This window comes from Phodopus roborovskii, unplaced genomic scaffold (assembly GCF_943737965.1).
Source record: "Phodopus roborovskii unplaced genomic scaffold, PHOROB, whole genome shotgun sequence".
NCBI lineage: Eukaryota > Metazoa > Chordata > Mammalia > Rodentia > Cricetidae > Phodopus > Phodopus roborovskii.
Genome location: NW_026126585.1, coordinates 17,036,607 through 17,107,357, shown reverse-complemented (window position 1 = coordinate 17,107,357; position 70,751 = coordinate 17,036,607). Strand labels below are relative to the sequence as shown.

The window sequence follows — 70,751 nt, the reverse complement described above, 5'->3', positions numbered from 1 at the left end:
GAAAGTCCCTGGCAGGGAGTGGAGTGGACTGCTGAGGGGCTGTTAACCTGCCCTGCAAATCAGCCAGTAAACAGTCTGTGATGAGAGGCCCAGATGCTCAAGCACTCTGGAGCACCAGCCACTTTTCCAGGTCCCGGTGGGAGCCAGCTCCAAGGAGACCCCCCCCAACCGGGAGCAGAGGCAGGGATGCTGGCCCCTCAGTCCTCCAGCACTTACACAGAGTACCAGTGTTCTAGACCCAAACGGGCCATGTCTATATGAGGAGGAGGAGGCCTGAGGGGAACCCATGGTACACATACATCACCTCTCACTTCGGGTGAGAGAAATCACTGGGGGTCTCTGTGCGCTGTCTAGACAAAGTAACCCAGCCACACCATGGTGCTGGAGGCAAGCGTGGGCCATGTGGTGCACTCCGGTGGGCGCCTCAGTCAGTTTGTTATCAGACACAGGGTCAGCAGGTTTGGGGGTTACCAGGTACTTGCTGTAGATACACTTAGGACTTATTGACTTGTGGTAAGGAGGTCTGAGGAGCCAATAGGTGGAAGAGAGCACATCTGGTGACCTTGTGTTTTTGTTTTTATGCTCTTGGTGAAGGGCTTTGGCTGTTCTTGGGGCTGGATGAAGAGGACAGGGAAACTGGCAGGGACAGACAGGGAGGAAGATGGGGACAGGGAGTGTAGGCAGGGACAGGGCAGGCTTGGTCCAGAGAAGCCTCTGTTCATGGGTTAGGAAGGGCTACACTCAGCAACATGCATGTATGCCAAGGACACAGCATGCTATGCTGTCCATACAGATCCCCACAGAAGTGCAGGCAGTATAGACAGGCCATGCCCAGGCAGGACTACAACACAGCTGTCAGCTGTATAGTGAAAGCCCCATGACACAGGCTAGAGGGTCCTACTGACCCCAAGATCAAAACAAATGCCCCAGAAGCATCACGACCCAAGTCTAAATGTCATCTCCAGTCTTCCTCACACTTCCAGAGGGCAGCCCTGCCTTGGATGAACGATTCAGTCCAGGCTCACCCGACCACTCCTGGTAGCTGCCTTGTTCCATGCCTCCTTCATCCAGGCAGAGAACACATTAGAAACTCCCCCAGGCTCCTTGATGTGGCAAGCTCTGCAAGCTACTTAAATGACAGCAAATACAAACCCATCAACAAGAAGCCATTTCTGGCCTTAACTTTAAAACCCATCAGTCATTTTCACAGCTTAGGACCGGGCTCCCCCATTACTCAGAAAACATTTTCTCCCTCCTCTGTTTGCGGACAAAACCCAAATTCCTCTCATTTCTTAGGTGGAGCAGTTTAGTGCTCTTCATCCTCTGCTGCCAAACTTGGCTCCTGAGCTTGCTAGGCTGAGCCAAACCCCACGGGGAGTTCTGAAAACAGCCTCTGTGGTTTGCTCATTAAGCCTCTAAGACAGAGGCCATCTGCCTTCCCCATACCCCGCTACTAGGGGTCCTTTACGGTTTTTCTCTGGCTCAGTATACACACGCAGAAACACAGACCCCTCTGTGCACGGATTTCCCCAGCAGCCTCCAGTCTAAGCTGAATCCACCCCCCCCCCCATACGCACACCAGCCCTCGCCTTCAGAGCTCCCAGAATGCCTTTCACTGAGAACTTATTCATCTGTAAAGTCAACATCACTGAAAGCCTGCCATATGCCAAGTGTTCTTCTTGGAGGATACAAAGATGACTGGCACAGCCCCCTGAACCCAAGGAATCCTAATCATGGGTAGAGGAACAGATAAATAAGTGTGCACATGAGGTCTGTGAAAAGGGATAAGGACGCGCAGGACAGCTAACCCAGTTTAGAGGATATCGGGGGGTTGAGGGCGGAGTGCTTCCTCACTCACAGAAGAGTGGTGGTACCCTGGGGGGGGGGAGGGGGAACCACATCTGACCACCATCAGTCAGTTACTTATGAGCGTTTAGTATTTCACCAAAGCAGTGAGCGACACAGCCAGGCTTTACTCGGTAAAGAAAACACTATACTCTGTTATATCCAGAAGGAATCTCGTAGTCAAATAAAGGTGTCTAAGGAGGTGACTGGAGACCTAAAAGACTGAGAGCCTGCTAGGTGTCTTAGTTAGGGTTACTCTTACAAAGGAAAAACGTTTAATTGCGGTGGCTTGAGTTTTCAGAGGTTTAGTCCATTAACATCATGGTATGACATGGTGGTGGGCAGGCAGACGTGGTGTGGAGAAGCAGCGAGTGTCCCTCATCTTGACTTGTAGGCAACAGGAAGTGGTCTGTCTCATTAGGAGTGGCTTGAGCATATATGGGACCTCAAAGTCCACCTCCACAGGGACATACATCCTCCAACAAGGCCATGCCTACTCCTACCAGGGAATCCCTATGGGGGCCATTTTCTTTCAAACCACCATACTGGGTGAAGAAACACGATCATACATGCTTCCAAAGGGAGGAACCAATTTACATTGGAAAATGAGATGCTCATGGTAAAAAAAAAAAAAATGGACACTAACATCTCTGGTGTTGGTGTTAAGAGACAGAGACAGGTAGCATAAAATGAGGCTGGGAACGCAGGTAGGACTTATCCATGTTCCTATCACACACACACACACACACACACACACACACACACGCTCGAGCATGTGGGTCTTCCCTCCTTGGCTGAACCTTTCTGGAAACACCCTACCCTCATAGACACACCCAAAGCTGTGTGTCCATGGGGACTCAAAGTCCAGCCAAACTGGTCGTGAAGATTGTCCCTCACAGCTATGGTAGGACAGCCCACTATGAGGAAAAGAAGGTCCCAGTGGCATCCAGGGATGCTCTCAACCTCACCTCATCTTGGCATTTGAGTTCCACGTGACTCCTTTGGGCTGAGTGCCACTGTGGTCCTTTGGGCTAAAAGGGACAATAGACACCTACCAGCTCGAACAGATCGAAAGCGCAAGTGGTTAGTTATTTTAAATTAGTAACTCATACACTAAGGGATGAGAGGCCGTGGAAAGCACACGGGGGAGGAGCTGTCAACACCAGAATTATGTGTGTAAGTGGATTAAAGAACAGAGCATGACTACATCCAGAGAGACTAATTAAGAGGTTATATTAGCCAGAAGCCCTTGTAGCATCGAGTGAGAGAAAACTTAAAGAGCTTACACCTTGTCCTGACATTTATTGTTTACCCACAGGAATGAGAAAACAAGGTGTCACTGAAGATACCTGGGCTGCTCAGTGATGCCATTGGACTCCAGGCATGTTCCATCCTCTGCTTGGCCATCCTCAACACACTGGTTATTCTGCAGGTGGATACTCTGCTCCAGACACAAAAGTCTTATTCAAAGCAAGGAAACAAACAACAGAAACACAAAACTCTTCCATCACACATAGCTCTTTATGCTTTATCGGTCAAAGCTGGGTGCATTTCCCCTCTAACAGCAGGTAAGCCTACACAATTGAATGTGTGCCATAGAGGGACAGGGGCCAGGCACATGGCTGGCCTGAAATAAAATGAAGGTGTGATAGGTAAAAGGAGAAGCTCTGCTGGGCATGAAATACCCAACAGATGGTCCGAGAAGCAGGAGATGATGGCCCAGGGAACAAGAAGCAGAGGGTGTGGAGCTTGGGAACAGGACGCAGGTGTAAAGCGAGGGACCAGAGAAGTCATGGGTTAGGGTGCATTCACTAAGATGGGCATGGGAAAAGTCACAGGCACAGGGAAGATGCAGCCATTTTTAGAACTCAGGTGTCTGTGTGGTGTCTTACTGGAGTCCAGGTGTCTGCATGTATCCAAGTATTAACACCTAGTATGGAGGCGAGTGATGCCTCGGAGGACAGGATAAGAACTTGAGCATTGTGGGAGCCACAGGGTGTGAGAGTTTGTTAAAGGAGATGCTTGTGGCTGTACAGGGAGGCAACTTGGACAAGGAAACACAGAGCCTTGATCAAGCAGCAGGAGGCATGGGTACTTCAGAGGTGAGAGCCTACTATGCTTGGCCAGGAAGCTGGGTGTCCCTCCCCCAGGAAGCTGGGTGTCCCCCCAGCCAGGAAGGTGGGTGTCCCCCCAGCCATGAAGGTGGGTGTCCCCCCAGCCAGGAAGGTGGGTGTCCCCCCAGCCAGGAAGGTGGGTGTCCCCCCAGCCAGGAAGGTGGGTTTCCCCCCAGCCAGGAAGGTGGGTGTCCCTCCCCCAGGAAGGTGGGTGTCCCCCCAGCCAGGAAGGTGGGTGTCCCCCCAGCCAGGAAGGTGGGTGTCCCCCCAGCCAGGAAGGTGGGTGTCCCCCCAGCCAGGAAGGTGGGTGTCCCCCCAGCCAGGAAGGTGAGTGTCCCCCCAGCCAGGAAGGTGGGTGTCCCCCCAGCCAGGAAGCTGGGTGTCCCTCCAGCCAGGAAGGTGGGTGTCCCTCCCCCAGGAAGCTGGGTGTCCCTCCAGCCAGGAAGGTGGGTGTCCCTCAGTCCCAACCTCACTTTAGTTTTTCTTCTGTAGATAAGCCATACTTGTCAACATCATTTCACTGTATCTCCATGATCATGTTTTGAAGCAAGTCTATTATTGCCTCTCTTAGAGATGAAAAAGTGATCCCTTGTCACTCCAGAGGGGAAACAGCATTTGAGTAGCCTGTGTGCCAGGCCAATGACGTTCTGACCCTCCCATCTTTTGATCTGTGGCCATGGGCAAGGAGAGCTTCCTTCTTCCTGCTTCCTTGGGGCCAATTAGGCTGATAATTCTCTCTCCACGTCTCTCTCTGAAGCAGCTCATGATGGTGAGCAGGAGCTGGGTGCTGTCTGGGTGCTGTTCACTCCTTTACCCATTGCTTGAGTTAGTGCTTTGAACGTGGTTTAGAGAAGAAGACAGAAGAAAGTAGCTTTCTCGGCGACACCATTGACACTGGGGCTGATGAGGCACGTAACTGAGCATAAATCAGACTGCTGAACCTCATACAGATCTGGGGGCCCTCTCATCTGGCAGCTGAGGGCTTATAGATGGCAGTTGACGCTGGGGCTCAGTGGAGATGCCCAGCAGAGGAGCGGGTGCTGAGTCAGCAGAACCAGCAGGAGGTTCCCTTTAGTAATGAAAGCAGAGGAACACAGACAAGGATGCGGTGCGGCCAAAAGGGCAGGTGGCTAGCATCTGTCCACTCCATCCCCGCCCAAGGCCTGCCATGGCCAGCTGTGTGGTCTTCTGGGGCCATCTCAGCTGGAGGGGAAGTTATTAGGACCACGGTGCTGACTGATGGGCAGCAGGCATGTGCCATGTGGGCTGGGACATACTGGCTTTTATGAGCGACATGAGGAATTTAGGAGCAGACCGGAGACACTCTGACATGATCCCCAAGGGCTCAGAACTCCATCTTGAAAGATTTTATCCACCAAGTTGCGCGTATCAGGTAATTTATTTCTCTGCAGGGATGTCATGCTGATAGAATTCTAGCTAAAGGCGAAACACGAAGCATTTTAATTTATCTTCTGCAATCTTACCATGTGATAAGAATGCCATTAAGCCTTGGAAAATCCTGGAAGCTATCTCTCAGGCTTTCTTTGATTATTCGTGAGAGCTCAGAGAGAGACGGAGGGTTGGAGAGGGCTCTCAGGAGCACTGGTCCTCGCGACCACTGAGGCCCTATCTCTTCTCATGTGATGGACAAGCTGGGGTATCTCCACCCCGTCCTAGCTGTTTTGTGGATACCCAGACATTCTTGCCTTGCTTATCTGACAGCCAGCCCTTCTCAAGGACAACCTTCCACTCCCATCCTCCTCTGTCTTCACCCTCAGCCTTCATCTCAGTTACCTCCTAGGTGGTCTTCTGATCCTCTGGCTGGAAAACTGGTCACTTAGCCTTTCTCCTCAAGTGCCTCTGCTAACTAAGGAGGAGAGACTCTCAATTCAGTTGACAAAATGCTGTGGAGACAACGAGTGATGATGTGGGCTTGGGGATGCCAAAGGTTGGGGGAGGCGGGAGAGGAAGAATTGATGGAATTCTTCCTGAAGGGCCAAGAGAGAAGCCAGGGAGCGTTCTGGGAACAGTCTCCAGGAAGGTTAGCCTGGCACGGGGAGGGGCGGGGTTGGCACCCCCCCCCCCGACTGCTAGCTCACTTGCGTGGCTCAACTTAATACATCCTTTCTCTCTGCCTTCCTTCCACACATATTTATCGAACATCTTTTCAGTGCCAGATAACCTAAGAGGGGTGGGGACAAATGCGAATCCGCCATTCTCTGTCTGGAAGGAGCTCATAGGTTAGTAGGAGATAATTCCCCATAGTCCTTTTCCTTCAAAGTTAAACACTCTGATCCCAGCCTTGCAACTGAATGGCCCCACCCCATCCCACCACACCAAGGCCAAGAGTAAGAGCAGCCTGAACAAGTCTCACCTGGGCCTCCTCAGCCTGGCCTCTGCTCTTCTATCCTGCTGCCTGAAGATGTCAGTGTTTTCCCATCTCTTCTGGCAGCTTCAGGGATCTCACACAAGCCCGAGACCGCACCTGATGACCTCATCCACTCCATGTGTCTGCAGGAGAATGAAGTTCCGAGAAGTCCATGCACCTGCCCTTCTCCTTTTCTGGCCTTTGGAAAGGTAGAGAGGCTAAGTCCATCGGCTTCCCTGAGCTTGCTCCTTCCAGGGAGAGAATGGGGTAGTTATCCGGTGTGCCTCACTGCCCTGCAGGAAGCTAGGTTTGGACAAGCTAAAGGGGATTAACTCATGAACCCACGGCAGCTTCGTGTCCCAAGTGTATGAGCTTCCTAGATGTGGGCTCTTGGCCACATTTACAATACTAGGCATGCATGAAACAGGCCTTAAATCTGATCAGAAAACATTTGGTTACCCCCCCCCCCAACATTCATGCCGTTACTGCTACAGTGGGCATATTGCCAACCCAGTCACTACTGTAGCTTTCAGGGTTCACGGCTGGGTAGCACTGACTTTTGCTCCCTAGCTCTGCAGTAGTGTATGCAACACCTTCCATCAGTATGAAAGTTAACCAGCAGAGAGGAAGCTTCTCGGTCAGCACCAAAGGGATGTCTCCGTGACCTATGTCCGACGGATGTGGAGTCTTCAGCAACAGGGTCTCACCCTCACGTTCTGGTTGACAGTCAAGAGCAATAGCAATCGCTTATACCATTTGGGGATTCTGTGCTACAGATGCCCCTGACTAACAGCTTGAAGGGAGGTGTCACACATCTGTCATGGGACTGTTTATTTGTCAGCCTATGGCTGTGGGAGGAACATCATTCTCTGTGTAGAATAAATCCAATTAAACCCTTCTGGGCCCGGAGGAAAGTGGTTAGATCATGGGGGCACTGCCCTCAGAAGAGACCAAATACTATTCACAGGACTGCAGTTAGTTCCCGAGAGTGAGTTCAAGGCCAGCCTGGTCTACAAGAGCTAGTTCCAGAACAGGCTCCAAAGCCACACAGAGGAACCCCGTCTCAAAAAACAAAAACAAACAAAGACTGCCCTTTTCCCATCTGCCTTCTTGTCTGAACACATAATCTCTCCATCTCACGCATGTGCGCTCTATAACATGACACACACGGGGACCCTCGTTAGGGCTCACTTTTAGCCTCTGAAGTCGCACGCTAAACAAATCTCCTTACAAAACACTCCAGCCTCAGGGGTGTTGTTATAGTAACAGAGAGCCAGTTAATACATTGTGAAGCTCGCTGTTCAGACTGTCCCCTCTTCCAGGTCTAATTCGCTGCACATCTAGCTCAGCCTCCAGCAGAGCAGACTCTCACTGGACATGGGCTGAGTGACTGATCAAGTACTAACAACATAAACTGAATGTTGGGCTTCTAACGCCGGAAGTGATCTGGAACGATAAAGCATTACTTAAGTGCAAAGGTCTGTTTCTTTCCTGTGTCTGTTTCCTCCAGTCCCCCTTTGACCCTCTCCAAGGCAGACCAGCCGGTTGGCTAGAGAGTTAATCAAGATTTTGTTTTTTTTTTTTTTTTTTTTTTTGTTTTGCTTTGTTTTGAGGAATGAGGAACTAGGGAAAGAAGCTTCTCCTAGAATTTGTTCCTCATTCCTTAGGCTAAACAAGTTGCTCCTGTGGGGGTTAATTATTGAGCACTGGTGTGGTAGCTAATTCAAGCTTCCTCTTCACCCCTGCTTGCTGAGTTGCCTACAAAGTGGCTACTGGGGAAATTCAATTCTTCCAAGAAGCTACCCCTGGGAAAACCACCTCCCAGCACACATGGCGAACAAGGAATACATTAACTTGAGAAAGTGGCCGCTGGCAGGAAGTGGACCAGTTCTGGAAGCTGGTACCAAAGGTATGTGGTTGTGTGCCTGGTGGAGAGCAACCACACAGATGGAGCATTGACCGGGCCCTTCTACCCTGCCATAGTCTGGGGTTGGGGGGTGGGTGGGTAGCGGGTGGACAGATTTTCAAATCAGAGGGCTATGACTTCCTGGGTTTCCAGGCTTGGCAGTTTTGTCCGGCCTTTGCTAAGTGCTAGGTCACCTCCATAGGCAGAGTCCAGTGAGTGCTTGGAAAGCAGAAGAGACCACCTCCTGGGTATATGGCCCTGTCCTTAAAAGGCCATGGAAGTGTGAACATCACATAGTACTAAGTCCAGACACCCCAGCCATGAGGAGGTCAAGTGCAAGATGAAAGTGAGGACCTTGCAAAGGTCATGTTTGGGGATGATCAAGGCAGAGTGCATCCCCATAATCGGTATGGAGGGGGCTGTGCTGCCTTCACCCTACAGAAAAGCTTGGGGCTGTTCATCCAGACCACGACAGGCGCTAACTGCATTTGGCATGGGGGACAGTGTGGTCCCTGGTTCTTCATCAAGGTCAGGGGATGCAACAATGCGGTTTGGAAAGAGATAAGACTGAAGTAAAGAGACCACCCCCACAGTGGCAGACTGGGATGTGGCTGGTGGCCTTGTCATTGACCACTCCACTAAGTGACTTTCAGCCAGTGTCTCTAGTCCTTCACCTCAAAGGCCCAGGAAAGGCGGCCTTTGACCTGGGAGAAGATGTGGAGGCCGATGCGGAACTACTCACAAGCTAGGGGGTGCCTGCTCCTCCCCAGATCATTTCAGCTCCAGCCTGCCCTCTCTCACCTCTCCAGACCTGGCCCTTCATCAGATGATAGGGGGAGAGGGTTGGAAAAAGTACCATCCATGGCCCTTTCTGTGGCCACTAAATTGAACTCAGCATGCATCATACGACCTCTCCCTCCCTCATCGAAACAGAAAGGAGGCTGACAGGCTGGCGCCACAGGCTGCATCTCACAAAGTGAGGCCGACCAGAAATCACTGTCAAGGCCTCGGCTTGTGTTTAAAATGCAGCTGCGTGACTCAGACTACACAGGTGGGGCTCAACGCTGGCTTGCACAGATAAGTTGTGCGGCTTTCAGTGGACAGTATAACTCAATGAAGGGGAAAATGAGCAGATCCCTCTGCTGAACAGATAACAACTTTCCCAGTGTGCTCACTCCCTACCCTTAAAGTGACCGTGGTTAGGTGCCACCCTATAGTCGCCATTTTGCAGAAGGGGGAACTGAGGTTCCGTGTGAACTCGCCTAAGATCTGGAAGGTGGTGGAGACAGACCCTGCATGCTCAGAAGCCAGGCACAGTCAGTCCATGCTGGGGACAAAGAGCAGAGGCTGTGTCTTCCGAGCCCTGAGCACCAGTCAGCACGATTGTCGTCTGTGCTAAGATGGCCACCGCAAGGCTTTAAAAAGGCAAAGTGAACTCATTCAGAACAACTCTTTAGATGGTAGAGAACATACCAGTCTTCTCCATCACCGTCTTGTCAGGACCCACAGCCCACAGCAAAGGAACCCACCCAAGATGCACCTCCAAATCCATTCCCATACGCAAATATCACCATCACCTGAGGCAAACCCATACTCATGTCCCTAAAGCCCAGAGTTCTCCAGGACAGGACACTGTAAGCCTTCCAGCCCCTCCACGGGCTACCCCCTCCTCCCCCCTCCTCCCCCCTCCACAGGCTCACCCCTCCACAGGCTCACCCCTGACTCTATTTTTATCCCACAGCTGCCCGTCCACCCCAAATGTACAGACAGCTCTCACACTGGGCCTTAGACGCCACACAACTCTCTGTCCAGCTGCTTGCCCACCCCACGCTACTCTTTATCCAGCAGCCAGTGGGCTTCTGAAACCCAGCAGGATCCTGCTGCTTCGTTACCCCAACCCCTTCTGCTTGAACTATGACCCCCAAGCTCCAATCTGGGCAACAATTGCAAATTTGGGCCCACAAGAGGAGATCCTGTCACAGAAGCAAGAAGAAAACAAGAAACCTCCCCGAGCATGCATCTGTCTGCATTTACTATAAACCCCACACGCGTAGGGTCCAGTAGGCCTTGCTCACACAGCAGACCCCAGGCCAAACACAGACGCACATGGAATGCTTCTCATAAATGTTTGCTGAGCAGACGAAGAGCTTGCAGAACAGCAGTTTGGTGCACCCTGAGGCTGGGCTGTGAGCTGTGTAGTCTGTGTTTCAACCCTGGGAGCAACTGAAACAGCAAACACCAATATGTTCTGAACACTGGCTACATATTAATCAGGAGACCACCACTGCGGCCCCAAGGGCCAGGCGCTGTGATGGCATCTCCTCTATTCATAGTGAGGAAGCTGGGTTCCCAGGCAGCCTGGGGAGCTAGTTCAAGGCCCCACAGTTGGTAAGGTGTGGAGCGGGCTGCAAGCCAGAGTCCATGTTCTGAAGGGCATAAGTGGCTAGTATATGGAAACTTCTGCAGGCCCTCTCTGGACCCGTGGAGGGACAATCACCGATGCAAAGCACAGACTCTAGACGCTGTGGTAGGCAGCAAGCAGGGAGGGATCGGGCATGGCAGCTGCCCCCTGTGGCCGCCATGGCCAGTGTGTAATCCTCAGCTCTGTCCAGAAGAACAAAACAGATAGGGAGGGACCCAAGTACTTGAACGTGCTTCCTGATCTTCTTGGTATTCCCCTGGTTAGCCAGGGCTAGAATAGCGACGAGCTCCCTGGTCAGTCTGAAAAGCGTGGGCGCAGCTGAAGGTGATCCGTGCTAATCTAAACCAGTGGCGCTTTCCTCTCCCCTGCCTACCTGCCCTCCAGGGCTTTCTCTCCACTTCCTTTTCCTGTCTCCTCACCTCCAGGAAGCAGAGAGGGAAAGGAAAAGCCTGGGAGGGAGTGGCCAACCAGCACAAGAAAGAATGCATCACTAAAAACAACAAAGTCCCCTTCTGATTTCTGAGATCCCCTCCAAGTCAGGAGTTTGGGGATTAGGATGAAATCTGTGGGCCTCTCTTGTGGTAAACTCTAGGCACCAGGTTTGTCTGCCAGGCAGGCTAGGCTGCCTCCCCTGTCCTGGAATTTTTCAAGTCCAAGCCAGCCCAGCTCTGGGATGGGGGTGGGGGTGGGGATTGGACAAGCAGAGCTGGAAGAACCCGGCCCTCCCGCAGAGTGGGGGGAGGCCCGAGGGTCTTCTGGGTGCTTGTCAGAGGGGCTAGGAAGGAAACCTCAACCCCTCCCCCATCTCCTTGTTCCTGGAGCAGCTGGGGCTGACAGCCAGAAGGGGGTAACTGCTATCTCTCTCCAGCTGTTTGGTTTCTGTCTGCCAGACTGCTGCAGGAGCTGGGGAGGTAGGCTCCCAGGAGGGCAAGCCTCCAGCAGGACTGAGCTGGCTGGAGAGATGTCTGTTCCTGAGGGATGTCAGGGCACTAAGCAGCCATACACAAAGGGCAGGAGACAGAGATGGTTACTGTCCTAAGGCCATAGGAAGGAGAAATAAAAATGAATTGGGATACTGAAGGAAAAGTAAACCTGGGAAGAAAACAAAACAAAAACCAGAAGAATTGGCAGCCAGATGTGGTGGTACACACCTGTAATCTCAGCACTGGGGAGGCAGAGGCAGGAGAACCCTGAATTTAAAGTCAGCTTTTAAGGCCCATCACTGTTCTCAATCTGTGGGGTGCTATCCTCTTGGGGGGGGGGGAATCAGATATCCTAGATATCAGATATTTACATTACAACTCATAACAGTAGAAAAATTACAGCTGTGAATTATGAAGCAACAAAATAATTTTACGGTTGGGGGTCACCACAATGTGAAGACCGTATTAAATTGTTGCAGCTTTAGGAAGGTTGAGAACCACCGGGCTGCATAAACAAGAACAAAAGGACGAAAAGAAAGGCAAAGACAGGGCCAGTGAAAATGTTTGCCACCCTTCATCGCTAGCTGTGGTAGGAAGGGTTGGGTTGGAGCAAGAGGGGAGACCCAGCCTTGCTTATCCACTGGCCTGATTGCCCAGCAAAATACCAACCTTATGGTAGACCCCGAACACATGCAGAGAACTGAATTTCCGGCCTTTCAAGGGGACACTGGAAGCAGACAAGTGTTTCCTGAAAGCCAGGGCAAGGACAGAAAACTCCCAAGGACAGGGATGCAGGGCAGCAGCTGACCCTTCCTGAAGGTCATCCCACAGAGACCACTGCATAGAGCACAGCCCTGGGCCCTGCACACAAAAGCCAAAAGCGTGTCTCACCCCGGCCACAAGGGAGCATGCTGACAGAATTGGAACTCATACTCCTATCAGGGTGCCTCCTGGTCGAAGGCATGAAGGAGAGGCTCAGGGATGCCTAACAAAGGAAGGGACCATTGCACCTCAGATTCCAAGAAAAGCATCAGGCGCCGATGAGGGAGCCATGTCCTGTGACTTTGGACAGTCGTTTCGGTGGCCTGGTCTTGGTTTCTCTACTGAGTGAGGGCTTGGACCAGGTGCGTCCTCCTACTGTTCCATCCGTCAGGACCCTGCCTCCGGTCTGCTTTGGAGCCTCATTTCCTGCTTCTGCTGCTGTGGGTCTGGCGTCAGGTCCCTCTGTTCCTCTGGCCCATTCACTACCGAGGCCGTCTTTACGCAAGTCTGATCAATCAGTGATCAATGAATGAAATTAAAAAAAAATGATTACTCACTGAACTTACGTACACCTGACATGGGGTTTAACTGGCAATGCAGTTATGCAAAGAGACTCAGGCTTGACCCCAATCCTAATATTAGCTTACAGGCTAATGAGAAACTGCCCCCACAAAGGATGCTCCCAGATGTAATCAGAAGTTGCCGGCGCTCGATGGGGGCAGAGAAACACGTGGGAGCAGTGCCCTTTTCAGCCTTCCCCTTCCACGCAGAGAGCGGAAGAATGAATACGTGAGGGAGGAGAGTGGCGTGGGACCATGAGAACTCAAGTCTCGGGTGAGCATCTCTGTGTTCCCTGGTCCATTTAAGGACCGAGCAGCTCTTCTGTGATCAGATGGGCGCTGGACATGTGTGCGATCCTTCCGCCTTTCCTCCAAGAAGCCGTCTTGGACGGCCCCATTTCATTCATTCACTCATTCACTCATTCAACAAATGTGCATTGGGACCCCCCTCCCCTCCCCAAAGGACAGGTGAGGTACCGGGTATCAGGTGTGATTTAGCAGATGAGGTCCTGCATCATTCGGCCACTGGGGTCCAGGGGTGCAGACCCTCAGTGAAATTGCTCCTGAATCTCTTGATGTACAGAGCTGCTCTGAAGTGTGCAGCTTCTGGGCCAATAGCCCCATAGGCAGGCATCAGGGATGACCCATTGCCTTCCTCTGTGGGCACCGGCTGGGCTTGGTGAATGTTTAGGCACGTGTGGTTTCCCGGGGGCATTGAATTAAGCAGGAAGTTCCCCAGTTTCCCAGTCCTAGTGCAGCCTTCCACCAAAGAGCCACGCAAAAGCAGAACAGAGACACTGAATGGAAAGAATGGAAAGGACAGGAAACGCCTGGGCTGGCTGCCAGCCCCAGATGCCTCTGGGCAAGTAGGGGTCCACAGTCTTCTGTGTTCTGGAATGTGAAAGGCACTTGCCAGGGCATCTTAAAGAAGCTCCTCCCCGAGCCTTTGCTCTTCACCCTGGATAGAGCCACGCTGGCAGCTCCCGTCCAACCTTCCCTGCAGTGCGCGGGTGCCCCTTGGTGGACAAAAAGCCAGCTGGGCTCACACTGTTGCTGTGACTGGGGCCAAGGGCCTGGGTTCTTGGCCGATCACACAGCATGCTTACTGTCAGGGTAGGCTGACCTCATATCAGGCCAGCTCTGTGTCATCCTCTTCCAAACCAAGAGTTGCGTACAATGGAATTTAAGGAGGAGAGCAACTCTTCTTTGGTCAGGCGAGGTCTGGTGGTGATTGGCCAAGATGTCTGCCACACCTGAAGCTCTCTGGCTCCGTGGATGGTCTTAGAAAGTGAAGGAGGGCAGAATGAGGGAATAGGAACAGAGAAGCTTTTCAGCCTGCAGCATGGGAGCAAGTTAGAAGTTGGGGGGAGGCAGGGCCCTGGAGTTCCGTAGAACTTGGGAGCATCCACTTGGTTTTGCTTTTACTTTATTTCCCAACAGAATAACAGGGCCATATGCAGAGGCCAGGCCGGTATGCATTATTATTCTCCCCCACCCCCAAAATCCTCCCTTAAAGCACAAGCCTCCTGGAGAACAATGCCAAGCTCCCCTGCTCCAGGCTGAGCTGGAGGTAGAGATAAATGTACTGGGACATAGGCTACCACAGCAGCAGGGACAGAGCCGAAAAAGCTCGGGGGCCAGGGGCCAGGGATTCTGGGGTGGAGTAGGAGGCAGTTGGAGGGATAGCAGCATGAGGAGCTATCTAATCCTGGGATGGGCGGGTATTGGCATTCCTAGGATGTTGTGAGATGGATGCCACACAAGCTTTTCTACCTTGTTTCCTGAAGCCTTCATTGCACCAGGGACCTCACCTTTGGCTTGTTTGTTAGGATTTATTTATGATCATAATATCAACTATTATTGTTGTTGTTGTTGTTGGTGGTGGTGGTGGTAGTGTGTGTGTGTGTGTGTGTGTGTGTGTGTGTGTGTGTAAGTGCTCAAGGAAGACAGAGGAGGGGAATGGGTCCCCTGGAGCTGGAGTTACAAATGGTTGTGAGCTGCCTGATACGGATGCTGGGAACCAAGCTCAGGTCCTCCGGACGGGCAGCAAGTGCCCGTAACCACAGAGCCATCTTTGCAGTCCAGCCCTGGCCCCTTCAATAGCAAACTGGGTCAATGTAAAGTAGTTTAAGCATCCTGACAGACGTACCGTGGGTAAAGTGATAGGGGGTGGGATTTGAATTCAGGTCTGTTCATCAGGTTTCACACTTAGCCCTCAGTCAAGTGCTCATCCAAGAATAAAGGGCTGAAGCAGCAGCGGAGATCTCAGAACTTGCGGTCCAGGCTTCCAGAGCCTACACTGCCTCCGGGAAAAATTAATTTCAGTTAGGATAATGCCGTGTCTTAATTAGGCGGCCAATTAATTTTGAGGGGAAGCTAGGGAAACAACAACACCCCTTACCCTTGTCTGTCTCCTTCCACCCTGCCCCCCCCTTCCCTCTGGCACGATCCATGGAGCAATTACAACCTGTGAGGGGTGGTGTCAAGTCTAAGAAATAAACACGCTTAGGAGCCAGCAGCCCCTATCCTTGGAGCTCACGATTCCTTGAGACGTTCCAGGGAATAGACACCGCGTTTCACATCCCTCTGGTCCCATTCAGTCTTCCCTTCCTGGCTTTACTTCTGCATCCCCCAGACTCTGATAGGCTTGACACTCTCCCACACCCTCCTGAAGCCCCAGCTCCCCTGACTTGGAAACAGAAGGTCAGGATCCTGCCCCGTCCTCCCTTCCCAGAGCCACCCTGGGGGCTGTACCAGAGAGGGCCGTGAGCCTTGAACTAACTAGGCTTTGACACGTCTGTGGGCTCTACATCTGGACACAGCTGGGCCTGGGGCAGCCCAAATTCTCCAGGTCATAACTGAACTGACTTTGAGTCCTGGAACAAACGGGTAGTTGCTTGGCTCCCAGCCTCTCTCTCCCATGTCACTGGCCCAACAGTCTGATCTCAGAGCCAACCACCACACCCCATTCCTTCCGTGCACCCGCACCAGAGCAATGCTGAGGCTTAGGGCCAGCACCCGAGTCTAGTCCCAGTGTGGCTGGCTAGCTGCATCTCCTTCCCCATCAATTTCTCTATATACCATATTTGATCGTGTCCCCATCCTTCCCCAATCCCACTCCACTCCAACTGTATACCCCTTCCTTCCTGACTCTGTACCACAAAGGCCCCACACTTGCCATTTAGCTAAGTAACACCATCCCTGGAGAGAGGGGAAGGACAGACATTGTCGGGGAGCCTAGGCAGGAGAGAGGACAGGCACACTCTGAGCAACGACTTCCCGGTCACCAGAGCCGCCACTCCAGTGAGCCCTTCCTATACCATTGAATATGTGCCATACTGCCCACATAGGCAGGAACACACACATGATCACATATGCACACGTGTGCATGCACACACACACACACACACACAAGCAAATACATGATTGAGTGCGGTTAATTCCATTAGTGTCTACTCAGTCCTCTGGACATTGGGTTTCTGTAGGTCCCAAGCCATATCTGTTCCCACCCATCTTGTGCTGGGCCTCATGAGTAGGTCTGTGTTAGGCAGCTAAGGCAGAATAACAAATCATGTCCCTGGCAGTGACAGAAGACAACAGTTATCATTTACATTTGTTATTTCTATTGTGTGGCTGGGTAGTTCTGCCGCTGGTCTCCAGGCTGTAGTTTAGAATGTCTCTGGGCCTAGGATGAAGCTCAGTGGAGGTAGGGAAGAGAAGGGAAAGTCGCCAGGACCGCAGTGTCTCGGGTGGGGGAGGGACTGGAGGTACACCTCCGAGGTGGCCTGCTCAACTGGCAAATATTTGTGGCTGTGGGAGAAGGCCTCAGGCCTTTCTTACAACATGGCGGCTAGGTGCCAAAGCATCCAGCAGAGAAAGGCAAGGGAAGTTGCTTGTTGTTGTGACCTAAAATCTAGATGTCACCCTGTGTCACTTCTATGTGAGTAGAGCAACCCCAGCCTCTCGCACTGAAATGGAAGAAAATTAAATCACATCCCTTCATGGGAGGAGAATCTGTCACAGCTAAGAAGAGCAAATCAAAGGGGATAAAGATAAAAGGGAGGCCACAAGGTCCCTGACCCCTTTGAGCCTGTAACACACAATGGGTGGCGAACTTGCTGTTACCATCACATCATCAGAGGGAAATAAGCAGGGTTCTAATTCTTTGCCTCTGCCCAGAAGCCCCAGTGCAGCTTTTGGCCATGACTCCTGCGCTGTGATATCCCTTAGCCGAAGGAATTTTCTCAGAAATGAGCCGGGCAGGGGCTTTCAGAATTCTTGCTGTTTCTGCTTGGACTTTGGACGCCGCTGCTGCTGCACTCGATCTTTCTGTGGAGGAGGTCGTGGTTTAGATATAGTTCGAGCTCCCACAGGCTTCCTGTGTTCAAAGTTACTTCCGTAGTTGAATGTTGAGAGAGTGGGAGCTTCCTTCAGGGATGCTTTAGAGGACAGGGTCTTTGGGAAGAGGTCAGGGTTTGACAGGATCAGTGAGTCAGAGCGCATGTTTGAGTCCCAGTGTCTTCACAAGCACAGGCAAACAGATGCAAACATGCCATGCCCATGCCTCCTTCTTGCTACGCCAAACTTAGTGTCACCTCACAACTCTGCTACCAAGATGGCCATTGCCAGGTGGCGTCTCTCTCTACCTCAGACCAGAAGTATGAACCGGAGTAAACCTCCTTTTCTTATGTATTTCATTACAGTAACTAAAAGCAGGCAGACGCAGGATACATAGTCAATTAAAGATGCCCACCAGTCTACCCTCTTCCTTTGGAGGCCTGGGTTCATCTCCTTAGCTTACTGATCAAAGGAACCCAGCAGATGTGAACTGCTGGGAATTTCAAGGGCATTTTAAACTTCCTCTCCATTCTCTTACGCACTCGTGAGAGCGTTGGACCTCTGCCCCGTGCTAGGGCAGCAATCTCTGTGCCCAGCCCTCCAAGTGACCCCTGCCAGGCGCTTGCCTTGTGAGGGAAGTTTCCTGAACCCTCCTCATCCAGCAGCCTGCCATCAGCTAAATGACTCAGGCAGAGCCATATGTACTAGAACCATCTGGCCAAGCCCTGCCCTAATTCTTAACCCACACAATCCAGAAATGTAATAAAATGATTGTCCTAAGCCACTAAATTCCTTCCTAAAAAATGTTTGTTTTTGTCCATGCACACATCAAATGGTAAACTTTTTTCTTCTTTCTCTCTCTCTCCTCTCCTTTCCTGCCCCCAACTCCTAGTCTTCCTAGACAGACAGACATACATGATTTGATTATTATTTTATGTATTGATATAAAATCTAGGAGCCACAAATGAGATAAAACCGAAACTGGACATTGTCTTTCTGAAACTTAATTTGCTTAACTTCATTATCTCCACTTGTATCCACTTTCCTGCAAATGGCGCTGCTTTACTCCGTTGGTAAGCCACTGAACTCTGAGGCCATGCAGCGTGTGGAAGTGTGTGGCATAGCTCACTGGCGTGATGTACCAACAATACTCCCCTTGCCTCCCTACAACATAGCCAGCAGCCTCGGGTAAATAGCTGAAGACTCTGAATGTAAGCGCATAGATTATTGCCACCTGGGGCAGACAGCTGGGCTGAGGGAAGGCAGGCAAAAACCCTGCCTCGGTGATATGGCGATACTGTTAATGGAGTCATACTGAAGTGACTGTATGTGGAGACACGGCACTTAGGAGGTTCATCGAGGTTAGATGAAGTCATAAGGGTGGGACCCTAACCCTGTACGGTCCATGGCCTTATTACCGGAGGAAAAGCAAACTTCTCCAAGCATTCCACGGCACTGGGGAAAGGCCCAGGAGCCCTAGCAAGAATACGGCTCTTGGACAAGCCAAGAAGCAAGTTCTCACCAGAACCCAACCAAGCAGAGACTTGTTTCCAGCTTTTAGTCTCCCGATCTCTGGAAAGCAAATGCTGGTTTATCTTTTTGTTACTTTGGCCCAGTGTGACTCGGACCAGTGAGTGGCACCGTCCCTCTAAGAAGGCCTGGTCATTTCTGCTCAGCTGCCGTTTCTGTTTTCTCCTTTGATCGACATCATCCCTACCCCTGCTGAGCATCTTCTAGGAGATCTGTAGCCAAACTAGTGAGCGCCATACATGGGCCAGGGTTTCACCCAGATATCCTCACTTCTGCCATCTTGAGTAAGTTCACCCTCCTTGTTGACTTCAGACCCCTTCCGGAGCAAACCTTTGAACTGGTACCCACAGGCTGGAGAGATTGCCTAGCTTCCTCCTGACCAGCTCCACTGTTACCCCTTCCACTGGCCCCTGGAGACAGATAGGGTAGCTATGGCAACTGCCTTGGCGCTGTCTGTCATCCAGGCCTCTGCCCCCCCCCTTCCCTGGGAGCTGGTGGGGGCAGCATGGAGTGTGGCAGGTTGCACAGGATGGGAAGTATGGTTCAGCTGAAGGCCTGGGACGTATAGCGTGGGGTCGGCTGGGGCAGAGTGGGCATTGAGCGCCGTCCTTTATATGGAGGGCGTTGCTATAACCCCGACTCTCCAATCTTTTACACCAGCTTCCCTTTTCCACGGTCTTTGTGGCCTCCAAACTCGGAATTTTCCAGATGTAAGAACAGCATCGTTTGAACAGTGGAAGTGTCAGCCTCCCCCAAAGATAACATCAACAGCTCTGAAACAGCCCCCGCCTCTCCCATCCTGCCATCTGTGTGTACCCTTGTCTAGTCCTTTCCCCAGCTTTGTAAGTGCCACCATCTCTCTGGGGAGCGGGAAGTATGTGAGTTCACACTGAGAGTTTGGGGCCCAGGGGGCCTGAAACCCCAGCCCGTGCCTTCAGAGCCACGCAGCCTGCGTAAGTGGGTGCTAGGCTTTGCTTTGAAACATGTCCCTCCCTGCCAGGCTGCTGGGGAATGGTACAAGACAGGCCACATCTGGCACGCCGGAAGCGCTGGGCGCTACTGTGTAGACCATCATTGCTTGGTCAGTTCTTGTCATTACAATCAACTCTTCCGTACCCTTTACCTAGAAGGCGACGAGCTGGAGAGGGAGACTGGATGGGCTGCTTCTGTTTTGACTCCCCAGGATCAGAAGCAGAAGGCTTACATTTGATAAGAAGCCCGGAACAACACATGCGCTGTCCGCCTTCCTACCCTGTCCATTCACCGGCTCCACTGAAGGACTTTCAAGACACCGTTCCACATTTCCCAGAGTCAGAGAAACTTCTCCAAGGCAAGCTTAAATATAAAGCCAGCTGTGGAGGCCCTGAGGCATCCTCAGGAGACCCAGGAGAGCAATCATATGCCTGTGTGCAGGCACACGCCCCTGGGTGTGTTTGAGAGTGGAAGGAGCTGAGCAGTTGTGGCACACTCCTTCAATCCCAGCACTTGGGAGGCACAGGCTGGTGGATCTCTGTGAGTTCAAGGCCAGCCTGGTCTACAACGCAAGCTCCAGGATAGCCAAGGCTACACAGAGAAATCTTCTCTTGAAAAACCAACAATTAGGGCTGGAGAGATGGCTCAGAGGTTAAGAGCACTGGCTGCTCTTCCAGAGGTCCTGAGTTCAATTCCCAGCACCCACAGGGTGGCTCACAACTACCTGTAATGAGATCTGCTGCCCCCTTCTGGCATTCTGGCATGTAGGCATACATGCAGGCAGAACAATATATCAGAACAATATATGCATAATAAACCTTTAAAAAAAAGAGAGAGAGAGAACCAATAAATAAAAACCAAAACAACATTAGCAAAAAAGGAAGTGGAAGGCACTGGAGAAGGCAAAACATTCATGGAAGCACCATCCTGTGTTCCCAGGGGGCCCCAGCTCACCCTCCCACCTGAGCTCCTTTTGCCTGGGGAACAGAGCATGTTGTGTGACCCCGGTAATCTTGAAATGCTTCTTGTTTTCAGAGGTACCAAGATGGTGAGCAGACGGCAGTGGCTCCCTCTGCCTCAGCCAGAGTAGTTTACACAGCAGCGTCTCCAATGGTAGGAGATCCACGGCCCCACCACACAAACTGTCCACAGGGCAGGGAGGGTACGCAGGACTTGCCAGAGCGTCATTCAGGATGAGGCATCTGTTCCCGACATCAAGGCATCCGGACACTGAGTACACAAATGTCAAGGCAGCCAGTCTCTCCAGTCTCTTCCTGGCTCCCCTTAGCAGCAGCCACCAAAACATACCGCCTCCACCAGCCTTATACCAGCAGAGGGACAGACAGAATTGCACAACACTTTCCATAACCAGCCCTGCTCTGGTGATTTCTCTTCCTTCGCTCATTCTTTCAGTTTTTCCACATTTCCCCAAGATGAATGAATGGCTGGATTCAGGGGAAATGACTACTAGTATTACAAACCCTCTTTTTCCTGGCCTTCTTTGGGGGGAGGTAGAGTAGGAATAACTTTCTTTTCTTTTCAAAGCCACCTAAAGACTCAGGGTTTCAACATAGTCTAGTTATTTAAAAACAACAACAAAAAATACACACACACACACACACACAGAACTTTTATACATGTCCTTTTAAAATGTGTATCTTGGTTGCCAAACATGTGTTCAAGAAATGTAACCCTTTCGTTTTCTTGTAGAAAGAAGATTTCTATTTTGACCCTCCAGTTCACTGGGCTGGCACCATCTAAGCTAATTCTGAAACCTTTCCCACTGGTTCTATCTACTGCAGGGTCAGAGGGGCACCTGTTTGCTGAAGCACTGGCCTTTCTCAGTTGCTGGAAGCTACCCTGTGGTCCCTTTAGGTTGGTGACTCCCCTCTGATACTTTCCAGAAGATTCTAGGGTTCCACCACACCACACTCTGGAATCAACAGGAAGGATATCCTGGGAAGCCCCTGCAACACACACACACACACACACACACACACACACACACACACACACACACACACACACACACACACAGAGTATGCTACATCCACTGAAGCCCTGGCCCTTGGGAGCGTGTTACCTCTTCCAGCTTTCCTGGTGGTGTTATGACCATGGCCCATCCCAGCCAGTGGCTGAAAGAAGTGGGCGTAGTTCCCAGGCCTTTAAACCTTGTTAATGTCTCCCTGTCGTCCCCGCCCCCCCCCCATACACCTAAGCAGGAGGGGAGGGGTGTCTTTGGGATTCCTCTCCTCGCTCTTTGCTCTCCTAGTGGGTGATCTACTGGAAGGAATGTGGCCTGGGCAGAGGGATTTTTGCTTTGCAGATAAAGCCCTCTCTGAGGTTTGGGAAGAGAACCTGGGAGCAGAAGGAAACACCAGGAAGGAACATAAGTTAGTATTTCAGAAAAATTCCCTACCCAACATATGGCGACCATATGCCCATTATATCCTGGGATAGTCTCCAGTTTGAATAATTCTATTCTAAAAAAGAGAGCCCCCTATTAAATCTCTTGCTAAATATGTTTCGCGTTGCACCCTTTAGCTGGCCCTTTCATATGGATACATCAAAAGTGCACGGGGCTGAGCTTGCGACCACTAATATAAATATGTGTGGGGTGGGTGCCTTGTGACAACTCGGGTGTGTTCCTGTGTGACACTGTGCTGACTGGGACAAGGCACTTCTCAGAAAGCCTATCCAAAGGAAGGAGGAGCGGCCCTGAGTATTTCCAGTCTTTTCAGGCAGAGAAGAGTGGACGTGAGCTTGCCCCCCAGTCTACCAGAGCAGCCACCCCCTCAACCAAAGAGCTGTGGACTCTTACTTGGAGGGGTGACAACTGTAGCCTCTGCCCCTCCCTCACTGGACCATCAACCACAGCACCCACGGTGCCCTAGCATGTGAAAAGTTGGTGATAGGGCTTTGGCTATCCTGGCAAGGTGTTTGGAAGACAGTAAGGGAACTCCGGTGGGTCAGGCACTCACCCTACGGCCTGGCCAGCCTCTGCCTTCCACACCCTATGCTCCCCCAGGGAGCCCCAGTCACCCCCATGACTCAGCCACCAGCCTGCAGTCCGTGCCTCTCCAGCCTATGAGACAGTTCCTTCTGGGTACTGGACGTGAAACACCTCAAATTCAACCCAAGGCAACTCGTGCACTCTGCCCGACCCAGATCTTCCCCGTGTTTCACATCTCTGTGTTACAGATGCTGTGGGCTCACAGAGGCTAGACTTGAAGTAAGGGAGAACGCCTGTGACCCTTTTGAGATTGTAGGCAAGACTCTACACATCGGCGATTTCTCACTTCAGAAAAGGGTTTCCGTTGCCGTTGGTGGGTGTGCTTGTTGTTTTGTTTTGCTTGTTGCTTTGTTTATTTCAGATCCTGGCTGAACAACAAAGTGTCCCCTGACCAGAATCACACCTATTGGCTCCTTTGTGTCCCCTGTTGGCACCTCCCCCATCCTCACCCCCTCCTGAATCCACCTTCCGTGGGCACACACTTACCCTGACAGTTTCTGGAAAAATCTTCAATTGTTTTAAACTTTTCTGGAGACATTGGAGACTGAGTCCGGCCCTTGTACATGCTAGGGAAGTGCTCTATCACTGAGCTACGAGCCAGGCCTCAGCGTGATTAGTTTACTGTGTGCTGGCCTTCCCCACAAAGGGTGGATCCTTTAGCTTTTGGGCATCACTTCCTCGGTGAAGCCTCTCCTGACTGACCCAGGCTGAGCCAGTCAGCCACCTCCATAGCGGGGAAATAGTCTCCCACACCTTGTGTGCCTAAGAATCTCCTGAGCACCTCTAATAGAACACAGATGCTCCGGCCCTGCCTCCACCCAGTGGAGAAAAGCCCAACTGTGAGAGGAGAAGGAACTCCCAGGCACACCCTGCAGAGCAAACCTCAACCATAGGGTCTCTCTGTGTTTTCACTTCTTTAATGAATTAGACCAGGAACTCCTTGAATGCACAGTTTCACTCACTCAACACGCTAATTCCCACAGAGCCTAGGACATTCCCAAGGGATAGCAGCACAAGCGACCACCATACAGCCGTTAATGAAATGTCGGCCATAAGGGCTCTGTGAGTGTTTGCTCATTCATTATCCTCGCAACTTCCCAACGAGGTGCCCTATTAATCCTATTTATAGAGCGGGATGTTTGATGGCTGAATCATAATTTCTGGAAGGCTGACTGTTTTAGGAAATCTAAGTGTTTTATTTCGTAGTGTGCCTTTAAGTTCTAATCAACTCAGATTTTGCAGCTAGGTAGTGAGCACAGGTTACAGCTATGATCTAAGTTCGTTTTATTAATGGACATCTGTTGTACAAAAGGATGGGTTTCACTGTGACATATTTTAATACATATGTGTTGTTTTCCCACCAGCCTGGTCCCACAGCCATGTCAGCCCCAAATAACGCACAGAGATGATGTATTAGATATAAAGCTGTTGGCCTGTTACTAGCATTTCTTATTGGCTAGCTCTGTCTTAAATACGAACCCATTTTTTTTTTAATCAATCTAAGTGTTTCTACGTGGTCTTCTCTTACCGGAGAGAGGGTCCAGACCTTCTTCTCAACTCCCTACATCTTGATTCCTCTACTGTGTCTCCCAGAATCCTCCTTGTCTCCTAGTCCTGCCTATCTTGCCTTCCTATTTGCCAAGAGTGTTTTACTCATTAACCAATAAGAGAAACGTATTTGCAGAATGCCATCTCCCATCAATGTGTACTTTGCTCATAGAAACGCCCCTTACTATGCTCTCCAACTTTAGAAACATTTATTTACTTTATGTGTATGAGTGTTTTGCCTGTGTGTATGTAAGTGCAACACGTGTGTGGTGCTTGTGACAGTAAGAGGGTGCCAGGTCCCTTGGAACTGGAGTTGCAGACACTTGTGAACCACCATGTAGTGCTGGGAACTGAACCAGGGTCCTCTGCAAGAGCAACAAGTGCTCTTAACTTCAGAGCCATGTTTCCAGCCCCTGTTGCTCTCTCTTGCCCGCCCCATTAAATCCCTCCCCTCCCCTAACAGACTTCCTTCTCCTTTAACCTCTGCCACCCTCAAGAAACACGCCATGTTTGTCATTCCAAATGGGACTGTATTTCACAACCATGATGCTCTCCAGTCCCATCCATTTTCCTGCGAAGGAAATCACTCTGTCCTTTGTGGCTGAATAGTAAGTCTTCGTTCTTCTGACCCACTCATCTACTGATGAGCAGCAGAGCTGATACCATGGCAAGTCATGGGGAGTGACTCCACACCCATGGCAAATAGCATCTTCTGTGTGCTAACCCCAGATTTACACCTGGACAGGTGCAGCCAAACCACGTGGCAGCTCCAGTTCTTTACTTCATGGAGCCCAAGAAACAGAACCAATGAAGGAACTAAGGAAAAGATACATCTTCTCACACACACAACCTAAGAGAACTACATCGTGCAACGGGCCACCTCCTAAATTTTCCAGAAACTCTAAAAGGAGCAGCTTGAAACGAAACATTCAATACACATTTCATATTGAAATTATCATATCCTTTCAATCTGTGTGTGCCTTTGCCTGTACAGTGTACTTCTTGTAGACTTGTAAACAGCTGGACCTTCCTTTGTTAATTTAGTCAGCATGTGTGTTTTCCTTTCCTGGACTCAACTCATAGAGAAGAGAGATCCACCTGCCTCTGCCTCCCAGGTGCTGGGATTAAAGACATGGGCCACTACACCTGGCCAGCCTGAGTCTTTTATTAGAGAATAAAGACAGTTTACACACAGGGTTATAATCAAAAGTTATGTGTTAATTCTTATAGTTTTATTTTCTTTCTTTTGTTTTAATTTAACCTTACTTAATTATTTTTTTTTTGTTTTGTTTTATTGGGGATTGAAACGAGAGCCTTGCTCTACCACACCCTAAACCCTCCCATTGAAAATATTTTAAGACAGGGTTTTACTTAAATGCCCAGGTAGGCTTTCAACCACCACGAACCCAAGGCTGGTCTTGAACTTGTCGTCTAGCCTGGATTGCGGGTGTGTGCCACCACAACTGGTTATTCTATAATTGTAGTGTCCTCATCTGTAAAGTGGGGGTGTTTACAGTCCCATCTCTTTGAGCTGGTGTGAAACATATATGGGCTGATCTATGTAAAGTGTTCCGGTCATGTCCGCCACACACAGGAGCTATGTGATCGTGTGGTTCTCACACCCTCACAGGATGCTCACAATGTAGGGAAGTAGGAACACACACACACACACACAGAGAGAGAGAGAGAGAGAGAGAGAGAGAGAGAGAGTTCCCTTCACAGGAGAGAAAACCAAACCCAGAGAAGCTACAGTTGCTTCTCAAGCAACATGGCCAACACTAAGCACAAGGTTACCCAAAGCTGTGACTCTGAGCCCCACAAACCTGGCATATAAGGCTCTGAAGGCTGGCGACTCAGTGTTCCTCCCTCCCCTCCTGTGGCTCCCTCACACATTCCCCACGTCTCCCATGAACATCTGTGTTCCTACCCTAAACCTACGATGGGTATGGTAATGGCATCTGCTTCTCCATATTCTTGCTGTCGAGTATCAGGCAGGGTTCCCCTGGGAAGCACACTGGTTGGGGTTTTTTTGTTTTGTTTTTTGGTGGCATTGCTGGTGGGCACTGTGGTAGCCAGACCACACCTTCAAACACCTCTCCAGGACCTGCTGAAAGGCCTCTATGCCACGGTTGCCAAGGACCAGTACAGGGGAGTCTTGTCAGAGTTGGAGGCATAGACCCACGACTGCCTTGGGAGTGACAGAGAGGGCTTATGTAGGTGTCCTTGGACATGCTGAGCACAGAGGAGCATTGAGCCGACTGCATGGGAACCAGATGTTATCTGGGAAGCAGGAAGCCTTTGCATGGAGTGTCTGGGTGGGCTCCTGGGGCGGGACACAGAGCTCAGCAGTTGCCCCAGAAGAGGTGTTTATGTGAAAGGGTGTGGTGTGGCTGCCTCTGTTTCAGGGTGTTCTGGGCTTTGCAGACCCTCACACGGACCCTTCCCAGATGAGTCTCATCACCCAGTGCCGGCACATTGTCACCTTTAGTCACAGACGAGGACAGGAAACTCAGAGGTACTGGCATCTGCCCTCACGCTGGACGGACACAAACCAAAGCCAAAGCCACCAGGCAGGTCCAGGGCATGTATGCGGTTGAGGCTGGCGGAAGCAGGCGCTGCTAGGTATCCTCACTGCTGCCAGCTTGGAATGCGGCCCCAGGACCACACGATCAGTGGATTTTTCCAGAGAAGCCGGAATCTGGGCTTTAAAAATACCAAATATCCTATCCTTTCATGTTGAGCTAAACAAAAATACATTCCTGGGCTGGCCTAGGCTCCAGGATGCCGGTGTGCCAACGTAGCCCACATGATGCCTCCAAGATGCCAGCAAGGCTGGAGTAAGCCCCTAGATCCCTTAACCGAATTTAAAAATTTTTTTGAATACCTCCGGTATGGGTCAGATAAAAGTCAACACAAAGGAATTATTTGGAAGGGCTTACGTGCCAGATGTAGTTTAGAGGGTATGAACTATAACTGAACAAAAACAGGCAAAACCCAACCTCACAGAATGTCTGTTCGAGTGTGTTAATAGTAATTGACACAGAGAAAACTAAACCAAATTGGGGGTGGGCGGGTGAAGCATTTTGCACAAATATTGCAATGTCAGATAAGTCAGGCAGAGGCCTACCCTTGAGAAGCTGGGACTGGAGGAAGACTCCATATATATTTTTTGTGTGCGGTAGGGTGTGTGTGTGTGTGTGTGTGTGTGTGTGTGTGTGTGTGTGCTTTTTGTTTTGATTTGCTATTTTTTTTGTCTTATTGGGGTTTTTGTTATTGTTGTCTTCTTTTAAATGTACTTTGATTTGCACTTTTTATTTATTTGTTTATTCAGAACACATGAAGAGGAGAGGCTAGAGAGGTATGGATGTGGGAGGGGTTGGGAAGGGGAAGAATATGATAAAATACACTGTACGGAAATTTTTAAAAAGAAATTAATTTTTTAAAAAGAAGAAGAGATCGACATTACTGAGGTGAAATATTATGGAAAGTTTTTCTTGCAGGCCAGCACACCGAGCTGTGGTCGAGGTGGGGGCCGAGGCTACATCCCAGGCCAGCAGCCATACTTGGTGATGGTTTTGGTGGCAAAGGAGCTGCGGGATTTGAAGAAGTCGTGAAGAGCAGGAGAGGCCACTGGTGAAGGCAGCCTCAGTTGCAGCGGGGACCCCAGGACTAAATGTGTCACAGAGAGATGTGGTAGCATGTGGCTGGCTGGAGTCCCCGCAGAGAGGCCAGGACAGGCTATTGGTGTAGGAACAGCCTAGGTGCAGCGGTCCCCAGCATGTAGAAACTAAGACTGTGGTAGGACCACCAAGGACAGCAGCAGCTATGGAGTGGAGCCAGTCTGAGCCCACGACATAAGCTGCGTGCATGCGTGCGTGCGTGCGCGCGCGCTGCAGAGCGCGGTGCCTGAGACTTGAGCTGCCCGGGCCTTTCAGAGACCAGGCAGTCTTAAGTGGTGCCAGGTTCCAGGCGCTGCAGGTTTACACTGCTGATTTCAGTTTTGCTTTAGTTGTGTTCGTACCTTTATTCTTCCCTCTTGTAGTAAGAAAGTGACTTTCAGCCCGGCGCAGTAATGGGCGCCTTCAAGCCGGGCACTGGGGTGGGAGAGGCAGATGGCAGATGGAGCTCTGTGAGTTCCAGGCCAGCCTGGTCTACAAAGGAAGATCCAGGACAGCCAGCGCTGTTACACAGTGAGATTCTGTCAAACCAAACCAAAAGAAGAAAGGAGGGAAGGAAGGAAAGGAGGGAGGGAGGGAGGGAGGGGAAGAGGGAGGAAGGGAGGAGGGAGAGAAAAAGAGAGAAGGAAAGAAAGAAAAAGTCAAAACTTTTTATTTATTTATTTATTTTTAACAGCAACCCATAGTTTTAAGGTCATGGGTATTAAAGAGATTTTGGAGATGCTTTAAGGAGACTGGGCTTTTAAACTTTATTTATGTATTCATTTATTTATTTTAAGTGCATTACTATTTTTGCCTGCATATATCTGCGTCCTACATGCATGAGTTACAGATAGTTGTGAGCCACCATGTGGGTGTTGCCAACTGAACCTGGGTCCTCTGGAAGAGCAGTCTGCTCACACCAAGCCATTTCTCCAGCTCCAAGACTGAACTTTTAAAGGGAGAAGTTCTACAGACTATGAGTTCTTTTTTTTTTTTTTTTTTTTTTTTTTTTAAGTTGGGATACTTTATATTGTCATTTGGTATTAATATGGGATCTTGGGGGATACACAAGAAACAAAAGGTTATTATTTAATAGCGTTATACTGTCAAGTTGACAAGAAGACACCTGTCCTAGTTTTGTTTGTTTGTTGTCTTTCACTGCTTTGTTTTGTTTTGCCAACTTGACACAAGACAGGATCATCTGGAAAGAGGAGCCTCAACTGAGAAAATGCTTCCATCAAATTGGCCTGCAGGCAAGTCTATAGAGCACTTCTTGAACACTGATTGGTGTGGAAGGACCCAGCCCACTGTGGATGGTGCCACCTGGGCTGTATAAGAAAGCAGGCTGAATGGGACTCACGTCAGTGAGCAGTGCCTCCCTGGTCTCTCCCTCAATGCCCGCCTACTTCCCTTCACACGCCTATAACTGTTGAGGGAAACAAACCCTTTCCTCCCCTGGTTGCCTTTGGTCATGGTGCTTACCATAGCAATAGAAACCTAACAAAGACACGGCACGGAAGTTTTTATGGAGTCAGAACTATTTTACATCTAATCTTTATATGGAAAAATTTCAGCATCATGACCGGCCCAGGAAACGTAAAACTACAGTGAGCTTTCTGTCACATCTGTTGGAAAGATCAGGAACAGAAGGGTGTAGGACGAAGAGGAGGGAAGGAAAGTCATTCACTGCTAGTGAGCTCATAAAAGCAGTGCAGGTGGGAGAGTCTCCCAAACGCTTGGGGCCAGAGTGTGCTAGATTTATTGTTAACATTATTATTGTTGTTGCTATTATTATTATTTTGGAGATTTTTTTTTTTTTACATTTGTTCATACAAAATTTCTTGGAGAAGAAACCCTGTCTGAACACAAAATTCACTTACAGCTCAAGCACACTTTCTGTGCTCAGCCCAGGGTAATCTGTGCCATAGTTTTATAGTTTTGGTTGTGAGCCTAGCCTTTAATGGCTGAGCCATCTCTCCAGCCCATGTACCATAGTTTTAATAATGTTGCACTTGAAGCACTTGTGGTAGCACAGCAGTGCTAAAATGTTTCAAATTTCTGAGCATTTCAAATTTTGGGTTTTGAACTGAGGATGTTGCTCTCAGTTGTGGTAGTATAAATGTGATGTAGAGATCCCTCAAAAAAGTTAAAACTGAAACCACTATAGGCTGCATCAAGGCCACGACTGGAAATAAAGTCGGCGTCTATGCAGACCCTGTTCCCAGCAGACACAGTGTGGCGGCTGGAAACACAGCCAGGAAAAGCGCTGAATAGACTGAACGGTTATCACAAGACGAAGAAATTGAGGCCCTCTGCATGCCCTAGCTCAATTCATCGAGTGCACAATATGCATCGTTCTACATTCCACATCAGATTTAAAAAGAAAGTGAGCACATCTGATTGGGGTCCTGCTTATGGGAACACAAACTTGTCAGAGTTCATCCATGGGTACCCGCTCTTTTATGCAAATGACTGAAACGGAAACGGTGTCTCTTGCGGGTGGTAAGAATGGATGATAGAGGAGCAGGAAGCTCTATGCTGGCCCTCAGTGGTGTCAGGACCGCAGGGTTCAGCGGGATCGCCCTCCCAGCCTCTGAGGTAGAGGAGAGCAGCCATTTATGAATGCAGAGTTAAGAAACTGAGTGATTGCTGGACGGGCCAGGAGGCAGGATGCTGGGTGGGGCTGTCAATCAAACTAAATCCAAGCTCAGTAGAGATGAGCAGAAAGAAAGGGAGCTAGAGATGATAGATAAACACGATTCCTCTCTCTGTGAGGAGGCGGTCGTGGGCAGACCTGTGGAAGGAAGGGGGGGCACAGTAGCAAGGTGAAGAGCAGGGTCCTTGAAGGCCAGCCGCCTGGCATGGAGACAGAGTGGGTGAGGGAAGCTGGACGAGATGCTCCAAGGGACCCCTCTCCTGCTGAACCCCAGGACACCCACTTACCACCAGCAAGGTTTCCCAGCTCTGTTTGTGGTATCTCGGGAGTCGGGGCTGGGTGCACTCCTTAAGGCTATGAAGAGGCATAGGACACAGTCTTTTCTGGGTATTAGCTGTATGACTTTTGACACATGATTTGGTAGACTCTCGATGCCCTTATACTTAAAACAGAAATTTTTAAAAATAAGATAATATGTTAAAATTCTTGGTACATATACTAATGCATGGGCATTTATTTTTATTAGGGAGACAGGATGAATGCAAGGAGAGCAAAGGAATGAATAGGTTAAGACAGGACATAATTGAGGAGATTTTTGGATGGTACAGACTGGACCAGCTTTCAGGCTTGGAAGCAGAGTAGGAAAAGAAATAAGGAATAGGAAAAGGGGTGGAATTTGCTCATCCTTCATGCAATCCAAGCATAAGCATGCAATGGGGTTGGATTAATGACAATCCTTTCTCCCTTTCATAGTGGTACCCCTCTGTGTGATTTACTTAGATTTGTGTGTGTGCTCATTTTAAAAAAAGGATTGTGTGTGTGTGTGTGTGTGTGTGTGTGTGTGTGTGTGTGGTTTGCGCTCTTGAGTACAGCACCCACAGGGACCAGAACTGGGTGTCAGATCCAATGGAACTGGAATTTCAGGTCGTTGTAAGCTGTTGTACATGGGTGCGGGGGATAGAACTTGGGTCCTCTGGAAGAGAAGCGATTGCTCTAACCACTAAGCAATCCCTCCAGCCCTATGTGTGCTGATTTCTGTATCTTCTTCAAGACTTATGGGCAGGTCCTGGAGGGAAGGCAGGCACCATGTCTGCTTGCTTGGCTGCCATATCGGCAGAGTCCAGCATAGTTCCCAGCAGGGAGAAGGTACTCAATAAATATTAGAATCTTGCCCAGGGCAAAGGAAATGGCAGAGCCCTCACAGCTTTCAGTCTAAAGGAGAATCTGGAGTCTAAATAGCAGGTTGTTTTCTGAGGTCCATTTCACGATCTTTGTGAGAGAAGGTATCAGGTAAGTTTCCATGGCGAGCTTAGAGAAAGACAGGCAGGCTTGGGTAAAGGGAACAGGCAAGAGAGGCTGAAGTAGGAGTTTGGGTCCTAATGCAGGGACTGGAGGCTGTGAGGATGGGGATACACCCAGGTCCTGGAAATGGGGCTCGCTGGGACTGGAGTGCAGGAGCTCAGAGGGGGGGCATTGCCACTGCTTAATGGATGGCTAAGCCCACTCAGCATGGCAGCTGAGGGACACCACAGCCTGCTCAGGGAAGAAACAGGACAGGGTACAGTGAGCAGGGATGAGGACAGGGGAGTGAGTAAGGGGAGGAGGACAGAAGGGTTGCTGGGAGAATGGAGGAAGAGGGAGGAGGGGCACCCTCAGTGAGCAGGGCACACACCTGGCTCCAGAACAGCCCAGCACGGAGGCCTACGGTTGCCTCCCCTCCCTCCTGCCATGTGCTCACTGCTCCCCACGCCTCCCCACACCCCTTCCTTCCTCCCTGCAGGGGTGCTTGCTCGCCCAGAAAACTACTGCTTTCATGGAGTCACACTGATGGCATAATGGCCCTCATGACAATACCCTGCCATTTACCCAGGCCCTGTGTCCCAGTCCAACAGTCCCTTCAAAGCCAAGTTTGTCTAGGACTGGGGAAGGTGTCTGTAACAGCCCATGACAGTCTGGGTCCCCAGTGAAGAGCAAAGATAAGGCCTTCCTGGCAGGCCCTTGCATCCGGAAGAACTAGGCTGACACCAATAGGGGACATGGTTAGAAGCTAGAGAACCTTCCTTTCTGGGGTCTCTGTGGAAGCAGAGCCGTCATCCTGAGCCATCTAGCCGTGGGTCCTGCATCACTTTGTAGCGGTTCAGCCATTTGTTAAGCTCTGGCCCATGAGGCAGACGGCCCGAGCTGCCAGCCACCTTCCAAAACATGCTGTGCCTTTTTGCCTTCTTTCTGCGGCTTGGCTCACCAGGCCTGAAAATTCCACACACCTGGGGTGGGCCAAGTTGGGACACTCAATCAGTAGCATCACTATTTCCAGCACAAACAGCATCACGGATGAGACAGGCAGGCCCGAGGCCCTGAGATTAGCAAGAGGCACTTCCAGGTTGCTCAGGGAAGAAGAATTACCAGGGTGGGGGTGGGGAGAAGCCCAGAATAACCTCCTATGGCCTGATGAGGGTACTTGTTGTGGAGAAGTGGCTGGCTTGAAGGGGACCACTTGTGCCCAGCTCACAGCCTAGGGCCAGATCACTCCTGGCCGGACTCCCTCTTGCCAGAGCCAAGGCCAGTGTAAACAGTGTGAGGGAAACATGGTGTCTCCTGGCAGGGATGCTACCTCACAATGCTCTGGATTCCTTCACAGCCCTCACCAGTGCAGCTGCAAAAGGCATTGACCTTTCAATCATGCCCTCAGCCAGACAGCTGCTGTCTCGGTGCCCTGAGATCATCCTGTCCCATCTGTCCAGCCCATGTAGACGGGGGTTGATGCTTGGAGGCTGGTTCGTTTCACAGGGCCCTCGCTACCCTCCCTGGACACTGACTGGGTGAAGGGACGATGGGTTTTCCTCTCACACCTACTGCCCTGGAGAAACGCTCAGTCCTACTGGAGGACAAGTACCTGAACAAGAGCCTCCAGGAAACGCAGTTCTAAAGATAGGAACAGCCCCTCACAAGGGAGTGGGCGTGGCTACAAAGGGTTTGCTCAGGAGGGTCACACTCCTGGAGGAGGCACAATGTAAGGCGGTAAACAGAATAATGGTTCCGCTCTCTAGAGATGAAGTCTGGGCACGGGGCAGCTGTGACAGCTACAAGTGGCTATGGCCTCTCTCCCTCTGTCCCAGCTCACCCAATGTCAACTGCCCCAGGTTCTGCAGTGGCCATTGTGAGTCTGCAGGTTGGAGCAGGAGCAGTGGCCTGCACTCACTTGAGTTTTTTTGTTTGTTTGTTTGTTTGTTTCCTCTTTCCTCTGGCTGGAGCCTTCCTTTAGGCAGAGCAGCCAAGGCGAAGCTCCCAGACTTAGAAGTAGCATTGTGACTTGGGTCTGAACATGGTCCATGCATCCAAGGGCAGAGGGAAGGCTTCACCAGAGACCAATCAGGGGACAGCAGAGCTGGGCAAACAGACCAAAGGAAGGAGAAGGGCCCAGAAAAGAGGGTATTGCTGTGTGAGGGAGGAGAGGAGTGGGCGGGGCTGGTGACACCTGTTGAGATGATAGCCCTGACATGGGTGGGCAGGGACCAGCAGGCAGCATGTCTTATAATGCGCACTGGGCCTAGTGACAGCTGTATTGACATTCATTTACTCTGTTTATCAGGACGTCGGAGACAGCAGGAACTCAGGCAGCCTGCCCGCTTTCAGTCCAACCTTGTCAAGTTCTGTACATGTGACAGTTCCTAACTAGTGTGACACTCTGCCTTTTGTTTCCTCACGCGCAAAGTGGGGTGAGCTGAGGCATCCCCTTGGGGTTGTTATGAGGACTAAATGTAGGGACAGACTGCAAAGCAGTCTGTTTGGAGTAGGCGCTCACTGGCTTCTCTGGGCTCACTGTTATTACTGATTTGCCAGGAGCTGGGTTTGTGCTTTGAAGGTCCTCCGGCCACACAAAGGAGGCAAACATGGAGACAAATGGTCACTGTTCTGTGGCCTAGGGGGACAAAGGCAAGATTAAGCTTACCTTGCCTACCGAAAGAATTTTACATAATACACATTTGAGTTGGGCTTTGCAGGGTGACTAGGTGTTCCTCAGATGGAGACTAGAAGGAAGAAGGACATGGAAACTTAGATTGGGCAAAGGCCCAAAGACATTGAAATCCAGGGGCCATGATTCCCAAGAATCTGGTTTTCAGGGAACGACAGGAATGTTGGTTCAGGCTGCAGAGACCAACGATTTTTTTATTTCATTCTGTAAACAGCTGAGAGACATTATAGAATTTTAAGCAAGGGACCCACACAGTCAGGTTTATATTTGGGAAGACAACGCACTTTCCGGGTCATAAAAGATGAGAGAGCGAGAAACTATAGCAAAAATATGACATTTTATAACAACTACCAAAAACAAAATATGAGAGGAAAGCCAACCCTGGCCTTCACAGGCTCTCCACCCAAGCACCACCAGGCAGAGACCTAGACTGCTATCTATCAGACCTGAGCTGGCTCTGGGACCCCAAAAGGCAAAGCAGCTTAGCACCAACTGTAGAGACGGGTAGACCAGATAGACAGAACAGCATTGATAGCTAGTACTGTGGATTTTGGACAGCACTCATTAGGGTGGGCCTGGAACACACGAGGGCTCTGGGGAGCTGTCAATACCCTGCGTGGAGAGGGTTGTCCTGGAAAAGGTACCACTGGGGGATGAAGAACCTTCTAGATGGAAGGAACACTGAGCAAAGGCTTTGCAGGAGTGCTCTGTGACACAGCCAACATTTGCAGTCTAGAGTTTGAAAACATGCTGGAAAGGTGGGTGGGGGACCCAGGAGGCATTCAGGCTGCATTCTGTGGTCTACGACTCACAGCCAAGGAGACAGATGACAACTATGCATTCTGAAGGCCTCTGAAGCAGAGGTCTGGGGTGAGTGGAACCAGCTTTCCTAACACATGTGAGGGCTGGGTTTCACCCCCCTCCCAGTGCCTCACAAGCAAACCCCACAGTTGTGCCTGAGTAAGTGCATGCAGCGTGGGCTCCTGGAACCTCCTACCTGTCGAAGGGGCTCAGAACCATTGAAGCAGGGACAAAGAGCCACAAGAAGATGGCCTGGCCAGGCCAACCAGGTGGAGCTGAAGAGATGGCGGAGGATGCCTGGGGACTCATCAGGACACCACAGCAGGGGACAATCTCTGCAGGAATCAGTGCCCTAGTAGGAGAGAAAAAAAAGCAGCCTTAAAAAGCCATAGAGGAAGGACCCTGATAAAATCTGGGGTCTAGGTATACTGGGGCAGGAGGGATGATGGGCAGAGAGGCCCTCTGTCACATTCACTTGAAGAGGGGAATCTGAAACCAGGTCAGTGGCTCCTCACTGCTTCGAACGTAAAGATTTCTTTTTAAACCAACAAAAAGTATGTGGGGTTAAGGAGATGGTTCAGCATGTAAGAGCTTTGCTCTGCAAGCATGAGGGCCCGAATTCAAATCTCCAGCCCTCACGTAAGAGATTGGGCTTGGCTACGTGTGCCTGTGAGAGACCTTGCTTCAAGGAAATAGTGTGTCAAGCAATAGAGAAGACACAAGACACACTGCTCTGACCTCTGTACGCAGGCGAGCACATTCAGGCGCTCACATACAGGTACTCCCACACACATGTGCTTTAGTGTGTTGATAATTGATAGCAAGGTAGACTTGCAAGAATAGAAAGCGTCCCTTGACCCAAGCCCTGGGGGGGGGGGACTTCTGGAGAGGGTTTAGACACAGCAGCGTAGGCACATGCAAGAGGCAGAGCAGATGCATGGGTCCTGGGGATGTATGTGGCCTCACTGGCATGTGACCTTGGACCTATGAACTAGATGTGCAGTGTCTGACCAATGGGTCTGTCACCGATCTTGTCCCTGGAGACGTGTGTATGCAGAGGACTGGAAGGCACCTGCCATACAGGGACTTTTGGGAGGCCTCTCCAGGACTGCTGCTCCTGGCAGGTGTGAGGACCCCTGGGTCATGGGTGGTGGTCTTTGGCACAGATGCCTTGCTGTTGCCCCTCCTAGATAGTGACATACATGGAACACAACTGACCAGAACATGTCCACTGACTGATCATTGTCCCATCATTAACCTGCGTCTTGCCTTTGTGAGGCAGTCACTCTTTGACCCTGTCACTACTGTGACTTGTGACTTTCACTACATTAAACTTAGACTGGAGTTTCAGTATGATGCAATTAGACCATCCCGGAGCCTGGGGGGGGGGCTTACCTTGGCATGCAGATGTTGGGAGGCCCCGCTGGTCAGAGGCTGCGATCTACCTCAGCTTGATAGCTCTCCCCAGGCTTGGCACAATATGGAAGACCCCGCCCTGCAAGTGGGGGCTTCCTGCTCTCTACTTACCCTTATCTGGAAGATGTCTCTAGGCCCGGATGCCTGACTTACCTCAAGGATGACTCTTGACACCGTTCCTTGCTAATGTTTTTCCCTCGCTGCCCACGTGGTAATTAAGCCACATGCTCTAGTTATTTTCACAGGGCCATGTTTCTGCAAATCCAGCTATGGAATAGGAGTGTGCCACCTAATGCAAATTAGGGCTGGTCCCAGCTAGCACCCCGATCCTATATATCCTTATGCTCTGAAATAAAGTTGGGCGGCCTCTCTGAATCTGTCCCACAGTGGTTATTCCCGCTGTGCTCACAGGGAGTCTAAGGCTCCCTGTCCTTCCTCCTGCCCCTTTGTCCTTGTGAGCTTGCGGCCAATGGGCCTCGAGGACAAAGGGAACGCTGCATGCAGAATGTTGCCATTACCCCCCTGAGCCTGGCTTCTTGAGGCTGGTTCCCCGAGGCTGCTGTCCAGCCGGTGGTGGCCGGGCAACTTTGCACACATTGCTGGGGCAACCAGACTGCCGTGAGCGTGCGTGCATTGCCTCTGTCGCCACTCCGACCCTGCCCTCTCTGCAGGACTGCTGGGACAGCCTGCAAGCCCATGAGCCCTGTGCAGGGCTCCTGACAACCAAGGGAAAGGGACCCAGGGACCTTCAGCCTGGCTGTGTCCCTGATAACATGGTTACCCCATCCTTCCTGGTCTTTGCCTCCTTGTGCTGAACCAAGCAGAGGAGGAGAAAGGGGAGACAGGCTACAAAGTGCCTTTGGCCCCACTTTCCACAAGCTTAAGCCCTTGGGGGATTCTGGGTAGAGACTGGTGTCGTGACCGGAAGTAAAGGAAACTCCTAGGCTGGGGACCAGGCAAGGGAGAATAAGAGAGATCAGTAGGACCCAAGAAAGGCGGCTGGTCTTCTCTCTGATACAATGCCAGGCAGCCTGTGTATCCCTCAGAAGGAAATGGTCACCCTACAAAGGGCTGCTGTCCCTTACAAACTTACAAACAGCTGTCCAGGGAGGGATCAAAGAGCTGCTAGGGTAGACCAAGGCTGGATGTGCCCTGCAGCATGGTTAATTGGGAGCAGGAGGCGTGTCCTTACCCAGCCCTGCTAAGGCTGTCTCCATGAAGCCGCAGATGAGCCCAGAGCGGGGGATGCCAAGAATGAAATGGAGTGTTTGCCACTGTGCTGAGATGAGCTCTCTGTCCCAGTGTTGTAGGGCAAAGGTAAGTAATGGCGCAGGGTTCTTTGCCCTTGCTGAGTCCAGACTATAATTAATACCTGCTCATGAGGACACAGAAACGCAGGAGGGACCTGAGTAGCCCAAGAGCTCCTAGTCAGTATGGAGGGGAAGCAGGACCAGGGCTGGTACCACATATGTGAGCCTCTGAGCCTAGTTCTGCTGACCTCAAAATGAGGGGCCAACTGTGATCCCAGTGTTTGGAAGGTGGAGGCAGGAAGATCAAGGGTTCAAAGCTATCCTTGGTGACATCACGACATGAAGCCAGCTTGGGCTATGTATTAGCCAGGGTTCTCTGGAGGACCACGGGGTGAATTTATACATATTAAAGAATTTATTAAATCAGCTTACATTAAAATAGCAACAACAACTGAATCACACCTGTGAGGCCCGGAGTCTGGCGGCTGCTTGGGCCTTGAGGCCGGGCGCCTCGGCAATTGGAGTAACCCCACGGTGGTGGCTCTCTCTCACTGTGGCATGGCAACTTGGAAGGTGCTCAGCCCGCTAGGCTGGGTGCCTCCACAGTCCCAAGCTGACTCTGGAAGCCTGAAAGCTTCCATAGTCCACGACAGCAGACTGGGAACGCTGCTGCTTCCGACATCAGCCAAGGAATCAGCAACAGGGTAAGGCAAGCCAGCAAGAGGGAAGGCCAGTGAGCAGCAGGGGACACCTCCCCTCTGCAGGCCTTTTAAACTGGGGTGCTGCCAGGAGGCAACACCCACATGGGGGGGCGGGTCTTCCTGCATCAGTTAAGGCAATGGGGACAGTTAGTTCTTCAGGAGGGCGAGGCTCCCTACCCAGGTGTCCCTAATTTATGACATTCAAATCAATCACCATAGGCTCCCTGAGACCCCCATCTCAAAGCAAAAACAACAATAATAATAAAAATCAAGAGCCCAAACGTCAAAGAGGAGGCCCTCACTGTCAGATACAGAGAGAGAACTGTGTGTACCAACACGGGGTAGCTGGCAAGGGGTCCTGGGAACAAGAACGGGTGCTGGTGTGGCCCCGCCAAGCAGCACTCGGAGGCTGAAGCAGGAGGATTGTAACCTGCCTGGACGACGATGTGAAACTGTGTCTTTAAAAAGAGAGGGGATGGGTGGAGAGGAAGGGAAGGGCAGGGGAAGAAGGCGAGAGGGGAGGGGAGGGGGGAAGCAGTTGAAAGAGAAGGAGGGAGGAAGGGGATGAAGAGGAAGCAGATGGTCTGGGAGGAATAGCTCTGCGGCAGCAGGGGGGTCTGATGACGCGGGATTATAGTTCCAACAACTCAGGGGGTAAGGAAGGCAGGGACACAAGTTCAAGGGCAGTCTGGGCCACTTGGTGAGAGCCTGTCTTGAAACAAAAGTATCTTTTTTAATTAAAAAGAAAGCTGGAGATGTATTTCAGTGATACAGTTGCCTAGCGTGGGCCAAGCCCTAGGTTAGATCCTCAGTATCAGAGGAGGGGAGGGGCCAAAGAGCTGCACGCTGGTGTCTCCTGAGTGGAGACAGCCATGGAGCACAACAAATAACTATGACACATTAAAAATATATAACATTTTTTGGTAAGAAGTAAGTGACAAAAACTGTCCTTGTTTAATACTCTTACAAGCCAACCCATAAGATCTGGGGCTGGGTATCCAGACATGCCAAGCCTTTGGTGGGTGCTGTGGGTTCCCAACTATACACAGGCTGCTGTCTTTTCCTGATAGGCGCCCAGGCCCCCCAGCCAGCCAGAGGGATGGGCCCCCCGGGATTCCCACAGCCTCTCCCCTGCTGTGCACCCTAGCCTCTGTGGGTCCCGGTGACCACCCTGCGGTCTGAGCCTGGCCTGGCAATGGGGGGGTGGTGGTCCCTTGCTCGCTGCACTTGGAGAAATAGGGCATCATCTGGCACAATCTGCCCTCTCTTCTCTGGCTATGGTGCACACTGCAGTAGCCAAAGCGGGGGGGGGGGGGGACCATGAGAGGGAAAGGACAGTGAGGCCCGGAGGGCCGGAGGTCTTGACGGGCAGGCAGGCAGAGTCTCTAGAAAAGCAGCTGAAACCCACCACAGCCGGGGGCCACCTCTCTCCTAGGTCTGGCCCCTGCATTCCACCTCAGCCATGCCAGCCTCTCCCTGATGGCTGCAGCCTGGATACACTTCCCACACTTCCCTAGCATTCCAGAAGTGTCCGTGAGTGAGCGCCACACCAGGCAGAGATGGCTATGTCACCCACTGTGTGTTTCCGTCAGTCTGGCCGTGTGAACCATGCTCTCTGCTCTGGCAAGCCTGCCCAGATCCTGGGGACGATCGAGGAACAACAGGGTTACTCTAGTACCTACACCCGCACACCCGCACACCCGCACACCCGCACACCCGCACACCCGCACACCCGTGAGGAAAGTGAACCACGACAGGAGCAGAGCCGGAGTGTTAACCCAGGTGTCCTAATGCCGCCCTTGAGGCACTCTTCGCAAGGGAGTTCAAAGTTCAGTTAGGATAACCTGGAAGTTTACAAATGACTAAGAGAAGACACAGCAACCCAGGGTCCAAGCCGATCTCAACAGCGTTGGCATCTGTCCCCAGTTCGGAGCTTGTTCTGTCCTCTGTCAAGGGGCACGGGAGGGCAGGTTGGCTGGCATCACCAAATACAATAAAGTAAGTATGGATTCCAAAACATACCAGTAGGGTTTTGTGGGAATAGGCACAGGAGAAACAAAAATCGCCACAAGTGAGTAATTATTATTTATTTATTTATTTAGTTAGTTAGTTATTGCCTCCCTCCCCCCCTCCCTGAGATGTCTCAGTCTTCCAGGCTGGCCTCAAACTTGCAGCAACTCTCCTGCCTCAGGTCCCAAGTGGTGTGACAGCGTGAGCTGGCGCCTGTTGATCCGAGTGTTAAGCAGTGAGGTGACAGGGTCCAGTGCGAACACATGTGTGAAGGCTACGGGCACAGTTCAGTGGTGCCTAGCACGTGCAGGGCCCTGGAACTGAGCCCCCAGCACCAAAGAGTGAGGGGGAAGGGAAAGACAGCCCAGAGTGCGAACGTGTGTGTTTACATCCTATACTACATCATGTCATGCTCACAGGGGCACCAGTTGCTAAACGGTACCTTGACTTTCCTGAATGGCGCTGGCGGTCCTTGGCCTTCATTCCACCTGCATCCCTATGGCCTGGAGCCGAGTAGACAAGAAGGGGATGCTAGCTTGAGAAGGGATTGGAAGTTGGTCGCCATCACTCCCGAAGTGCAGGCTTTGGGGGTGTGGATGGATCCCCACAAGTGGACACACCGCCTGCACACCCTACCAGCACAGTGAGAAGGCAGGTAGCCAGGCAGTGAGTAAGGGTTCCTGTCCCTCTTCTTCTCTGGCTATTGTTTGCCGCAATCCCTCCCGGAGCCTCACTGCTTACCAGTCTCTAACATGACTCACAGTTATTTATCAGCAGGTCTCTCTTGACCTGTGGTGACTGAATGAGTGTATTCCTGAGGTTCTGAGCAGGAAGTTGTGCTGGATGCTCCTCTAAGCCAAGTGCCCCTGTTTTCCATCTGGGGAGTGTTATTCAGATAACAGAGATCCTGGAATTGGTTTCCAAGAAGTGGATATGCATTAGGGAGGCCGGGATCTCCATGCTACTGTCTCATGACCACACAGTCCCCAAATCTCACCTGAGTGTGACACAAAGCTGAAGAAGACCCCCGATATTGTCCTTACGAACTAGGACCCATGGATGACTTGAGAGCTTACATTTGGAAATCTGCTTTAACTTTGCTGTGTGACCCTCCGGTCAGACTTTGCCCTCTCTGATCTTCAGACTAGCCTTCTGCACAGTGAGGCTCCACTCCCTTAGCAAGCTCCTGGAGAAGATGCTCTGAAAAGCATCCCGCCAGGAGTTGAGGAATGAACACCAGGGAAGCAAGGCTCATGCTGGGAACTGAACAGGCTGGACCCAGCGACCCCGCCCGCCTGCTCAGAAGCAGCGGCTCATTTCCAAGAGCGTCCCTCCCTTGATTTGGCCTGTTTTCCAAACACGGGTCAAACAGTCTCTCTCCAGAGCAGAAGAAGCAGGAAAACGTTATTAAAAGTGAGCCGTTAGTGGGCATCGGGTGTGGATGAGGTCTGTGCAGTTTTGGCTGCCAAATAAAGACCGTATTGTTGTCATTCCTCCTTTCCCAAGTGCCCTCCCTCTCCCTGTCCCCTCCTCCTCCTTTCTGCCCTCCCCCCTCAGATCTGCCCCTCCCTCCCCCTAACCTAACCTCCCCACCCCAATAGGATCTGGTGAAAGAAAGTCAGGCAGACACACACAGACACCAGAGCTCCTAGCTGTCTCTCTGCCCGCCACAGCTCCACCAAAGGGTGGGGAGGAAGAGAGGATTTGCCCCAGGGTCCCGAGGAGAGGCAGGTGTGTGCAGGTAAGCCAGACAATGGGGAGAAGACAGAGGTGAGGAGGCCCCTTCCTCCAAGGGTTCCCTCTAGCTCTGCCCAACCTTTTATTTCCCTCCCCCTCCCTCCTTCCCTCTCATTTTTCCCCTCCACCGAGCTCAGGTTTAGTCTTCCTCATTTTCTGCTGACACCCTCATGTCTCTTCAGCATCCTATGCCTTGTGTGTGCTCCCTGCTGAAGTTAAACTTTCCTCAAGTGCAGATGTTCCTTGAACTCAGAGAGCTGTGTCGCACACAGAATTTCAACAGAGCAAATGTTGCCATAGAAACCGGACACTAGAACCCAGTTCTCTGAACCTTTCATGTACTGTCACACATTGCAGAGGACGGACAGACGGACAGATAGACAGACACACACACACAAACACACACACACACACACACACACTGTCTCTTACCCTCTCACATGGCCTCCTCAGCTGCAAGGCCAGAGAGAAAGTGTCCTCTGGCTGAGACCACAGACCCAGAAGACACTCATATCTTGGCTAAGCAGGGAGGGCATGAGCGATCGAGTGATTTGCTTATTTATTTCCTTTTGAGCTTCATTAGGTAGGAGGGAGAGAAAAGTGGATCTCAGGCCTGCACAGTATCTTCTCAGCAGCCTGAATTCCTGCCTGCCTGGTCCAAACCACTTGGCTTTTGCAGAGAGAAAGTCAACAGAGCCTGCAAGCCTTGGAGGCCCTATCTCCAAGTTCGTAAGTTTTCTACTCCCTGCAGGTAGTCAGAGACACGGTTCTCTCTGAAGTTATTCTGAGATTATCCTGACCAATCAGTTGGTAAGGGGGCTTCAGGTGGAGGAAGGGGGAGGAGAGGGAACCTGAGAACCTTATTTGCATAACTTCCTCCCTTCCAGCTTGCTGCCCATGGCAGCAACAAGGGGATCTCAGAAGCCCCTGGGCAGCAGGCATGGAATATGGAAGCTTTGCTAAAAACATGGTCAGATACTCACTACTGACCCATCAAACAGGGCCCAAGGAGCCCAGTGCTGTTTAATCGCACTCTGAGACCCCCCTAGTGTTCAAGGTACAGGGCTTGAACCATATTCCCAGAGAACATTCTAGAAAGAAAGGAAGTTGCCTCAAGACAGCTCCTATTACCTGCTAGGCTACCTATCCCAGGCATCCAAGAAGTGTCCCTTCTAGATGGATCCCTTCTCCCCTGGGCTCCACAGCCCTGTCCTGCCTAACCCTCTCAGAGGACAGACTAGTTGATAATAAGTTCCTTACCCTCCCTTACCCGGGCCTGGACAGCATGTGAGTAGAACCTCTCGAGGCAAAAGGAGCAAAAACTGTCAGGCTGGGAGAAGCCACAACCAGCAGAAAAGCATGACATCCCTTTGCTGACCAGGGTCTCTACCTGCTGCAGAAGCAGAGGGCGGGGCTAGACCGTCAGGATGGCGATAAGGTGAGCTTTGCCCAGGTGTGTGGGCCTTCCAGAAGGAGAGGGATGGAGGGTGTTAACCAACCAGGCTGACAGGAAAACAAAACAAGCAAACCAAAAAAACCTCATTCATTCAAAGTGGTACCAGCGACCCCTTGGCGTACACCGAGCACACACACCCTCGCAACATCCAGAATGGGGACTGCAGCTCGGTGTCAGGGTGCTTGCATAATATCCACCGAACCCTGGCGTTGGTCTTTGTCCCCTCAGGGTTGTCCAGCGCGCCCATTTTACAGACGAGAAAACTGAGCTTGTGGAGTGTTACCTGGCTAGCATAAGTTGCCGGGTGGAATCTGTACCTGTAACTACATCCAGTGTCACACAGAGTCTTCTCAGTTTAGTCAAGGGTCAACGGTGCCGGGGAGAGAGGCCGGAGGGCAGATAGAGGGGGCAGTGGGCTATGAGGGATTGCTTGTCTGATTTCTTCCCCATCCCGTCCCACACACACACACACACACACACACACTATGGGGAACTTCCTCTTTCAGGTTAGTTCCCTAAAACCATAAAACCTGCACTCTGTTAACGTTCGCCTATTGAACCGGGAACATGCTAGCTACTCACCCATCTTGTTTTTAACGTGTCTTGATCTGCATTGCACTTTAAAGTTTGCATGTGCCAGTCACATCTGATAACTGGGTAAGCTTCACCCAACTCTAGTTCACAAGTTCAGAAGAACCACTCTCCCTGGGCTGCGCTGGCCCACAGTTCCTCAGCCCCATGCGGCAGGAGTCCAAACCCTGGAAACCCCTGGGTTATATAGCACAGATAAACAGGACAGGTAGGAATGAGGACTCTCTCCCTTTAAACTCAGGGAGCCTCTCCCAGCCTCTGCTTCTCTGCATGAGCTCATCCCATCCTCACAAATGTCAAGCCCAGAGGCCAACAGGAGAGGCAGAAGCAGGATTCGCCCAGGTCCACGCCCAGGTCCACGCTGTCAGCTGAAATTGGAATTGTAAGATCTCTTAGGAAAGGCTTCTACATGCAGAATGTGAACTGGCGAAGCCACTGCTCCCTCTGGGAAGCCACAGCCCTGTGAGCCAGCCCTAGAGAGCCCCCACTGCATGAGTTTGGTGAGGAGGGGTCAACAAGGGCTCATTGATTGAGGGTGAGCAGGGCCAATAGGGCATGGGATTGGACAGGACCTGGGGAGGTATGCTTTCAGAAGCAGAAGTAAGTTTAAGTGCAGACACCCCGTCCTAAGGGAGCTAATGACTTAGAGGATGCGATCATAGGACCCTGGCTCTGGGCTTTGTTGGTGAGGCAACAACTCCCACCCCCTGGAGAGGGGTTGCCTCTCCTTTATAGAACGCTAGAGCAGCAGCAGATTTGCTCTGTAGTGAGACCTTCCCTGAAGCCCAGCACAGCCTGGCTCAGCAGGAAGGGGTGTGCCTGTGAGGGAGGCCTTGGAAATGAACACAGTTTCCTCGTGCACTCTGCACACAGATCTCTGGTTCAGCCTGGGGCCTGAAAAGAGGGGAGGGTTATCCTCTTCTGCCACGGAACTCTCCACTTCAGATTCACGGAGCTTGTTTTGGGGAGCCTTGGGGCTGAGATCCAGAAGAAAGGGTTCACAAAGTCTGGACTCTGGCCTGGAGATGAGAATGAGGGAGGCCTGGAGATCGCATACCTGAGCCAGGCAGGAAGAATTGAGTGGGGTTCCCAGGGGGAGAGCCTTAACAGTGGAGCCAGGGCTGCCCAGCACAGATACCCACTGAACCCACCGCTACCCACAGCTGCCTGCCTCACAGGACAGGCTCTGCTGGGTCCCTGGAAAGTTTGTCTAGCTAACTTGAAGTCCATTACTTCACCCTGGAAGTGCCTTTGGGCACAAGAGCAGTAAAGAGGACTAGGGAACTTCAATCAGACCTAATTTTGGCCTTGAGGCAAGGTTTCTCACAGCATGGGGGTAATTTGCCTATAGACTCCTGGGTAATTCATAAACAAAGTGATTCTAAAAGAACAGAAGAACACACCAGGGTTGCAAAGACCGGCACTTTTAAAATGTTTTTGGAATAGCAATGCTTCACTTTCTTTACTTTCTATGTAATATGACCATTATTCTATTTTCAAGAAAATTAAAAGTCTTATAAAAATGTAAATTCCTACACACCGGTTAGAAAGTGATGCAGAATCTAGTGCCGTGAGGAACACATCATCTTTTCAGGTCTTTCAGAGAAGCCTCGGTGCAGAGAACCAAAGTCCCTTGTCACAGAAGGCTTGGGAAAATGACCTTCTAAATGTACCCGAGAGGTCTGTCTGAGAAACCCACCCCAGGCAGGAGACAGACACACCAGTCAGATGGCCTCCGCCTTCCCTGTTCTACCCTCCTTCCCACATAGACCAACACACAAAGCTCAAACATGTATACAGGGCCCTGAGAATGTTTGTTTGCCCATATATATGGGTCAGGGCTGAGTGTAGGTACAGAGTGTTATGGGCTGGGGGCAAAGAGAGGTGTGTGTGTGTGTGTGTGTGTGTGTGTGTGTGTGTGTGTCGAGGGATTGAGCTAGTTCCTGCTTGCCTGTTATCTGTCACATTCAGCTCTGCCTGAGCATCTAACAGACAACTTGCGGGGCCCCTGCCCCTTCCCTTTGATTAAAGTATACAGAAGGTGGCCCCTAGAAAAAGCAAAGCAAGATTTAACATTGATATGGGCTCAGGGGGTAGGTGGGGGATGGAGGCCTAGACCAGAGGCTATGAGCATAGGGTTCAATTACTTTAGCCCATTCTGCCTCTGAGAACCCCAAGAAGCCTGCATTTCCAGAGCTGTGATCGTGAGGAAGACTTGAGGTGAGCCAGCGACATGTTTTGGAAAGTATCAGAGGGGAGGAGGATACAAAGTACAGGCTCTCTCCCTGTGCCCTTCCTACCCGAGGCTGGAGAGGGGGGCCCAAGGGAGTTGCCACTCTATCTAGTATGGATCATTTGGTATTTCCCCTGCAGAGCCACCAAAGGCCCCTTCAGCTCTCGATCCCAGTGTTCCTGAGGCCACCTAGAAGCTCTTCCTAACACAACCAGTCCCAAAGTAAATGGAGTGGCAAGACCGGCTCTGCAGAAAGTGTTTTCCCCGGCCTTTCTATTCCTTTCCTGTTTATTTTCCCAAGGGCCTCTACATCTGGGGAGGAATTCTTGGCATGGCTTATGTTGGCAAAGGCCAGCACTCTTTGAGCCAAGTGCAGAGGAGGGGACAAAGCCTGGGTGAGTGGATGAGTGACTGAGCATTTCCCTTTCAGGAGACCTGAATCCCTCCTCCCCTCCCCCCACTGTCAAACGGCCTCCTGGCCCCCACTACACACTTCTTTCCTCTAGCCTCAACTGTATAAACAGAGGGGGCTGGCCATGGTGTGTGGATCGCAAACCATTTTTAGCAATGATGTTTTCCTCTCTTCTTCAAATGCTTTGTCTAAGCACACTCTTGTGTGTGTGTGTGTGTGTGTGTGTGTGTTCTTATCTGTCTATAACAGATTTAAACAGCAAGCCTATTCATGCTAGCACAGGAGTCACCTTGGGGGACCCCTCTCAGTGAAAGTCCTCAAGGGATGCACAGGGCCGTAGGTGCACAGTTTGAAAACCACTACCATGCGGGGGGGGATTTGTGAGGAGTCTCTCAGACCCACTGCTCAGGACTCTGGGCCATACCCTAGCTTCCCACTGAAAAGGACTGGGAACTTTTCTTGTGGGAGGGGTGACATAAAAAGTATCCAGTGGATTTTGACATCACTCCGTGGCAGAGCACTACCTTGAGCACTACTCCTTATAGGAGTAGGGTGATTATCTCATGTTACAGCTCAGGAGAGCCTCCCGCCAATAGTGAAGGGTCTCCCACATGCCTTAGGATCCTGGGTTCCCAGCATCTTCCCACAAGGGGAGGGGAAGCTCCTTGAAGAGTTCTGTAGCCCCAGATCCCCACCTGCTCTTCACACCTCTCTCCCCAGGATTTAGGTCAGGGGGAACCCTGCTGCACAGACCTGCCTGCACTCCTGAGGCCCAGCAGGCTAATTATTCCCAGTTTCCTCCCTGCAGGTTCATCACCTGGATCATGAGGGCATCCTTCTTCTGGCTCCTCCCACTTCTCCTCATCCTGGCCTCCGTGGCCCAAGGCCAACCAAGACCAAAACCTGGGATTAGACGGAAACCCAAGCCAAGGCCCACACCCAGCTTTCCTCAGCCCCACGAGCCAGCAGAGCCTACAGACCTGCCTCCACCCCTTCCTCCCGGCCCTCCATCTGTCTTCCCCGACTGCCCCCGGGAATGCTACTGCCCAGCTGACTTCCCATCAGCCCTCTACTGTGACAGCAGAAACCTTCGCAAGGTGCCCGTCATCCCGGCCCGCATCCATTACCTTTACCTACAGAACAACTTCATCACCGAGCTCCCTCTGGAGTCTTTCAAGAATGCCACAGGCCTGAGGTGGATCAACCTGGACAACAACCGAATCCGCAAGGTGGACCAGAGGGTGCTGGAGAAGCTCCCCAGTCTGGCGTTCCTCTACATGGAGAAGAACCAGCTGGAGGAGGTGCCGGCGGCCCTGCCCAGGAACCTAGAGCAGCTGCGGCTGAGCCAGAACCACATCTCCAGGATTCCACCCGGCGTGTTCAGCAAGCTCGAGAACCTGCTGCTCCTGGACCTGCAGCACAATAGGCTGAGTGACGGGGTCTTCAAGGCCGACACCTTCCAGGGCCTCAAGAACCTCATGCAGCTCAATCTGGCCCACAACATCCTGAGGAAGATGCCACCCAAGGTCCCCTCGGCCATTCACCAGCTCTACCTGGACAGTAACAAGATCGAGACCATCCCCAATGGCTACTTCAAGGGCTTCCCCAACCTCGCCTTCATCCGTATGAACTACAACAAGCTGTCAGATCGAGGGCTCCCCAAGAACTCCTTCAACATCTCCAACTTGCTGGTACTCCACCTGTCACACAACAAGATCAGCAATGTGCCAGCCATCAGCAACAAGCTGGAACACCTGTACCTCAACAACAACAGCATTGAGAGTGAGTGGACGGGGCCAGGGCCAGCCACAGGGGGCCGAGAGCAGACACTCAGGAGCACCAGGGCAGGGCGGGTTACAAGAAGCAACTACTGGGATAGCCGTGTAGCTTTCTAGATTTCTCTCTGTGTAGCCCCGACTGCCCTGGAACTTGCACTGTAGATCAGGCTGGCCTCAAACTCAGAGATTTGCTGGCTTCTGTCTCCAGAGTGCACCACCATTGCCTGGCTTAGAGTTCTTTCTAACATTCTTAAGACTTTACCTTGCATACTTAGCACTGGAAAAAAAAAGGGGGGGGGTAGAAAAGAAAAGAAAAACCCTACCATCAACTGTGACCTCGCTATCTATCTGCACCTCTGTGATCTGGAAAAGCTATTCTGCCCAATTGGAACATTTCCTTACCTGTAAAATGAGGACAGCAATAGTATCTTCTAACACAAAGTCAATAGGATGACCTAATCATGTGTGTGCGCGCGCATGTGTGTGTGAGTGTGCATGTGTGTGAACTGTGCCTGCATATGTGCGTACGGGTGTGTGAGTGTGCATGCATGCCTCTGAGTGTGTGTGTGTGTACACATGCATGTGTGTGTGAACTGTGCCTGCATGTGTGTGCGTGCATGCATGTGTGTGAGTGTGCATGCATGCCTCTGTGTGTGTGTGTGTGTGTGTGTGTGTCTGAAGCGTGCTGAACACCATGCTTGAAAGGCATGAGGTTTTATTCCCCCATTCCTTCTCATCAGCATCAGCGTTTCTGAACCTATAAATAGGATAGATACAGAAATTCTGCTGGGCACTTTCCTAAGCGTATAATAGAGATGATATAAAGTACCCGTGTTCTGGGCCTGCCACTGCACAAGAAGCCAGCAGCAACCATGGCGGGGACTTCCCAAATCTAAGCCGTGGGTTTAAAAGGTCAGTGAAGGGGACTCAGAAGGAGCTATGTAGTCAGGACTGTTTATCAGATTCAGGCAGTACTGGACTCCATGAGACCAGTAAGTCTGGCTTTCGGGAGACTGAGGCACAAGGTCAGCCTAGTGGGTGCTCTGAGTAGAGCCTCAGCAGAAGCCTCAGAAAAGGTGGCTTTTAGCCTTGAGCAAGCCATTCATGCAAGAAACACCGTAGCGGGTCATCCCCAGCTGAAGCCATTTGACTGGCTGTGGAGACTAGGTGACCTACAGCTCCCCTTCCCAAAGTCGCCCTGTGCAGACGGGAGGGAGAGCTGTAGTCCACATTCTTTGTCGTCTCCACGCCCCCCCTTCCCTCGCCCCTGCTACCAGTTCCTCTGCAGCTGACTGCTCCCCTTCTGCCTCCGCAGAAATCAACGGGAGCCAGATTTGCCCCAACGACCTAGTGGCCTTCCATGACGTCTCCTCGGATCTGGAAAATGTGCCCCATCTGCGCTACCTGCGGCTGGACGGGAATTTCCTGAAGCCGCCCATCCCACTGGACCTTATGATGTGCTTCCGCCTCTTGCAGTCTGTGATCATCTAAGCTGTGCTCAGGGCTGCGCTCCCTCCCTCCTGAAGGCACCTGCAGGCTGGTGTCCACCGTTCTTCTCTGTCTCTCCTGCTCCCAGCCCTGCCTTTCTTCCCATCCCTTTCTGAGGGCGGGGAAAGCCATGTGCCCTAAGCCTCCAGCTCTAAGCAAGATTCCCCACCCAGTCCAAAGACACCCTGCCAGCAGAAACCTCTGGTCTTCTTTGGTCTCCCTTTGCTTCAGAAACAGGTGTATGCCAACAGACGCATCCCCTCCCTCCCTGGGTAGGGCCATGGACTGACATCTTTTCTTAGTCGAGCAAGAATTGGAAGCCATCCCAGAGGTGCGCCCTGGAAAGTTCGGCTGAGAGCTCCTCCACCTTGGGCATCTCTGCCTCGAGAAGGCGGACAAACCCAGGTCTCTTGGGCCAAGATTCCCTTCTTCTAGAACTATCCCTCTGCCCTGCTGTTCCCTGACACCAGGCATCACCCCACTCACTGCTGCCTCACACTGTCCAGGAAGGAAGCGTGAGGGAGTGACCGAGGTGGGGTGGAGTCATGGCTTCTCCATCAGCCCCTTCCTCCTCCCCCTTCTTTCTCCTCTGGGCCGAGCACAGCATACACCCTCTCGGCTGGGTCTCAGAGAGGAACAGCCAGGGAGAACAGTGGTTCAAGGAACTAGAATTTAGCTAATGGGTGGTGGCTGGGAGTCAGAGTCCCACAATGAGCCTACGTGGATGTGGATGAACCCTACAGTCTCCCTGACCCAAACTTGACAAGGGATCCAAAGCCCTGGAGGACAGGGTTCACAAGGGAAGGCCAAGAGGCAGCATCCCAGGCTCTATTACTATTGTGTGTGTGACCCAGTCCCCATCCCAAAGACAGTTCTTGAGAAACAGGGACAAAGGGGGCGGAGCACCGAGAAATCTCCCAGAAGCCTCTTTCACACTGGGGATTAGCCTCCACCTCTAAAGCAGACTCGTTGGTGACATCTGGTGGCTGGTGAAGGTCACGGCTGGCTCCACTCTGCTTGGGGTGATGGTGCACACAGCTTCCACAGGGAAAGGCATAGGGAAGCATTGGGATTCTAAGGGAAGCTAGTTTGACCTTGCCAGGTCTCTGGCTCTCAGCCTCAGGCAGTAGGTGGGCTGCGCCCCTCCCCCAGGTCCTCTTGGAGCTGAGTTGCATGTCTACACATCCTTCCAGAGCACATCTAATGCAGGACATGCGGTGTTACCCTGTCCCCTTGCAGTAATTTATTCCCTGCGCAAGTGCCCCTCCCCCAAAGGCTTCCCGGCCCTCCCTTCCCAGCCCAGGCCAGCAAGCAACTTGGCAGGTTTCCAAGAGCCTGGGCTTCTGGTCTTTTCATTCTCTCCACCTTCCTCAAGGGGAGGCTGCACCTGCCCGACCACAGTTCCCTGAGAGTATGATGGAGAGGAATGTGGGGAGGTGAGTGTTCTAGAAGTGAGTGAAGCACAGAGCCCACCCTCACTAGGATGGGGGAGGCTCCGGGGGCTCTAGCATCTGCCCAGGAATAGTGTCCCACACTGTTTTTAAGACACCGGATCCCCATTCATACTCTTGGTCACATTCCTTGTCTGCTCAGGATTGAAAATAGAGCCTACTCGACACAACCTCTCCTCCCCTGGCCGTGCGACCCCCTCATTCTTCCCAGCTACAGCTGGTTTCTCCAAGGCTCCTGCTTAAAGTCAATAATCCAGTATTACGGCTGAAAGCAACCCGGTGCTATGGCCTGGACAAGCCCCTCTGCATCTATGCACAGCCTGCAGCCCCTTTGTTGGGGGCTGTGTGGAGCTCCTGCGGCCGCTAGAGATGGGGGTGGGCACTGATCCTGCAGACCTGAAGGAGCAGTCACACCATCAGCAGCGCAGTATCCACCTAGAACATACCAGCTTGCCCCACTGGTCTCTGAAGCTGTCAGCTAGAAGGGCTAGAGTTAAACTGGCTTTACAGGCGACAGGCAGGCAGACAGACACACGTAACACTGTGTGTGTGTGCTCTCACACAAGCTCATTCACTCAGCACCCTTGGGGTCTACACAGACAGGTGCACGTGTAGGTGTGTGTATGTGTGTGTGTGCTCTGTACATATTATCTGTTCTCTTAAAGACCATGTTAACTCTGACACAGCTTTCACATTCCGACAAGCTTCATAACAGAGGAAATAAAGTCATATGGAAAATGCCCAGCATGAACCTGACCGTGTGGATGGGTCAAATGCTGTTTGCCACCCGACTCCCTGCATCTTGCTGGGATGGGGGAAGTGCTTTTTATATTTATTTATGCTTAGCCTGCATGTATGTGTGTGTACCACACGCATGCTCAGTGCTCTCAGAGGTTAGAAGAGGGCACTATATCCCCTGGAACTGGAATTGTGGATGGTTGAAACCTCCATGTGGACCCGGGTCCTCTACATGAGCAACAAGTGCTCTTAATTTCTGAGACACGTATTCGGCCCCAAAAATGTCTTAAGAAACTCCTAGGAGTCAGGAGTGGTGGTACATGCCTTTAATCCCAGCACTGAGGCAACAGAGTTTGAGACCAGCCAAAGCTACATAGTAAAACCCTGTCACAATAAAGGAACAATTTATAGGAGAGATATCCCAGAGCCTATTCTTAGAGAATTTCCCCCAAATTCATAACCTTCATGAAAAATTATTCCTCAAGTCAGACAGAAATCAAATAGCTCCATTTGTAACTGTATCAGCCAGGCTCTTTTAACCCACAGATATCAAACTATGGAGTTTCTCAGTGCTCAGAAGCAAGGCATACCCTGGAAGACCCATGGTCACCCTTTCTGCCCAAGGAAGACTGTAATCTAATTGGGGACATGCAGTGTGCATGGGAGGTGCCCAGGGCAGATGCCAAGCACCAAATCATCCAGAAAGGTCTATAGGCCACGCCGAAGTTCGAAAAGACAACAGTTACCAGGGCTGTCTTTAAAGGAAATCTGGCTACAGAAAGGGATTTGCGACCCTCCCAACCTAGGCTATCTGGTGTAGGATGAAAACCGACAGATGCCCTCACCCGGCCCTTCCTGCCGGATAAGTGCCTGCTTCAGATCAACTGTACGCCAGGCAGGTCCGAGTTAAGAATTCAAGGGTGGGTGATGTATGCTCCATGCCTCTGGGGAATTAATAACGTGATAAAAGGGTGGGTTGCATCCACGAATTCATTTTTTTTCTTAATTGTGATGCAATAACTATAAGCAATTCAGAGGGGATCTTCTCTCTGCCTGGGAAGTCTCAAGGAGGGCTGTGTGGGATCCAGTTTTGTCAGATAAGAGATGGAGAAAGCATATGACTTGGAAGAAAACAGCGGGAACAAAAAGATAGCTAGCCCGTGTGGGGTTCCAGCCCGTGTGCGGGATGAGAGGGGGATAGGGATTCTCAGTCCTCAGCATGGAATACCAAGAGGCAGGCAGGTCCTTGAACGTTCTGCCCCACCCCCCACCCCGGCCACAAGAGAGCAGCAGTAGCGTCAGCTGGCCAGACTTCTGTCCACACTGCTGCCTCCGTCACATTAGCATGCCTCGTGTGTGTCTCTCCTGAAGGGCAGCCCTTGCTGGGCTCCGGGATCAGGGACAGAGCCCGCCCACCTGCCGCTTCCCATGCAGGTCCACGTTCCCGTCCACCAACGCCCCCGAAATCCATGGGAACGACCGACCCGCAAGCTTGCGAAGGCGGGAATTGAAGCTGGGAGAAAGTGTGGGACGAGAGCCTACACCGCAAAGAGTTTGCCTCGGGGGATGGGGATGCGGAAAGCGCGTGGGAGCCGGCGCGTGCGCGGTGCAGGGCTGGCTGCGCCCGCCTCGAAGTGCGGGGGCGGAAGCTCGGGGAGGAGGTGGGACGATGGGGGAGGGAGGTGATGGAGCGTGGAGGGGGTGTGTCGCTCAGAGTGGGGGAAAGGGTGGGAGCAGGTGGCAGGGGGAATGAATGAACTGTCTCATCTGCATTCCTTGCAGGGACAAATGGCGTGGATGTGGTGGGGGGGGACACACGCTCCCCGCTGTCTGAAGGGACCGAGCGAGGGTCTCTGGAAGAAAGGCAGGGCCAGCCAAATATGCCATCTGCTTCGAGGACGTCCTCCTGGCTTGGGACTCTTATCTCCCTCTACCCAGCTGAGCTTCTGAAAGCTGCCACTCTCCAAATGGAGCAATCTAAGAGACAAAACAGCCTTGTTTGGGCAGGGGGGCTCTTGGGTTGCCAGGAGCCCCCTCCCACACCAGCTGAGGCCTCTTCGAGATCTGGCTATTAGGGATACCCACTCACCTGGCATCACGAGCCTGGCATGGGTTTTGCCAAGGCCATCTGTTCTGAGGGCACAGAGTTGCCCTGTTCTTAGGATTCCTGGGATGACGTTGAAAGAAGGTGAAACCAGAAAACACTCAAAATGTGGTGTTGGCCTTAGCTGTGGGTGACCTTGGACCAATCACTTCCCCTTTTCAGGGGGGCTCCCAACTGGGATTCGGGTGTGGCCAGAGGAGAAGAGTTCAGAGCATCTCAGTGAGGAACCTGGGCTGCAGAATCAGGGTGACATTCTCCAGCTCCCGCCCTCCTCTGGGGATATATGGAACAGTCCCAAGGAAAGATGGGACCCTTGGGAAGTGGGGGTGGGAAGGTTCCAGGCCAGAGGCCTGGCACGATGCCTTGGGTGTTTGTAAACCAAAGCCCGGCTCCTGTCCTTGTCCTTTTTTCTGACAGGACTTAGAGAACTTCCTGTCCTGTGCTTGGTGACCACCATCTGTGAACTCTAAGTTGGTCTTCAAATTCTACCTCACCCCCTGTTTCCCCTGGCATCGCCTAAGCCCTAAAACCTTCCTTGGTGATTTTGCCTGCTCTTAATTCCCAGTGCTCTAGGGGTAGGGCTGATTGCGGTGCCCTACTCGATTCCATCTATGAAGTAAGTCGTCATTCCTGGGGTGGCGGGGGGGGGGGGGAGGGGGGAGGAGGTGAGGGGGAAGTGTGAGGTGGGAGGGGGGTCCCATCCCTCTGGATAGCTTCAGTTCAGGCTTCTGGAATACTTCTGATCTGACTGACCAACCACCTCCCCCCCAAAAAAAGACCAGTGAAGGCCATGGTGTGTGTGTGTGTGTGTGTGTTTACACAATGAATTCCTGTTCATGAAGTGAAGAAATGGGATTAAGGACCCCCTGAGAGAAAAAGAAGTGGAACAGCAGGGCATCTCAAAGGATGGAAAATCTATTTAGACACATGGCTCCCTGGGCCAACTACTTTTCCTCCTCCTGGCCAGTAGATGAGGGCCTTCCCAGCGGTCCCTTAAGCAGGCAGGCAGCCGCCCTCTCCATCACAGCCTTTATCTCCTTGGAAGCTGCAGGGCCAGACGGATCCAAAAGCACCTAAAAGGTAAGGTCCAAGGTTGGAGGCCTCACACATATCAGCATGCCAAGAAAGGCACAGAGTGCGGACTGGGCAGGGAGGGTGGAGAGTCCAAGACTCTAATCGGAGAAGCTGGAAGAGGCTTCAGTAAACTTCGGAATTGTTTTAAAGAGCATATGCTTTGGTTTGGGTGGGGGGTAGGGAACAGAGATGCCACTTTTTGCTACTGCTGGGAGCTTGCCCCTCAGTGCAGCTGGGATTAAGAAGAAGCCTGCGTGGTTGTGATGAGACACTGCCTACAGTGGTGCAGGCACATCAGTACCCATAGCACACCGGTGTGCACAGACGTGCGTGCACAGATATCCATGCTCATATGCACATCGTGTAGTCAAAGTTACCCGTGTGCACGCACACATGTACATAGATATGTGCATAGATAGCTCCGAAGCTTTCCTGATGGGAAAACACTCCCACAACCATGCACAGGCGCTCTGGTTTCTACACTATGTTTTTACGGTGTTCCATTTCTAAGTCTATTTTATGACTTTTGCATCGCGTGTCAAGTTAGAAGACTTGCCTCCAAGTTAACTGGTTGCTCCTGAAATGGGCTGGGCCTTATTCATTCTACACTACCAGAAGCTATAACTCAGTAGACACCCAGTGAATGTTAAACTGACTGAATGAGTGATCTTAGACTAATCACAAATAGGGCTAAGGAGAGGGCTTGCTTGGTATCAGCTCGCATAGCGTGCACGAAGCTCTGGGCTTGGTACCCAGCATCTCATACTCCAGGGATCACAGTGCACACCTGTCATCCCAGCACTTGGGCCAGGAGGATCAGAAGTTCAAGGTCATTCTCCACTACATAGGAAATTTGAGTCTAGTCTAGGGTACATGAGACCCTATCATGTACCAAAGCCAAAGGAAACAAAAGTCTCTTTGGTGTACTTTCTCTGAAGCTAGTTTTTTTTTTTTTTTCAGGAAGAGTTTTCTTCTGGATGTGTGGTTGTTTGCTAGAGAATATCTGTACAAATCTGTGTATCCAGTGCACAGGTGAGTGGACAGGGGACTTTTTTGAGATGAGCAAGCCAGCCCATGGAAGCCGTCATGGGAGCCTGGGTGCCTGATGACCACACTGTGAGCTGCCTTGAGCGATGGCTCAAGATGCCTCCAGACACCATTTAAGGGGCCGTAGTTTAAGGTGAAGATGCTGAGTAAGCTTGGGTGGTGGATGGCAAGATTGAGCAAATGTGCAGGTCAGAGGCTGGGTGACTTTGTGGGCCATTCCCACAAAGCACTAGCGAGCTCAGATACGACCCTTCTGCCACCTACCCACAGGATGTCCATTCATGGGATTGGGCCATTCCCTCTCCTATTCCTCCCCAGAACCCCATGAGGCTCCTGGCTTTCCTGAGTCTGCTGGCCCTGGTGCTGCATGAGGCGGGAACAGCTTGGCTCCCAGGGGAGATGAAAGGGGAAGAGTGGAGCCCAGAGGAAGGTGATGCTCACGCATTTCTACATGTGGGAAACTATGACCTGGACCTAGAGGACTACGGTGAAGTCATTGACCTGAGCAGCTATGAGGGACCTGCCGACTATGGGGACCAGATCCTTGAGGTGAAAGAACACAGTTGACTCAGATTCCCTGATTAAGGCCAACTCCCTTTCCACCTGCCTATAACACAAGTCTCTCAAATCCTCATCTCTTTCTCTATATAATGCAAATCCTGTGTGTGTGTGCTTGTGTGTGAGCGCGCGTGCATGTGTGTGTGCCTGTGTGCTTCTGTGTGTGTGTGTGTTCATTAATACGTATGCAGGTAAACATGCATGTGTGTACATGTGTGAGGAATTCAAAGGACAGACAAACTTAGATGGTGCTCCTCTGGAACTGCCCATCTTGTTTTGTTTAAGACAGGGTATTTCACTTGCCCAGAGCTTGTCAAGTAAGGCAGGCTGGATGGCCAGCAAGCTTCCCCAGCACTGAGATTTTGAGCATTAATCGCAGATTCTGGCAAAACAAACCAATGATTGTTCACAGGATCAAACTCATGCCCTCGTCTTGCAAGGGAAGCTCTACCAACAGTACTGTCTTGTAGTCTTTTATCTATACCATCTATGAGGTACAAATTCTAATCCCTCCTTAGGAACGTGTCCCTCACAAGCTACTACAGAAGAGGACACTACTCCCCATCGTCTTATCCATGTGTCACACTTGGTAGGACCCCTCCCAGAAGGGGACTTCATACATACCTCCCCATGTGGTCAGATAGGATCATGAGCCATGCCATGGGGTGAGGGTCAGCTGTATCTTCATGTTCTCCCTAAAAAAGGGGGGTGGGTGCTAGCTTGTCAATCCAGTCTGTCTTCCAGTCTGAAGTTCTCCCTGACCTCTGCAAGGGTTGACCTGTGCAGCGTGAGCCCAGAAGCCTCTGCCCACTGTGACCAGGGTTGGGGTAGAGAGAAGAGTTAGTGCTGGTTTGAACAATGCAGAGAAGAAGGGAGTGAGTACCAGCCCGGGTGACCCAGAGATTGATTTCAGCTGTGAGTTGGGACCTGCTGGGTACCTGACCCTCACCCTCGTCTCCTCTGACCTCAGCTTCCTCATTTGTGTATGGAAGATGCTAGATGCCACGTTCTCCAAGTCCCCCTCCTTGCTGTCTCTTTATGCTCTCTCTCTCTCTCTCCCTCTCTCCTTCTCTCTCTCTCTCATTCTGCATGCTTGAACTTGGTCACTGAGGTTCCCGGAGGCCACACTTAAGTCCTTCCAGGGCATATACTGACCTGTGGTATGCTGTGCTGTGTCTCCAGGTTAGGGAGGACAGCCTGACTCTTCCAACAAGAGCTAGCCCCTCCCAGAGCACTGTGGCTCCAAAGACATCATCATCATCATCATCAAACCTCACAATGACTGGGCCTACCACCAGTGGCCTACCGAACTCCCAGAGCCGCCATGGTGAGTGTATGCAATCTGGTCACAGTATACATAGATCACAGACCTAGCTAGCACCAGGCAGTTCTAAAGTGGGGTATGGTGAGGGCTAAGGCCAGAGAGTCCTGGGTCTGGGTTAGCCTCTGCCAGCAGGAAAAGAAGGGTTGCCACGGTGGGGGGGGGGGGGAAGCAGGCACCACCACCATAAACGGGTATGGCTGGCTGTCTCTGATACTTTCCCATAAATAGTATGCACAAATTGAGTGGGATGCAACGCAATCGAGAACTCCCACACCCGATCAAAGCCACCCTACCTTAATTAACAGCATCACTTGGGGAGCAATTTGAGTGGTGATTAGATTAGAGATGATTAAAAGCCTGGAACGGAGAATAAGTAACTGTGGCTGTCACTTGGCATGGCAGCAAATGAAGCAGTGACACTGACTTCAGTTTCAAATCCACCTTTGGTAGCAGCGCCCCCCCCAGTGCCTTCCTGGGGACCAGGGTACAGCATCCCTAACTCTGCGGGGGATTGAAAACTGGGCTCAGGAGGAGCGGAGCGCAGCTTGCTCTGGACTGGCCGGCACTTGCTGTCCTGTTTTCTGGGATGCTTGCCAGCATGGACCTGGGGTACTGAGGTCAGCTCAGATGCCCCATGGGGAGTCTGTGAACTCTCACAGCTGCAACCTCAGACTTGAAGAGGCCGTGAAGGGTCTGAGCTGTGCCTGCCTTTCCCAGCCTTGGGAGAAGGGCATAGGGCCTCTGCCCCCTGCCCCTCCCCCTCTGTCCTTCCTGCTGCCTCATTTCTGGGCTGTGAGCTTTCCTCCGGTGCCTTTTGGGTACTTGTGATAGCGAGTGACGTCAACGTTGCCCGGCTGTCCGAATTTCTTGACCACTCTGGGCAGAGAGGGCGCCAGGGGCTGAGAATGGGGCAGGCTTGTTTCCCACTGCAAAATCAGGTTGCTGGTGACCTCCCCGGAGGGGACAGGTGCTGCGCAGACACTGTCCATTCCACCTTGGCTCTACTGTACTTCCCGGACCCACATGCAACATGGCCAATTCCTCTTCCTAAGACAGAAGCGGCAACCGTTGGCTAGTTCATATAATTCTGCCCCCACATCTACACTGTACCTTTTGGCTCTAAAGAAGGATCCTCTGGGAAAGAAACAGACAGAGCTTACAAAGGATCGATGGGTTTTGCACTGAGTCCTCTCTTAGGCCAGGGCTGAGTGACAGGCTGAGTGACAGGTCTGTCTGGGTGCATTGTGCTGGGTGGTTCTGGGCAAAACCCACTGGCAATCTAAAAGCCACAGATTCCCATGGCTCAGGCATCCACTGAAGAGAAGACCTCTGGCCACAGAGGCTGACGGAGATGTCCCTCTGTTCTGTCCTCTGCCTGGCCAGGTCTGCCTACCTGCCTGGTCTGCGTGTGCCTTGGCTGCTCCGTGTACTGTGATGATGCAGATCTGGAGAACGTCCCTCCCCTTCCCCAGATGACCACCTACCTGTACGCTCACTTCAACCACATCAGCCACATCCAGGCCGGAGACTTCAAAGGGCTGAGTGAGTTGCGCTTTGAGACAAGGTCATGGCAAGGCAGAGAGGACATGAGCTCACAGGCTGTCAAAGGGACAGATGCTCCAATCCTTCTAGATCCCTAAGAGTTTGAAGTAGTGGACGTAGCCAGTTCTTCTCATGAAAGGTCTGGGGTACGGGAAAGGAAGGTATGCTGAAGGCAACATTTCCGGGATGTTCCAGAAACTGCACCTGTTAGGCTGTGGGCTAGCCAATCCTAACCCTCCTCTCTCTGGCCCTGATGCTATTCAAAGAGCTGTTTGCAGCTTTGCTATTTCATGCCATATTCCCTGCTTGAGGTGGGAGGCCTGGGCATGCCTCCAGCTTCTACCTTGTGTTGCGGTAGCCTTCCAGGTCCTCAGTGTCCACCGTGTAAAGTAAGTTGTGCAGGAGGTCAGGGAGGGTGAAAGCAGCCGTTCTGGAACTTATTAGTTCTTGTCCTGAGCCAGGGTAGGGATCTTCTAAGCTGGTAACTGAACAGAACCAGGGCTCTGGAGGAAGCTGTTGAGGTATGTCATAGTTTTCGAAGGAGAGCTGATTTTAGCCTTGTTTCTGTGGTTTGGACCTGATGCAGGTTTCGAACTAGTTAGAACTCCCTTGAGAAGGGTGGAGGAAGGCGTGGAGGCAAGCACATGCCACATGGGGCCAGCAGAGAGGTCTGTGCCAGTTTTACCCTTTGTTCCCTCCCAACATCCTTCAGCAAAACTGAAGCGCATTGACCTCTCCAGCAACTCCATCTCCTCCATCCACAATGATACCTTCCGCCTGCTGCCTGCCCTGCAGCATCTGATCCTCACAGACAACCAGCTGGCAACTCTGCCTGTGCTGCCCAGTGGCATTGAGTTTCTGGACGTCCGCCTGAATCGGCTGCAGAGCTCAGGGATACAGCCTGAGGCCTTCGTGGTGAGTCAGGACCTCAGCCTACCACACAATACCCACCCTACCCGTGTACCACACAACACAACCCCACCCACTGCACAACACCCACGCTACCCATTTACCCTAACCTCACCCCTGGTCTGGGGCCTAAACTTCAATTCCCGTTTTCTCTTCTTTTTCTATTTATGACTTATTAAACGTTCTTCTTGAGAAAGGGGTGTTTTACTTCCTACCATCATGGTAGTCTCTATAGCCTGGGTGAATGGAAAACATCGTGCTATTGGGCCTCAGGAACACAGAAAACCAGTACTGGCAACTCTCCCATGCCTCTGTGAGGGTAGCACTGTAGTGCTGGCTGGCCTTTTCCTACATACCTGCCCACTAACTCTCTCTTTGTTCCTGCTCACCCCGGCCTGCTCACCCCAGCCTGCTCACTCCAGCCTGCTCACCCCAGCCTGCTCACCCCAGCCTCCTCACCCCGGCCTGCTCACCCCAGCCTCCTCACCCCAGCCTCCTCACCCCAGCCTCCTCACTCCAGCCTGCTCACCCCGGTCTGCTCACCCCAGCCTGCTCACCCCAGACCTCCTCACCCCAGCCTCCTCACCCCAGCCTGCTCACCCCAGCCTGCTCACCCCAGCCTGCTCACCCCAGCCTCCTCACCCCAGACCTGCTCACCCCAGACCTGCTCACCCCAGCCTGCTCACCCCAGACCTGCTCACCCCAGACCTGCTCACCCCAGCCTGCTCACCCCAGCCTCCTCACCCCAGACCTGCTCACCCCAGCCTCCTCACCCCAGCCTGCTCACCCCGGCCTGCTCACCCCGGCCTGCTCACCCCAGCCTCCTCACCCCAGCCTGCTCACCCCAGACCTGCTCACCCCAGCCTGCTCACCCCGGCCTGCTCACCCCAGACCTGCTCACCCCAGACCTGCTCACCCCAGACCTGCTCACCCCGGCCTGCTCACCCCGGCCTGCTCACCCCAGCCTCCTCACCCCAGCCTCCTCACCCCAGAACTGCTCACCCCAGCCTCCTCACCCCAGCCTGCTCATCCCAGATCTCCTTACCCCAGCCTGCTCACCCCAGACCTGCTCACCCCAGCCTGCTCACCCCAGACCTCCTCACCCCAGACCCACTCACCCCAGACCTGCTCACCCCAGCCTGCTCACCCCAGACCTGCTCACCTGTTCTGCCCTTGAAAACTCCAGTCTGTGGTGCTAACCCTGACTTCAACTCCTACAAATCATCTTAATGGTTTTGAAATCTGCCACCAAGTAACTGGTCACTCTCTCTCTGTGGGTCAGATCCTCAAGTAATAATTTGATGGGTTACTGGCCAGATCTGATGGAAAAAGTTAAGTTGTTTGATGCAAATATGATCCTGAGGGGCTGCCCAAGGAGCAGACTGGCAAGAGCCCGGGATACATTCCACGGAAGACAGCATGCTGGTTGTCATACTAGAAAGAGCCTTCAAAGATTGGGTTCTCGTGTGCAGCCTCTCTGTCTCGCTCAAATACAGCCCAACCACGTGACATTTCTCCATGTGCCCCCCCCCCCACCACTGAATCATTGGTTTGTGTAAGGAATTTCACAGTGTCGCGTTTCTCAGAGTGGATCCCCCTTAAGCAATGCTCAGTTGTGGCAGACTCCTTCTTGCAAACAAAGTCATATGTAGAAGCATCAAACAGATAAAGTAAAAATGTCAATAAAAATACAGCCATATATATATATACAGCTATTATATATTATTGTTGGTGCAGTTTTCCATAGGGACTGCCAGCCAGCTCCCAAATAACCACACAGAGACTTAACATTCATTATAAATGCCTGGCCAATAGCTTAAGCTTATTACTAACTGGCTCTTACAACTTAAATTAACCCATATTTCTTATCTAAGTTCTTCCACGTGGCTCACGGCTTGTTACCTCATTGTGTATGCACCCTGCTTCCTCTTTCTCTGGCTCAAGATTCCTCAGACCCCGCCTTTCTTCTCCCCAGTGTCCTCCCAGTTTGGCATCCCCACCTAACCTCTATTAATCCAATCAGAAGACACCTTGACAGCATGCATCTTGATAGTGTACAAAAAGATTATCGCATACTAGTGTGCTATGTATGCTATAATGGTAGACAAGGGTCCTGTTACGTAGTCCGGGATACCTCAAACTCATTATCCTCCTCCCTCGGCTTCCTGAGTCCTGAAATAACAACGGGACATCACCGTGCTCAGCGAGAGCTGGGTGCTTGTATGCTGTTGCTACTCTTCTTTACAAACACACACACACACACACACACACACACACACACACATCTGCACATCTGCTATGTATCGTGGGCCTACAGAGGGTGCAGAGAACGGCATCCGTGCCACTGGTGGATGGGATGCAAACCCTGCAGACGCTGGTTTTCTCTGCAGAAAGCGCTGGGGTTGTCTGTACCGGGAGGTCCCTGGCTCTTCCAGCCCTCAGCGCCGTCCTGATTGTTTCCATATTAGGAGGCACTTCTCTGCCTTCACTCAGGCCTGTTTTCTTGGTCCAGAAAAGGCAGGGGCTTTGGAGCCAAAGGACCTGAGCTCATGGAATGAGTCAGCTCTGCTTGTTCCCCTGTTTATAGAATGCGGGTGACAATGCTCCCTTGACACAGCTGCTGCAGGATTGGACAGAGCCTTTGCACAGATCATGGGATGACGAAATGTAGGCAGTAGATGCTCCGTTGAGTGGGGGCCTACTCCTCCCTGTTCTCTGAGCCGCCTGCAGGATGATTTCTATCCCATCAGCCCTCCCTGGTCCTGATGGTACTGTTACACTCACTTGCTCTGTGTGCCTGGGTGCCTGGGGTTCTGTTTTGCCACTCTGACATCCTGAGCGTGCTCTCCATAACCACTGGAGCATTCGGGAGACTTTACTGGCGGCACAGCAGTTGAGACTGAGCTGAAATGTCCCCTGGTCCTTCCTTCTACCTGTCCCTGCCTTGTCTGCTCCTCCCAGGCAACAGTAAGAGCTCCTTTATGCTCCCCAGCTGCGAGCACTCAATGACAGCCACTTTCTTCAGACATCAAATGGACTTAGTATCTGCAAGCTCATTAAAGAACGGGGCATCCTTGGCTGGGCTTGGTGGTGCACATAGGACTCGGAAGGATGTCGTAGGACCACTGAGGCCAGCGTGGGCTATATAGGGAATTCTAGGCCAGCCTGAGGTAGAGAGTAAGATTCTGGAGAGGGAGGGAAGACAGAGAGACACACAGACACAGAGAGAGAGAGAGAGACAGAGGCAGCCCCACCCCACGAATGGGCCCAACCTGACACCGGCCTCCTGGGACCAGAGTCTGACAGGACCCCCAGTCTCCCTCACTCTGTGCCCCCACAGGCACTGGAGAAGCTTCAGTTTCTCTACCTGGCAGACAACCTGCTGGACTCCATCCCTGGGCCCTTGCCGCTGAGCCTGCGTTCCCTGCACCTGCAGGTAATGAGCTCTGATCAGACCAAGGGCAAAGGATAGTGGGTAGGGGGAAGGCAGACCGCAGGGGAATCCCGGGCAGTGAGGATGGATGAGCATGGTCCTCCACTCCTTTTCAAAGCATCTCCTCCCCTCACAAGTCAATATTTCACCTGCCTCTGCATCCTCACTTTACCCGCCTCCTCTCATCCCTCGGGGCCTCCCCTCTTCTTCGCCATCTTTTCTGACTCCCTCCCTCTCTCTTCACTCTCCACAAGTGCCCTCTTCTCACCCCCCAAATGGCCTTGGCCCTACCCGCCACACTGCTGTTCCTTCCAGAACAACATGATCCACACCATGGAAAGAGATACTTTCTGTGACACCAGGGAACACAGACAGGAACACCGCCGGCAGCTAGAAGACATCCGCCTGGACGGGAACCCGATCAACCTGAGCCTTTTCCCAGAGGCCTATTTCTGCCTGCCCAGGCTCCCTGTGGGCCGCTTCACCTAGACGCCCACAGCCCTCTCTTCCCAGGTACCATGTGCAGAGGCTCACTGAGCTCCTGCTAACGTGCGCGCGTAAATAGTGATCTGTAGTACCAGTGCCAGGCAGCCTGTGAGCCGCAGCTGCAGAAGTTCACACCGCACACACATACGGAGAGAGAAAGAGAGACAGAGACAGAGAGACAGAGACAGAGAGACAGAGACAGAGAGACAGAGACAGAGAGACACAGGGATAGAGAGAGACAGAGACAGAGACAGAGAGACAGGGACAGAGAGAGAGACAGAGAGACAGAGATACAGAGAGACAGAGAGACAGAGACAGAGAGACAGAGACAGAGAGAGACAGGGACAGAGAGAGACAGGGACAGAGAGAGACAGAGACAGAGAGACAGAGAGAGACAGAGACAGAGAGAGACAGACAGAGACAGAGAGAGACGAGACAGAGAGAGACAGAGAGACAGAGACAGAGAGAGACGAGACAGAGAGACAGAGAGACAGAGACAGAGAAAGACAGAGAGACAGAGAGACAGAGACAGAGAGAGACAGAGAGAGACAGAGAGAGCGCCTCCAGCCACCGAATTTGCATTTCTCTGTCCTCTTTCCTCATACCTTATGGTTCCTGACTCAGAGAACAGCAGCAGCTGCAGAGATCTTTCCACACTCTCCATCCCTGTTCCAGGAGAGCCAAGAAAGAAACAGAAGGCAGACGAGGCAGCAGAGGGCCAGAGGCAGGGCTGGAGGGGAGGGTGGGAGAGGAGAATCTTTGGAGTGGAGGGCTGGAGCCCTGTCTTAACTGACGGTAGGCCGACAAGGTTGATAATTGCACTTTCCAGAATCTTGCCGTTCAGTTGTTAAACACAGTCATTATGAAGAATTAAATTATATAACCTCACGGTTAAATATATTATACTGGAAGCAGCTGGAATGAACACTCAAAATTCACCACTTCCCTGTCACTTTACCCTATCTAGAAGTTGTTTCTGTCCGTGGTAGTTTCATGGTTGACATTCCAGATAGCGGAGTGCCACGGGACGATCCTGCCAACTCATTTGGTGACGTTGTGTAGGTACTGGTCACAGTGGGAGATTTACATCATGGAAATAAATCTATGGATGCTGTAAACGGTGTGTGTGGAGAGAATGCATCTCTGTGCGAGTGTGTCTGTGTATTCTGTGTGTCTACATGTCTGTCTCTCTCTCTCTCTCTCTCTGTGTGTGTGTGTGTATGTTGAGATCAAGCTGTTGAAAACCTACCAGCTATGTTTAAAACTAGCCGTCTCAGCTGGGTGATGGTGGTGCATGCCTTTAATCCCAGGACTCAGGAGGCAGAGGCAGGTGGATCTCTGTGAGTTCAAGGCCAGCCTGGTCTACAGAGAAAGTTCCAGAACAGGCTCCAAAGCTACAGGGAAACCCTGTCTTGAAAAAACAAACAAACAAACAAACTAGCCCTAGCCCTCCCTGACCCTACACTACCCAATGCCCGGTTCGTACAGTCCCTATGGTACAGCCCTTCGTTTCTTGCTTTTCCTAGGTTCTCCCGTTCCATTTGGAGAGAACCATCCCCAAGGAGGGAAACCTGGCCTGGCCTGGCTGCTCACCTGCGAGACCTCTGGCTGGGGCTCACCTCTTCCCTGGCTCTGCCTCAGCCTCCTGGTTTGTGACCATGGATTTCCATCCTTTCTGGTCACTCCTGCGCGTGCAGCCAGCAGAGGGCAGCCTTGTGCAAAGATAAATAAATAAATAGAGCAATTACCTACAGGCTTTGGATCCTGGGCGGGGCCTGGGATGCTGTGAGGATGAAAAGAGCCAGGGGCTGTCACAGGGTCAACTGCTTTGTTGACTAAGAGGGGAGAGAGAACCAACCATCCCCTGTAGCCTTTTATTTATTTATTTTTTAAGGACAGTTTGTTATGGCCCTGAATTTGTCATGCTCCTGCATCAGCCTCCTCACTGCTGGGGTTCCAAGCATATATCACCACGCCCTGCTACCATGGTTTTATAAGGGGGGAGGGGTAACGGATGGCACAGGACCCAGGCATTGCCTCCCTGCAAAGGAGTGGTCCGATCGGATCCCAACCCAGGTCCATCTACTCTTGGGCAGACATGGGACAGGGTTTCCCCAAGGCCACACCTCTGCAGCTGTCAGTCTCCTAACTAATCCCCCACTTTGGCTAGGGAAGCTCAGAGAAAATAGAGAGAACGCCCTTGTTGACTCAGGGAGACATTTGAAACAGCCCCTGTCCCTCTGTTGATGGTGCACAGAGAAGGTTGCAGGGATCAGCTGGCTCCCAGCAGCTGGTTGCATCGCGGTTGCGGCTCCGTCTTCAGTCTCACATGAAACAGCCAGGCTGGCATTTCTCAGGATCAGAAGGAGTTGGGTTGGGCCGTGGCGGGGTGAACAGAGAGCATCTGTGACACTCCACCCCACCCCTCCTGTCCAATAGTGACGCTGTGTGAGTGAGTGGTCGGACAGTCATGAGGGTCCAGAGGGAGGGTCCCTAATGTCCCTACAGGCATGGCAAACAGCCCGCGTGCCTCGTAGCCCACACCAGAGAGCGATCTAGCTGTCCCTTTCAGGAGGCACAGTGCCCACCTGACTCCCTGGGTAAGCCCGGCTGGACTCCATCTGGCCCTGGCAAAGGCACCTGTGAAGGACGAAGGGCGTGTGATGCCTCCCTCCTTTGCCCATGGCCTTCCGTGGGGTCTAACTTCAAACCTTTGTCAGCTCTGCAAACATGGAGGGAAGAGGCAGGGCCTCCCCTTCCTCGGTGAAGGTGAGCTTATAGCGACTTCCTGGACCACCCTGTCCTCAATCCCACAGTCCTTTCCCCCCCCCCCCCAAATCTCACCCAGCAGAGCCCGGGGCCAGAGGAGGAAAGGAGGGGGTGGAGGCTGCAAGGGGCTGGGGCTGAGGAGGCTGGGAGGGTTCGGCCCTGACCTCGCTTGTCCTCCCTCCCTTCCCGTTTCCCTTTCCTTTAGCCTCCTCCCTTGTGAATCATTCGTGCTGCAGATGGGAACTCTGCAAAGTTCTTTTACATGTGGGACGTAAGGGCACGGTCTGACTCTGCGAAGGATGTATGACTCTTTGAGACCGTGCGCTCTACTGAGAAACAGATGACAAACAATGCTGGGCCTATGAAAACAAGATAGGAAGTCAGGCTCAACAGTCCATGCACTCGGGGGGAGACTGAGAGCTCAAAGTCAGGGTGCCTTTTAATGCCAGCACTGTGTGGGGTTCAAAGCCAGCCTGGCCCACTAGCAAGTTCCAGGCCAACCAAAGCTGTGTAGTGAGACCCAGCGACTGAGAGGGAGGACCGAGGCAGAAGAAGAAGACAGCAAGAAGGGTTCAAGGTCACAGAGTGAGTGTGAGGCCAGCCTGGGCCACATAGAACGCTGACCCAAAAGACAGACAACAACCAAAACCAGATAGGTGGGCTGCTGGGAAAACCACCTGGAGCCTGTGTGGTCCAACGCCCTGCCCGCACCCAGGCTCGAGGGACAGCCTGTCCCCACTGCCCACTGCCTGTGCCTCTGTCAGACTCTCCTGGCCAGGAGGAAGGCAGCCGGGTACCAGCGGCCTGGCTCTACCCTGCCCCTCCCCTCTGCATCCTCTCCCATCTGCTCCTCCTCCCTGCCCCTCCTCTCCAGCACACCAGCTCTCTCTCAAGGTCATCTTCAGCCTGGCCAGCAGCCTCCATGTCTCCACCAGCTCCCAGGCCCCCCTCCAGGATGCAGCATAAAGCATTTCCCCATGGAAGGAGGGTGCCTGTGTGTCCCTCCATCAAAGCTGGGGACTGCCTGGCAATATGGCAATGCCCACACTCAGACCTCTTCCTCCGTCCTCATCCTTGTCCAGTCTGGCCAGCGCTTCCAGCCTCCACTGGCTTTGCCAAAGGCCTTATTACCCGTCTCTACCCTGTGCTGAAGAGGAAACCATCCAGACTCCACTACTGCTCCTGACAACCCCGGAAACCCTGTCTGCATGGCATTAACAGAACCCTGGAAGAGGGACCCAACAGCAGCCTGAGCCCAGGCTCCTGGAGCTCCACACGTACAAAAGCAGCTACAGCTATGTCTCACACGGAGAGCCAAAGACATTCCTGTGTCCTGGGGGCAGGCAATGAGGAAAGTGAGCCTCCGGTTTTAGGGGAGTTCAGGGCTGGGGGGCATGGGAATTGGGTGGGTAGAGAGCAGGAGGGCACTGGAGGCTATGCTGAAAAAGGCTAGCTGAGAACGTTCTGCAAAAATAGGAAAGTGTTAAGTGGCTGGCCAGATGTTTCCAGCCAAAGCTCCCTGAAGAGGGAAATTCTGGACTACTTAAGTCTTCTGGATCAGCTCTGTACTTAGGATGAAATCACACTGCCAGTTTCAATGCTAAGAGTTTGAAACGGTGAGTCTAAAAACAGGGCCCTTGTCATTGTCACCAGAGCAGGACATCATCCTGCAGAGACAGGAGAGAGAAAGAAGCAGGCAGAATTCAGAATTCCAAAGAACCCTTGGCCCCATGTCCAGAGCAGCCTTTACTGTTGCAGGGTCTTCTCTTGGATGTTAGGCGGGGCCACAGGGCCGGGCTGCAGAGAGCTGCCTGTGCTTGTGAGTGGCTATGGAAGCCTGTGTTCGCCCTGTGCATGTCATACACCACCTCTTATCTCCAGAGGAGTTCGGTGTGGTGGGCCTCACCTGCATCTTATAGAACTCAATTCCTTGCCCAAGGTCACATAGCAAGAAAGAGTCAGAAGGTCACCAAAGCCCTTTAGGCCTCCTGGATTAGAACTGGGTGTCTGACACACGCGCTGAATTGTGTTTCGCCATCCTCCCCATAGGAAACTTGCTCGGGGCTCATGTAATAAACACGGGCAGGCCAACTCCACAGCAAGCACAGAAGGAGAGACATGTGACAAAAACCTGGCTGTAGTGACTCTTCCCCTCCCCTACCTCCCTGAGATCTGCAGCTGGGTTTCCCCTGCAAGCCTCTCTAGTCTGTCTTCCTCCCCATATACTGTCCCTGACCCCATGTCTTGGCTCCCGGGCACCCATTTGCCAGTTCCTTTCCCCTTCCCAGTCTGCAGACAACTCCTTCCTGTTAAACAGAAGCACAAGGCGGCCCAGTGGGGCTGTTCCCGGCCAGGCTTCATCTCCCTCTGGAGTCTTGCTGACGTCAGTCTCCAATGGGGAGCAGCAGCCTGGCCTACCCTGCCTCTCTGCTGCAGTTTGGAAGGCAGGTGAGTACAGCTTCAGATGGCTGCCTATTCTTTTCCGATCCAGGAAGAGCACATTCCTTCTGTCAAAAGAAACTTGACAAAGGGAAAGATGGTTCCCCCCACACACACACAACCAAGCTTGTTCCCATCAGCCCGAGGTCTGAAGAGTAGTCTCTAAGTAAAGCCTGTGATGACACAGTCATGCCCTAGCTGAGAACCAGGCACCAATACCCGCCCATGTACCCAAGGGTCAAAGTGAGTGCACATGGCCCCACCCCAAGCAGAGCGTCCATCCTCAGCTCCTTTGTCTCAGTGTAAAGGGAAGCTACTCATCCTGGATGGAGAGGGTGAGTGGCTTCATGTGGATCTTGAGTCTCCGGTTCCTGAGCTGCAGAGAAGGGGCCCAGCCAAAGAGATTCCCACAGAT

At 52.0% G+C, this 70,751-nt stretch overlaps 2 protein-coding genes across 2 annotated transcripts; both read left to right on the top strand.

The window, feature by feature from the left end:
- Positions 1 to 42,410: 42,410 nt before the first annotated feature.
- Prelp (proline and arginine rich end leucine rich repeat protein) lies at positions 42,411 to 52,669 on the top strand. Its single transcript, XM_051204036.1, has 3 exons — positions 42,411 to 42,508; positions 48,005 to 48,978; positions 50,290 to 52,669. Exons 2-3 carry the CDS (start codon positions 48,021 to 48,023, stop codon positions 50,463 to 50,465), a joined length of 1,134 nt encoding a protein of 377 aa, XP_051059993.1. The 5' UTR covers positions 42,411 to 42,508; positions 48,005 to 48,020; the 3' UTR covers positions 50,466 to 52,669.
- A 3,056-nt stretch (positions 52,670 to 55,725) lies between these two features.
- Positions 55,726 to 65,176, top strand: Optc (opticin). The gene is given in 8 exon segments (XM_051204029.1): positions 55,726 to 55,835; positions 57,147 to 57,181; positions 57,184 to 57,425; positions 58,617 to 58,761; positions 60,142 to 60,300; positions 61,013 to 61,215; positions 64,550 to 64,645; positions 64,958 to 65,176. Coding segments are annotated over 8 exon segments (1,164 nt in total). The 3' UTR covers positions 65,132 to 65,176.
- The last annotated feature ends 5,575 nt before the right edge of the window (positions 65,177 to 70,751 follow it).

What these genes read in the sequence shown, in the direction of transcription:
- Prelp (XM_051204036.1), top strand. Translation starts at nt 48,021, where the DNA reads ATGAGGGCATCCTTCTTCTGGCTCCTCCCACTTCTCCTCATCCTGGCC. An exon ending in CAACAACAACAGCATTGAGA is followed by an intron (nt 48,979 to 50,289) that starts GTGAGTGGACGG and finishes CTGCCTCCGCAG; the next exon opens with AAATCAACGGGAGCCAGATT.